Source organism: Podarcis muralis, chromosome 13 (assembly GCF_964188315.1).
Source record: "Podarcis muralis chromosome 13, rPodMur119.hap1.1, whole genome shotgun sequence".
In the NCBI taxonomy this organism is placed as follows: Eukaryota; Metazoa; Chordata; class Lepidosauria; order Squamata; family Lacertidae; genus Podarcis; species Podarcis muralis.
In genome coordinates, this window is record NC_135667.1 from 51,799,261 (window position 1) to 51,871,349 (window position 72,089).

The following is a 72,089-nucleotide window of genomic DNA, read 5'->3' on the forward strand; positions in this document are numbered from 1 at the left end:
CTCAGGGAGGCATTTTAAACTGGGGGGAAGGGCATTGTTTTTGTTGGTTATTATGGTATGTATTTTGTGGTTTTATATTGTAAACTGCCCTGTGATCCTCGGACGAATTAGATTTTGTAGGGACATTCTGGGCTGGTCATTCAGAGCATACAGAAAGATTTGGAGATTATACAAAATGTTGAGTAAGAAACCAGCTTCTTTGACTATAACCCAAAGCCATGTAGTTTTGTCGTCAATCCTCTCCTCACTTATTTGCACTTCCTTCTGTTTCCCTGATTCAACAGAAGGAAACACACTTGCAAATAGGTGATGTGTGCTCGTTACTCCTGGCAGAAAATTTTAGTCTCGGAGCTGGAGCTGCTAGTGAGGCAGCTTTTAATGCCTCTGATCATCTGTTCATCGGGAGGATGGCAGGAAGGGCTGAATTCAGCCATCTGTTCCCTCTTCCTCCCCACAGGCAGGTGGCTGGTGTTACTGAAGACAGTTTGATTAGGATTGTGTGCACACAATTAGTCCTGGATCAGACTTTTCAGGTCAGAGGCAGTTGACTCCAAGCTTTCTTTCAGTTGGATCAGGGCCATTCTCTTACCCTCCCACTGATGATCTCTTATACTCTTTCACCACTTATGGATCTTGCAGGAAGCACCATTTGTGGCATAACTGAGACCATAGAGTCATGGAATTGTAGAGTTGGAAGGGACCCTCTGGGACATCTAGTTCAACCCTCATGCAGTGCAGGAATATCTAGCTGTCCTATATGGGGATTGAAACTGCAACCTTGGTGTTATCAGAACCATGCTCTAAACAACCTGCAACTATAGATCATGTTCACGGTTATGTGATTACCTTGTTAAGACCATTAGCATGAAATACAGCCATACCTTGGATCCCAAATGCCCTGGAACTCGGGCATTTTGGTTCTCGAACACCGCAAACCTGGAAGTGAGTGTTCCAGTTTGTGAATGTTCTTTGGAACCCAATCGTCCAAAGGAGCTTCGTGCAACCAATTGGAAGCCGCGCCTTGGTTTCTGAACATTTTGGAAGTTGAACGGACTTCCAGAATGGATTCTGTTCAACTTCTGAGGTACCACTGTATAGGCATTGTATTTTATTTTATTTTTTAAAAAGGGTGTGTTTTTTTAGAGGATGTATAGGGCTGTTCAAAATCGCCCATGGTTTATAGTACTAAAATGAGATGCCACAACACACAGTTTTGTATGTGCATTGTGGTTTTAGGAGTAACGGCAGTTACTTAAGCTCCTCAAACCAAGGGTCAGCTCAGAAGTTGTTTTTTTAATCAATCAGGGCATTTATACAGAGCTAGTGCTATGCTCCATAGTGCTATTCCATTGTCTACCACACTATCTTCTTTCTCTTGCTGCAGAAATGTTTTTAAGTATTTTGCTTGTCTCTCCAAGGATCCACCTGAAAAGGGGTTCCCTTTTCTCCTGTCCTAGTGACCTTTCCAATAAGGGGATTAGATCCCACCAGTGATGGGAGGGAAATATGTGTCTGATTAAAAAGAGGTGAATTCTGCATACTCAATGGAAATAACACTCACTCTTGGTTTCCCGGCCAATCCATGTTCCATCTGCACATTTGGTAGCTTAGCCTGCAAAAGAGGAGACTGAGAAGAGCTGGGGTAGCCATTTTCGAATGTCTAAGGGGCTGTCACATGGAAGATGGAGGAAGATGGACCTGAACTATTGGATTCAAGTTTCATGAAACTAAGCAGGAATAGCTTTCCGACAGAGCTGTTGAACAGTGGTAGACTCTCCTTCCTTGGAGGTTTTCAAGCAGAGGTTGGATGGTCATCTGTAATGGATGCTTTAGTTGAGATTCCTGCATTGCAGGGGGTTGGACTAGATGGCCCTATATAATTCTATCAATCTTCAGATATAGAAAACAAAATAAGCCAAACTGGCCATTAAAGAAATATTGGACCAGATGGCTTAAGCAATTTATAGTGATTCGTGTTAAACAATTTATTCTGTGCTTAGCATTGTTTGCCTAAACTAATCATAGCAGATTAGCCTTTGAAATGTGTAAGTCGATCTGATTCCTCGATCATAATGTTTTTAGCTCTGTCAACACCAGCTGACATTTGCTGATAACATGGCCAAGTGCAAATAGTCATCTCTAATATGGGCTTTCCGCTTGGGAAGGGGGTTAGGAAGGAATATTCTTAATGCCTAAACCAAATTCACACAATCTAATATCTGTGTAATTCATCTCTATCTTATAGCTATATCTAGACAGACAGCCATGCTAGTTTGCTGCAGCAAAAACAGAATCTTTCGTAATACGGCACCCTGTGAGAGACAAAAATTTGGCACCCCCAAATTTCTCAATTATGGATCTTCTCGATTTTGTGCCCCCTCGTCTCAGCACCCTGCCAAGACCACCCTAAATCTGGCACTGCTTGTGGTACCATAAATATTAATAAATGTATTGTGTCATAAGTGGACCACAGTTCATTCTGTCATGTGCATGGAGTGTTCTGATGGTGGTTCTGCTAATAGTGATGGTTTTGTGGGATAATCAGCCTCATATAACCAATATGCTTAAGGCTGATGTGCCAGGCTTAGCTAGGTCACCCACCCCCCTCACCTTGGGAAGAAGGTAATCAAGTCTATTGTTGTACCCTAGTCTACCTGATGAACTCAGCATATGAAGAGGCTAAACTGACCCTTCAGATTTTGCTGGACTCCAATACCTATCAGCCTAGCCAATGTGGTGGGAAAATGAACATGGACTATGAGAGTTGTAGTGCAACAATTCTAATGTGAAGAAAGGGGAGGGGGGTGCTCTGGCAGAAGAGAGAGGGGCAGGGCCCAGTTGACTACAAGAGTGAATTTCAGATAAAGAATATTAAAAGGGATAACTACTAGCAACAGTAAAATGGGCAAGGTGACCAGCTTCTCCATCAGCTATATACTATGATTTGTGTAGATTTTTCAGAGTTTGGGGCTATTTCACATTTCAGACACCTGCTGAACTGAGTTCATGGAAATCATATCGGCTTCCAGAGGCTTTGTTTACTTGCTTATTTGGTTGTGTTGTTGTTATCGTCTATTATGTTTTCTATCTGATCCATATATGCAATGTATCTTTTGCAATAACTGCTTACCTCTCATTCTTCACTTTCTTCATTTGGTTCCTCAGGAACAGCCTCTACTTTTCTTCTTCTTCTTTTTTCACTGAAGAAGGAAATTCATCTTATTGTGCAGGAGTGAGAAAAGTGGCAGGTTCTGACATCACGGCCATTCATGGGAAGTGAAGCAGTTGCCCCCTCCCACAAGAACCATAATCCTTCAAGTCCCAAGCTTTCAATTTATAACAAACATTAAATGTCTAGCATTTGTAGAACCTGAGATACGAGGCAAAGTGTGCAGGTGCTATTCCCATTTTTGTGAGGAATTCCCCTATTCCCACCTTTGAATGTTTTACTCCCCCTGAAAAATTCTTGTGGATGCCCATGGCAGACATTTTCCTGTCTACACAACTTTTAAAGGTACTAAAACATGTTATCACATGATGTATTGTGAAGACATCCTTCCTATACCATAAACTTATATAATACTCACTCTACCCCTCCCCAACCCTCTGGGAACAAGTTGTTTTAAACCCTCCCTTTCCTCCAGTAAACTAAGGGCTGCATGGATGGTTCTGTGAGGAGAGGTAGGGATCTTCACCAGAGAATTTACAGCACTCTCACCAAACCAGAATTCTTTGGGAAAATGAAACTGGAATAAAACTGATACTGCAGCATAGATTCAGATACAGAGCATACTTGGTACAGACCTGCACTGTGGGTTTTAGCAAGTGCAGACAGGCTCATTTTTAATCATTTGCTATCCCCTTGTGTCTTGCTTGTTAAGATTGTAGGCCAGCGACAAAGAGTTGTGATAGTTTATTGTGCTGTTCCTTCTCCCTCCTCCTCCTCCTTGAATCAAATAATTTGAAGACCTGGACATACCTGCCTACCTGTTACCGCAGTCAAATGGAGTTCTCATTACAAATCACGTACAGGCAATCACAAAACTCCCATTTTCACATAAGCGGTGCAATAAAAATCAAAACATTCCATTAGAATCCTCATAAAGAAAGGAAAAAGTAAGCAACCTCAGGACTTCTGAGTGAATTCCGGTAGGTAAAAGATAAAGGGGACCCCTGACCATTAGGTCCAGTTGTGACCGACTCTGGGTTGCAGCGCTCGACTTGCTTTATTGGCCGAGGGAGCCAGCGTACAGCTTCTGGGTCATGTGGCCAGCATGACTAAGCCGCATCTGGTGAACCAGAGCAGTGCACGGAAATGCCATTTACCTTCCCGCCAGAGTGGTACCTATTTATCTACTTGCACTTTGACGTGCTTTCAAACTGCTAGGTGGGCAGGAGCTGGGACTGAGCAACGGGAGCTCACCCTGTCACGGGGATTCGAACCGCCGACCTTCTGATCGGCAAGTCCTAGGCTCCGTGGTTTAACCCACAGCGCCACCTGTGTCCCTAAGGTAGGCAGGATAGCAAATTCTCTTTTCTTAGCCTCATAATTAAAAGAAGATCCACCCAGATATAGAGGCACATTTTCCATTGTGCCTTTCCATTGCATGCCATGGGATACACTGCTTGGAGGTACTTCTGGTGGCCTCAGTGGCACAGAGTGCCTTGCATCCAATTTAGTTGGTGGCCCAGCTGCACCGCTATCTGGAGAGGGATAGCCTAACTTCTGTTGTTTATGCCAGGCATCCTGAAACTCGGCATTCCAGCTGTTCTGGGACTACAACTCCCATCATCCCTAGCTAACAGGACCAGTGGTCAGGGATGATGGGAACTGCAGTCCCAAAACAGCTAGAGGGCCGAGTTTGGGGATGCCTGTTCTATGCTTTGGTAACACCTTACTGCAATGTGTTATGCGCGGGGCTGCCTCTGAAGACAGCTCAGAGACTTCATCTGGTGCTGAACTCGGCAGCTAGATTGCGCACTGGGGCAGCGTTTTGAGCCAATTAGTTTACAGGCCCAATTTAAAGTGCTGGATTTGACCTTTAAAGCCTTGAATGGCTCAAGACCCCAATACCTCAAGGACTGCCTCTGCCCATATGAACTGACTGGATCTTGCGTTCACCATCTGAGGCCTTTCTTTGTGTGTCTCCTCCATGAAAGGTCCTGAGAGTGGCAACATGAGAGGGGGTCTTTTCTGTGGAATGCTCTCCCTGGGACCTTCATGAGACACCTTTAGGTGCCAGGCAAAAGGCTTTGACTCAGTAAAAAAAGCTATGGCCTTGTGTGTGGAAGAGTTACTGTTTTTGTTTGTTACTATGTTATGCATTTGTGTGGTTTTATATTGTAAACCACCCTGTAATCCTTGGATAAAGGGTGGTATGGAAATATAGTAAGTAATCGAAATATTTGTAGTTCTACATTTTTCTGGCCATACAATCAAGATCACTTCATCTCCAGTAACATACATAAATTAAAAGATGATTCAATACAATTCCGACATGACATATGTCCAATGCAAATAATTCAATGCTTGGAGACCATAACAAATTTTAATGTGCATTTTTTACAGAGTAAACAGAGGGGCGCATTGCCATCTGCAAGGGCTCAGACCAGTGAAAAGTGACTGCATGGATTACAAAATCTCACATAGCACTGAATTACAAATTAAAATGAATGCGTTGTTGAAAAGGAAACAGAGATGTCATTTGGTGGCACCACACTGAGATAATACTCAAACTGGCTTGCAGGATGGACCACAGAATGTCTATTCTGAAGTTATATCACACATACTGTAAGCAATTTACAGAATTTAAGTTAGGTTTGCATATACAGGAGTTGCAAAATTAGAGAAAACACATCAAAATAGAGAACACACACAAATAAAAGATGTATTTATAGAAACCTTCAAGTGCTCCCCAGGGGTTGGCGAGGGCCAGCAGCTGCCACCATCAAACAGGAAAGAAAGCAAGAAACAGTAATGGGAGAGGGAAAATCAAATGAAAGAAGATAGGATGCGCAGGAGAAGTTCCAACACTTTCTTCCGCCTCGTCCAGAAACATATAGTCCTCTTGTACAGTGAGCAGCTTTGAATTCTTGTCAGATTTGCTGCCTAGAACAAAAAGCACTTTCAACACAAGGTTGTGTTTTAGATCTTGCAGGCCGGGCAAGTTTTGGGCTCAGATTTGGGAAAGGGGAAGTTTGAATTCTGCTTCCTTTCAGCGTAGAGTGGTGCTTGTCCAAGTATAAGAACAAATGTTCAGTTGGATGATGCTAAAAATTTCTAGGCAACCCCTGAAGACTCAAGGGAATTCAATGCTTCTCTTCACTGAATCAAAAAGGAGGGGGGAAAGTGGAAGAAAATGTTGTCGTCAAGTTGAACAATGTTCTGTTACAGCACTCCAGATCCCCTCAAAGAAAAGACCAGTGGTACATTCCAAAGAAAGTAAGACTTGAAGAAACTATATGCTAGCCTCTTCTCTCCTTTTGCAAAAAAAATTCTTTTTAACATTTTGTTTTGTGTGTGTGTGTCCTGAAGAAGGTGCTCCTTTTGTGTAGAGAATTAGAGTACATTGGGTGCAGAGAGGTGGTTGGAAGTTAGGGTCAACTTTGCTGTCCGCTCCGTAGGTTTTACAGGCGATTTGCTCTTTGCTTTAAGAAGAGAAAGTGATATTGGAAAAAGTCAGCACTTTTTAGATTAAAGCAAAGCACCCTTCACAAAGCCACAAACAAGAAGCAGGACAGAAAGTCCATGGCTTGTAGCTATCCTCGCACCTGCGGAAGAAGTTATAAGATATTCGCTCATCTTGCAGATTTCCAATGCTCCTTTATAAGGCTGTTTAAACACATACATATTTTTTTTTTATACTTAATTAGCTGGCCAGCTTGGCTCTTGTGCCCATGACTGTCTTGGCATGCACTGCAAATAACAACACATACAAAGTATTTCAGTCCCATGGAAGTTCTTTGCTTAGTTTTCTTGTATGCCTCTCTCAGTCTCAACAATGCAATCCGATTGCCGCATGGCAAAAGGAACAAACTGATATACCTTCCGCCTCAAAGCATTTATTTTTCTTTCTTTAACGCAAAACATATATAAAGTCACTGACATAGCAATCCCCTCTTGGCTAGAAAACACTTCCTGCAGAAATTAAGCAGGCAGCGCTGTGCAGATTGTGACCCATCAAACCGAACACAGTCCAGGAGTGATGCGTTGTGGCTGTGCTTATCATAGAAGGCTTATCCAGTCAGCCCCCTGTGAAACAACACCCACAGCTGGTGGGTTGTGTTTGGCTAGGTGAGAAACAAGCTGTGCAGTCCTGTGCTAAAGAGTCTGTAAAAAAAAGCATTGCATCGGACAAAAAGGATATGTTCAAAAATATATGTAGCATATATTTTTTCCTAAATGCTTATTATTTCAGGTTAGGCACTTTCCCCTCTAATTAAAAACAATAATTATAATACTGGGAGTGGGGCAGAGCTTGCTAGTGGAAAATTAGCCTTCCATGCAGAAGGTCCAGATTCAATTCTTGAGACCCAAAAATGATATTGGGTGGCCGGAACAGGGAAGACTTCCAGCTGCCCAAGGCTGCAGAGAGCTACCACCAGCCAGTCCTGGTGCAAATGGCTAGACTTGGCATTAGGTTGCTACAAACGTTCATAAAAACAAAATGGTGGTATGGCATAGATAGCTGATTTCTACATATCTTGCTGCCTCGGCTGGTAGACCACTGTCACACAGCTAGTAAACTGTGTTCAGTTGGAGTCCAAACCAGATGTGTACTTAAATCCGGTAAAAACCAATGGGTTTAAGTGTGCCTAACTAAGTTTTGGACTGGATTAATGCCAGTGACATCTGAGAGCCTGCTCTTTTATATATTATAACATTAGCATGGGCTAGCTCAAAGAAACATTAACAGGTGTGACTTGGGGACTGCAATGTACAGAACATTTCTTTGATCACAAAAATATGCATGTTAGTATGATACTATCATTATAAAGCACAATGAAATAACAGAATAACAAATATTAAAAGGTTCATACAAAGTGAAGTGAGGAAGAATCTGCTAAATCTATTTCTTTTTTCTTCTCTTTTTTGTTTCTTTGATGATATGGCTGTGACCCAAAAGATTGTGAACACGTGGACTTTTGCAGAAATGAATTAATGTGTGTATACTACATATGGAAAAGGGGAAGTGGGACTGTATCATTGACTCCACCCCGATATCACGAACTTTGGTTATGATGCCCTCTCCACCCACAATATCCACACGTTGAACATAATATTTGCCAACTGGTGCCTACTCAAGCTCAGCTGAGCTAAATGCCTGGAGACGCTCCTCTAATTGGCAGGTCCAAATGCTTGGCACACCTATGCAGGATAGCTCAGTTGGTAGAGCACAAGACTCTTAATCTCAGGGTTGTGGTTTCAAGACCCAGGTTGGGAATAAAGATTCCTGGAAGATTCCTTCCAACTATACAATTATATGATACTGTGATTCTGTGTTCAGCTGCCATGCCTCAGAGCTGCTTCGCAGTTATCACAATGAACATATAGATACCGAGGGAGCTTGATGCCCCAGAAGTACAGTCCCATTCTCTCTTCTCCATGTGTACTTTTCAAGTGTGAGCAATGTCTAAAATGGACACTTTCTTGTAATTAGCTATGACAGTTCTCATGGTCTCCTGACTATGGCCTATGTTCTTAGACATATTTGTCCCGAGGCTTGGGATTCCATTGGCCTTGAGAGGTTTAAAACACTTCAAGCGTATTGTTGTATGACAGCAAAACAGCCTTTTCCCATGGACATTTATAGTTTCAGAACTAAAAACTGGCACGTTAAGGCCAAGACTGTGCGTGGCAAGAATCAAGTATGCACCCAGGTTACTTGCCACCACATACACAGTTTATTTCGGTCGTAGCAGGTTCATTTGTTTTCATTTTATTCAGTTTCATTTTAAATCATGTTCGACAAGACATGTGCAAGTTAAAGCAGACCTGAATATGTAAATAAATTTAAAAGAAGAGGAACTTCATTCCTTTCATATTTCTCATTGAAATGTCCAAGATGTAGCATAGCAAGTTTTCATCTTCTGCAATTATATGTCTACACAGGCTTCCACGAATTTCTTTTTTAAAATAAATAAAAAAATCTACTGGTAGAATATGAACATTTAAAGAAGAAAACATTTGCCCTGTATTTTGGAAATATAGGTCTAATCTCCTAGCGTCAGCAAAAGAGTCCAGGATTCAGGAGGCAATACTGCCCTGCCTTGCATGGCTATATATTTCCATCTTCCTGTGACTTCAGACGTATTCTTACCTATCAGTTTTCCCCCTTCACATATCAAGATTTCTCTTCCTGCTCTAAAATTACTCATCACCAACAACCTGAATTTTTGAAAAGAGTTTGGACCAAACTACACATGGTTTTCAGTCAGTAGCTGTTACTGCTCCACACCTCCACGCCATGTCTTCTGATAGAATGCCCACTCACACATGCTCCACCCGACAAAGAAATACATCACCAAAACAAGACTAAAGAGGATGCAAATTTGCACATGGTGATTTATATGTCTAGCTGCAAATAAATAAATAATGGCTATGTCCTTCCAGTGAGCACTAAGGAAATCAGCCCTGAGTGCTCACTGGAAGGACAGATCCTGAAGCTGAGGCTCCAATACTTTGGCCACCTCATGAGAAGAGAAGACTCCCTGGAAAAGACCCTGATGTTGGGAAAGATGGAGGGCACAAGGAGAAGGGGACGACAGAGGACGAGATGGTTGGACAGTGTTCTCGAAGTTACCAGCATGAATTTGACCAAACTGCAGGAGGCAGTGGAAGACAGGAGGGCCTGGCGTGCTCTGGTCCATGGGGTCACAAAGAGTCGGACACGACTAAACGACTAAACAACAACAACAACAACATAACAAAGGCTTTTTAATACCGGAACTCGCCAAACTCAGTTCCGGCCCCTCTCAGATGGGCACCATTGCCATTATAAGAGAACAAGAAAGATGTTCATGGTGAGTTCCAGCACCTCTTTTTCTAGAAAACTAACATTGGCTATCCTAATAAGATAGAAAGGTTGTGTGTCAGCCTTGAGGAATTCTCTCCCTCCCCCCGATGGCACCACGAGGCAGGGAGGAAACAAGAAAGTTCTTACGTATGATTTATTCAGTCATCATGGTCAAAGACAAAGAATTCCAGTCATTCCTCCATAATGGAGTTGCTCACACTGAGCTCCTCCCCCTTCCCCCTCTCACAACAACACCTGCTTCTAAGGTGTCTGTCTGCAGACAATTGTCTCTGGGCTCTTTGTTCTTGCACCCTTTGGGGAGAAGGGGGGGTTGGTTATGCTGTCCAGTGACATGTAAGCTAGCTGTCCTGCCTCCCCTGCTCCTTCTCCTAACACAGCATAACTCTGCTGTTTGCCTGTCTCTGAGCTGTTATCTTCCTCAAAGCCCTGCTGTGATTCAATGCAGCCTTCCCCCTCTCCTGCAGTGTCAGCTCCTCCTCCTCCATCTCACCCTCTTGAGTCCAATCCCTGACATTGTGTGAACTGGAGCCCCATGTGCCTGCTAGGTAAGTCTGCTGCCCAAGTCCTAACTGTTGAAAGGCAATTTCTTGGCTCTCCCTTCTTCCAGTCTCCTATATTTAAACCGAACTTGGACCGAGCAGCCCTTTCAATAGCAGAGGGCTCCTCCAAGTTGAGGGCTGTTCTCTGGAAGCCCTTCAAATGTCCTCTGTGCACAGTCACCCTACATCGCCCTCAATGCTGCCCCAGACCCTACAAACAGGAGCCAATGAAGTCAAACCATGGAGAGGGGTTACACAGCATGATGACATCGCACCATGTGTCAGTTCTGAATAAACATTATTTGGGTGTGTGGGAATGTCGGCAACATCCATTCGTTAAAAGTAATGTGTACTTTGCCCCTCAAAACCATAGTTGAAAATCAAGCATGTAAATTCATGCAAAACAAACATAGCTGCCTGCAGTATATTAACTTGCATACATTATGCACTGGATTTTGAGTTCCCATTGTACAGAGTTTAGATTATGTTGGGAAATTATAGAGGCCTTAAGTCAATGCCAAAGACAGATTGCATTTTAAAGATTGATTATTTGGGCCTTTTTCAAACATTACTGTTGAAACTAGGCATGGGTATTTCTAGAAATACTGTCTGGCATTTAAACTCATTCAGCTAAATGCCCTTCATAAGGTATGTTGGATGAGAAAGGGAACTTGGGCTTGGCTTGCTTCCCTTTGTTGACACTGTGGTTGTCAGCAGGATGTGGTTGAAGTGGGACTTGTTCAGTCTGATCCTATGCATGCCTTTGTGAAACCGATTTGGAACATCCCCAGCACTAGGTCCTCTTTCAGTAAGTAGCTCAATGATTAATTATTCCTAAGGCAGCTGCAGTTGTTGAAATGGTTCATTTAACATATTGGAAATACTCTTCCTTTCCATCAGTTCATAGGAGTGAGAGACAACTAGGCACTTAGTCCACAAATGTACATAAAAGGAGAAACAAATGAGATTTTATTTTTATAAGCTGTAACAAATAAGAAGCTGGTCTCCTTTTCGGGATAAGGCATTTGATTTAAGTGACTGCCGGGTGTGGGAAATGTTTTTGAAACAGTGTGGGTGCAAGTTTTGCATTATAGATAGGAGACTTTCTTTGGCAGTGCAGTGCTTACAGTTGTCAATTTTGATGGAAAGACTTGGGTTCAAATCTCTGCTCATTTACACAGCTCCTCAGCTCACCACGAGCCATTCATTCCCTCTCTGTCAGCCAGCCCCACCTCATACAGTGGTTGGTGAGCATAAAGTGTAAAAGACCATGTACACCATCCTGAACTCCTTCAGGGAAGAACGGGATTTTAAAAAATGAAACAGATGAGCAAGGCACTCTTTCTCAACCTTGCCCCCCCCCCCCCCCCGTATGTGATTTGAGGCATGAGAACGAAGAAGAAACTAATGAATGTGAAGCATTTGAATATCCTGAGAGAGAAAATAAGGTGGGTGAGTGCTGAACTGTCCCTACCATAATTCATTATGGGCTGGGGATGAGAAGCAACCCTTCTTGCCATCTGTCTCTGCCCAGAGTACCTACTCCATGGGTTAACTGAGAAGCTGAAGTTGCCTTCGCTGCAAGAAGCCAAGTTACAGGGAACCAGGCAGAGGGCCTTCTCGGTAGTGGCGCCTTCCCTGTGGAACACCCTCCCACCAGATGTCAAAGAGAACAACAACTACCAGACTTTTAGAAGACACCTGAAGGCAGCCCTGTTTAGGGAAGCTTTTAATGTTTGATGGACTACTGTATTTTAATATTTTGTTGGAAGCCACCCAGAGTGGCTGGGGAATAAATATATTATTGTTATTATTATTATTATTATTATTATTATTATTATTATTATTATTTGGAGAGGGGATGTAGGGATGCACATACAGTTTACCTGCTGCAGAATTGCAGCCTGTCAGGCTGCTTCCAGCGACTCCCACGGCCAGTTGCCCAGAAATGTACAAAGACAAGGAATGTTCTTACTGTCCACTTTTTATTCAGTATTTATAGAGAGAGGCTTTAGAACCCAGCCTCTTGGATAATGGCATTGTCCCGAGTGAATCTGCTTCCCCCATCTCTCCCACTTCCTCATTCATCAAGCACAACGTCTCTACTACAAATGCTGAGAAGTACCTTCTGTCTTTGAGCTCTTTGCTCTCCTACTTTCAATGCCTGCCGGGTTCTGGGAGAGGGAGGGTCTGGAATGCTTTCTTAAGACACTGAGTCCGTCAGCTGTCACTCCCCTGATAGTGCTTCTTCTTCTTCCTCCTCCTCCTCTCCCATTATTTCCCGACTTTCCCCCTCATCTTCCTCTGAGCTGTGACCTCCCTCAAACCCCTGTTGTAATTCTGAACTGTCTTCCTCTTCTCTGGAAGGGTCAGGCTGGGGAGGCGGTCTCTACCATTCCTCCTCGGCCCAGCCCCTGATATAGCCAACCATATTGTCTCTACTGTCCTATGTTAGGTGGCCATAACCTCAAGGGAGTAGCTGTCAATCTTCCTTGGCCTCATCTGCTCTCAGTACATTTTAATCTAGCTAGCTGCAGAAACCCATATGATTTTGTATTGGCATATGTGCCATGACATGGAACTGGGTAGTCCTCAACATCCATGTGTCTCCCACAGTGTCCAATCATGTAGTGGACTTACATGCTTCCAGGTAGCTGAATGCAAGTCAGCACCCCTTTGCAGATGTCTGGGCTTAACCTGTGGACACAAGGGGGTTCGGCTAGAGCACTGTGTGCAATGTTAGGGTTCAGATCAAGCACCAACAGCCCAGCATCAGTCCCTTATATACCCATGGATGTTGTATGCATGGATAATGTATACACAGGGCTACAATTTGAGCATAAAACCAGGGAACGTTTGACGGTCTTTTGCATGAGTTTGAAAATGATTCTGATTTTCTGCTATTGCCCTGCAGAATTAATTAGAAACAGATTTTCGGTGTTTCATTGTGATTCCTCTCAGTGCCCCATTTCTTCTTTACCGGCATTCTTCGTCTTGCCCTCGTTTTCCCATACTGCCCCTGGATCTTTTTCAATGGCATCTCAATGTCATGTCTGACACGAATGGCCATGAAAAAACAAACCAGCCAACCCACATGCATTCCTACAGCAAGCAGGATTCAACAGCAGTCTCAGCAAATGAAGCTGAGGAGCGTTGCAGCAAATAAAGAAATATTTCAGCCCTTAAAAATGTCTTCAGTGACTGAAGAGAGTCGCTATTAACACACGTAGGAGTCAGTCATATTGGAGTGGCAGCGCACATTGTGTCTGTGCTGGAAACTTCTCTGCATCTGGCCAGCGTTATTGTGGAGGGATTTTAAATCTTTTTCATTCCCTGCCTGAGAAAATAATATTCGCTGCATTATAATTAAAGTGTGTGTGGGGGGGAATACAATACCAACACAGAACCTTGATGGTTATGAGACCTTTGCATTACTTGCAGAAATGTGAGTGAGGTTTCAAAACATAACTTAATTACACCCACTCCTCTCCTCCCACATTCCTGATTGCTACCTTTTCTGATACAGAACAAAGCCCTTCCCAGCTTGAGACCTCAGAGAGCTGTATCAACTGTCAATAGTACTTTACATTATTATTTTTCCACCGCTGTTTGTTCCCCTTAGCTGCTGCTGCTTCTCTGAGCATTTCCACTCTTCTTTCTTTGCCTCGTGTTCCTCAGCTTAATTTAGTGACACAGCTGTTGACTTCAATTCACCGTAGCAACCCATGTGTGTGTGTGCTTTTTAATGAACATCTACAGTAAAAAGTAGAGGGACGCGGGTGGCGCTGTGGGCTAAACCACAGAGCCTAGGACTTGCCAATCAGATGGTTGGCGGTTCGAATCCCCATGATGGGGTGAGCTCCTGTTGCTCGGTCCCTGCTCCTGCCAACCTAGCAGCTCAAAAGTACGTCAAAGTGCAAGTAGATAAATAGGTACCGCTTCAGCGGGAAGGTAAACGGCATTTCCGTGCACTGCGCTTAGTCATGCTGGCCACATGACCCGGAAGCTGTACACCAGCTCCCTCGGCCAATAAAGCGAGATGAGCACTGCAACCCCAGAGTCGGCCACGACTGGACCTAATGGTCAGGGGTCCCTTTACCTTTACCTTTACAGTAAAAAGAAAGTCCTCCCTTCTAAGTGGGTATCTGCTCTGTACCCACAAACTCTCCATGCCATTAACAGGGAGCGAGCAAGTCACATGGAAGCTTTCATATTCAACTCCACAGGGGATTTCTCCATCCCATCTGACAAGAAAATTCAAGAGGTGATTCATCCCCTTCACAACCTCTAGTTGCACCTAGTTGGGAAATGGGAACAATCAGATTTCCCTCTGTATAAGTGATAAATATCTGGATTCCTCTTCCTAACTGGCCAGCCGCTCCTGCAGAACATTTTCCAGCACTCTTAGTCCCTCTCTTGAAACTGGATTGCATCTTTCCTGGAGAGATTTCTAAGTTATGTTGGTTGTCTTAGATAGGTGCTTTCTTTCTTCTAAAGCAGGCATCCCGAATCTTGGCCCTCCAGATGTTTTGGGACTACAATTCCCATCATCCCTGACCATTGGTACTATTAGCCAAGGATGATGGGAGTTGTAGTCCCAAAACATCTGGAGGGCCGAGTTTGGGGGGTGCCTGTTCTAAAGCTTTCCTCCATTTTCTTGCCCATTTTTTTTTAAAAAAATAATAATAATAATTCTGTCGTTTACTCTGAGTTGGTTACATTTATGTATAGCCACAAAATTTGGTCTACTCACATGGCCTCACCACCATTTCAACCATGTTCTAAGCTTTCAGGGACAGGTCCTGGGAACAAGGGTGGAGATAATATGTCACCACTGGTGGAGGAAGAAGAGTGTGGGGGGAGCGCACCACCCCTGGCAGCGTGATCCTGGTGGGGTGCCATCGTGGCTGCTCCCCCGCCTGTGCTGGGCACCACGCCCCTGCAGGTGGCGAACCCCGCCCCTGCCTGCTCTCCAATCCCCAGTGCCAGAGCATGAAGCTGCGCCACTGTATGTCACCCTGTGCCAGGCTATCTGATGCCCTCCCCGCAGCCCTAGTGGCTTAAGCTGGGCTTTGGGAAGGAGGCACAAGGCTCTGGCAGGATCCTAGAGCCCTCCTACCTCCTTGCCAAAACCTGGTAAGCACTTGCTTGGCTGTAGGACCCTGTCAGAGTTCTCACACCTCCTTCTTGAAGCTAGGCAAGCCCTTGCTGGTGTTTGAGAAGATGCCCTCTTTGGCTGCAACACTTGCACTGTCCTAAAGCCTCCTCTGCAGGGAATTGCATATTAGACGGCTGTTGGCTGTAACGTAGTTTCAAAGCATATTTCTTCCCCTTTTCAGCTCACAATAAATATTGCAAGTCTGAATCTCTTTCTAGACATGAATAGGTTTAGACGTGAATAGGTTTAAAAAGAAAGCGGTGGTGGAAAGACCAGGAGCAAATAAACCCAAAATAACACCTTGCCGTCAATCATACTTGGCAAGATTGAGATCAGGGAGTTGCCCTTTACAGGATCCATGATGCCAGACATAGCATTGTGAGGACATTGAAAAGGATACAAGGGCAGTGTGGGGAAATGAGGCCAAGAACGGCGAGGGTGAAGAAGACGAAGAAAAGGGGCACTGAGAGGAACAACCTTGCAACAATAGATGTGAGAACTTTTCCTTTTCTGAAGCGTTAAAGAAAATGAGGGGTATTTTCTTTTTCATAAGAAGGTCAGCTGTAACCTAGTTTCATGCACATATTATAGCCCTATGTAATATAAGTACCCAAGGGGTTCTTGCAGCTGCTCCCACAAAAATTCTCACTTATGCGGCACATTTTCTTTTTATAACTGCAAATGAGGTTGAACAATTTGGATGTTCTTTTCATTGCAGCATTCACATGTGTGCTAGGATGTTTTTCAAACAAGAATGGGAAGCAGAATTATGTTCCTTCTTCTATTATTATTATTATTATTATTATTATTATTATTATTATTATTATTTATTAGGTTTACATATCGCCCTTCATCAAAAGATCTCAGGGCTGTCACAGGATAAAAATACTAGATAAAAACACAGTTAAATGGTTAAAACAAAAACGATGAAACAATAGCCCCCCTCCCACAAACACATTTAAAAGTGTGTGGAATATTAATCAGCCAAAGGCCAGGTTGAAGAGGAACATTTTTGCCTGGTGCCTAATTCTGAAACAGACACCTTACTACTCAGGTTTGGCTAGAAAATCTGACTATATAAGTGTTTATATTCTGTTAAAGAGTTGAGTTCTAAATTGAAACTAGTTCAAATCCAAGCCTTCTTGTCCTCTGCCTTTTGGTCCAAAGATTGATGGCCAAAATGTGATTACTGAGCAATTGTGTGGGTGTCAGGGGCAGTATTCTGCAACTGATGCTACATCATCATCATCATCATCATCATCATCATCATTATTATTATTATTATTAGTTGTTGTTGTTGTTGTTGCTGCTGCTGCTGTTGTTGTACCTAGGTTGTGCATTTGTTTTTGCTAACTTACCCTTCTTATCTGAAATTTCACATGCTGGTTACCACCATTAGAAATCTCGAACAGTCTGGGCTTTGTGTCCTTTAGCATGTATTTACTTATATGAAAGTAAATTTCATTGAACTCATGCATGGAATTCCACTGTTAGAGACTACCTTCTCCTATGTCTTCTTCTCTGTTTGCTAAGGTAATCACATAATGCCTTACACAAGGTTTGCCATTCATGGGAGTCCTCTCAGAGGGTACCTGAATCTCATCCTTTTCTGAGGTGGTGCCCAAATTATGGAACAGCACCCTCCTGGGAGCATTCAGAAAAGATCCAAAAGAGGTTCAGAGAAGGAAAACTCCAATAATCAAAGGGATGGAGCATCTTCCTTATAAGGAAAGGTTACAATATTTGGGTTTTGGTTTTGGTTTCAATTTAGAGAAAAGCTGAGTATGTCCAAAAGTCCAGAGGCAGCATTATTATAAATTTATGGTGGGGTGGAAGGTTCGCAGGCTAGGAAGGACTTGCACACAAATTTATTGACAGCCGCACGAATTATGATAGCTAGGAAGTGGAAGGGGCAAGCAGAATATCAAATGGAAGAATGGTATAAAGAGGTGTGGGATATAGCTATTAATGATAAATTAGCATGTGCCATTAAGAAAGGGAATATGCAGGAGAAATGATTTTTGAGGAGACACAGAGAGTGTTTGTAGAAATTGTACCGTTAAAACGGAAATGGGTCAAACCATCGTAGGAGGTGCTGAAATTTTGGGAGGTTGGATAGTTACAACAGAATGGTCCTGGTGGTGGGGTGCATATTTTTATTCTTATTTATGTATGATTATTACTTTGTCAAAATAATAATGATGATAATAATAATAATAGTAATAATAATAATAAAAATAATTTTAAAAAAGCTGAGTAAGAGGAGACATGATAGAGGTGTATACAATTATGCATAGCATTGTGAAATTGGATAGAGGACAGTTTTCCTTCCTCTCTTGTAACACTAGAACTCAAGGATATCCAATGAAGCTTAATGTCACAAGTGCCAGGACAAACAAAATAAAGTACTTATTCACATAGCATATATGGATGACTTTAAAAGAAGATGCACCAATTAATGAAAGGTAAGGCTATCTGTGGGTGCAATGACCATCTTCTACCTCCACCGTCAGAGACAGTGTGCTTCAGAATACAAGGTGATGGAAAACATAAGACGAGAGAAGCCTGTTGTGCTCAGGTCCTGTTTTCTTGCTTCTCACACACATCTGTTTGGCCACTGTGAGAACAGGAAGGTGGACTATTTAAGCCACTAGCCTGATCCAGCAGATTATTCTTATATTCTTATGGCAAACTATGGTCTTAATATAATTCCCAGGACCGCTAAGTGAGCTTCACAGCTGAGCAGAGATGCAAACCAGGGATGGACAGATCCATCTATTTCTGGTCCATGTTAGTTTTGCATGGGTTCATTCATAAGTCGGTTCTGTCCCATTCCCAAATTAAGCTGCCATTTTAAACAAGAACATGAAAATTCCCATTTAACCACTTAATGCATATTTTATAACAAAATAATATTTAAATGTATATTTTATGGGCAAGTATGTTCCTGTTGTTTATATTTTGCAGTTTTGTGGGGGAGCTGTTGGGTTGTTGTTCTTATTTTTATTATGCATTTTGTGGTTTTATATCTTGATTTTATTGTGTGAACTGCCCTGAGACCCCCCAGGTATAGGGCGGAATATATATAAAACAAACAAACAAACAAACAAACACAGGCACCAAACTACACTGTTATTTAAGCCAAATCGGATCCTCCTAATTGAGGGTCCACATTGTGCGCAGGCCCAACGCGCCCCCCCCCCATCCTGGGGTGGGTGGGAGAGAGATTGAGCCCAGCCCACGCGAAGGTCCCACGATCACACCATGGCCTATTGGCCAATCAGAGATCAGTAGTGTGATCGTGGGGGCATATAAAAGGCAGCAACACATTTCTGGGGATTCACCTGGCTTCGCAACGCTGAATCCCCACCCAACCGTGCTATATTTTAGGTGTCTGCTTTGGCCTTGCTCTGGGCTTCGGTTAGTCGCCTGGTTTGGAACAGGGGCGGGGTAGGAAATTTTTTCCATTTGGCAAATTGGCACTGGCCATTTGGTTTTCGCCTACCTCTTAGCAATCGTCACAGCTTTTGTAAGGTTTGGTGGTTAGGCATTGGCTTATTGTGATGTGGGGGAGGTGAGGTGTGGCCATCACCTGCCCCTCCAGGTACAAGGGTATTCCAGTAAAGGAATCCGTGGGTCTGGATCTTGTCCAAAGTCCGCTTGAGGGGCTAGGGCCATACCAGGACCCAGCGGGAAACCCAGGGTGAGCTTCAATTGGATACCATCGACGGAGCTCCCTCATTCAGTTGTTTACCTTTCCAGACTTCCTGCAATTGGGCAGGAGTCCAATTGCCAATGCCTAAGCCAATACCACTCACATTGCTGTAATCGATAAAGTTGTGGCCTATATTTTTGCCCACTAACCTTAAACAAAAATTCTGTGTCAGTGTGTATTTATTTATCCTTGGGGGTGCGCTGGAGTCTTGACGCGCAAATACATGTGTTACTCACTTGTGGGGCGTAAATGTGCCACAGCCCATCACTGGCTCCTCCTCCATGTGGTTGTTTGTACAGGAAGCCCAGAAAGCGAGCTCATGCTCACTTGTGGGGGCTCTGCATCATCCAAATCCCCACACAACCCCATGTCTCAATTGTGTGCAGCCCCTACACATAATAAGCAAGTGCTCATGCATCAGGCTTTCTGTACTGACATCTGTGGGCAGCGCACAGTTTAAAGAAGAAGACCTGATGTCAGGGGCAATGCTAAAAGCATAGACCCATCTCACTCTGCACACAGTTATACATAAAGCTTTAGTTGCCATGAGAACTGGGTCTACCACCTACACATGAGTGTTCTAAATGCAGCCACCACAATTGCCAGCATGGCAACTATCAAATTTTGTTGTTGTTGTTGTGGCTGCATGTCACAAGCCCTCAACTGCTCAGGTGGCCCTAAGGATGATAGCCTTGTGTGCCAAGCACCCCTCTGATTGCATTTGACCTGGGCCAAGAATCGGTGTCTCAGCATTCCTGGCAATTGTCAACCCAGTGGTCTCTATCTCTCTCTCTCTAGCTATCTATCTTTCAAAAAAAATAAAATTGTGACTTGGAATAACATGAGGCCACTTAAAGCTGCTTCCCAGTCCTGTTGATCTGATGGTTTTACAAACAAGAGCAAAAGTGATAAGTGATGATGCAAAACCAAATGCTTTCTGATTTACCATGTAGGAGACTTGTGTTAAGCCTTCTCAAACTGTGTGATTCCTCTGGAGTGGGGATGGATATTTTCATGAGAAAGTGGGTGGAGACCATATGAGAAAGAGTTCATGAGCAAGCTTACGGCTTATCAAAAATTTGACCAAATATATATAGCTAGCATCATTGCTTGGACTGCTTACAAGCCGCCCAGAGTGGCTGGGGAAACTCAGCCAGATGGGCGGGGTATAAATAATAAATTATTATTATTATTATTATTATTATTATTATTATTATTATTATACCTAATCTTCCATTGAGTAAGTAGGGCCATGGTTTTATTAACTTGAATATAGCAAGATTTCCAATTTTAACATGTTAAACTGAGGAGCTACCTAGTGCCTCAACTTTTTGAGCAGCTCACTGTTCAAGTATTGAGAGAGGCTCCCCTGCAACACTTACCCTCACTCAGGACTCATAGTTTCAGGTAGCTGAAATAGGGCAGGTGGGTGAGTGTCTACAGCCTTCTTTGTGGGTACCACATCCTGAAGTAACAAGTTTGGGGAATCCTGATTCTCCCAACCACCTTAAAAGTGTTTCCAGATGCACATCAGATTTTTCCTTGACCAATTAACTTCTAAATAGAAATGCCCCCCACCAATTTTTACCCAAAGGTGGCATTCCCCCCCCCCCCGCAAGCACACACAATGTGTGGAGTAGGCAGGAAAAACCCAAAACCCAGTGTGCACTAAGCAAACCTGGTTGATTTTCTTGTTTGACAGGCAAAACAAAAACCCTAATTGGCCCCTGGGGTGACCACCTAGTCCAGAGGTAGGGAATCATTTTCACCCTGAGAGCTGCATGTCCACACGGGCAAACTTCTGGGGCCCACCTGCCAGTGGTAGCAAAACGTTGGTGGCGTTGGTGGCCAAAGTCGGTGGGACAAAGGATGCACCTCATTGTACACAAAAGTCTGGAGGTTTCTATAGCCCCCAGCCCTACCCAGGCTCGGCCCACTGATGAGGCAGGCTGAGGTGCCCACTTTGGGTGGGTAGTGGAAGCCAGTGGCGTAGAGTGGGGGGTGCAGGGGGGGCCCGGCCGCACTGGGTGCAACATCTGGGGGGGGCATGCTCGCACTCGCAGCTCTCTGCCCCTACCACGGGTTAGGGGGCGCAAATTACTTGCCTTGCCCCGGGTGCTGACAACCCACGCTACGCCACTGGTGGAAGCCCACCTCTGCTGCCTGCTCCACCAACTCCACTGGCAGGGGAGAAGCGATGCAGAAGTCGTTTGTGTTCCCCACCACTGATCTAAGTCTCATACTGCAGCCAAAAGATGGGTGGGTGTTATAAAGCTGTATAGAGGCCTGGCTTGGAGGGCAGAGGCTTATTTAGACACAAAAGCCTTGCCCCCCCCCCCAGCACTGGCGCAATGTGCACAGCCAGCCATGCATCTAACATTGTAACATGCCTCTCTTCCATCCAGGGCACCAGTAAGTCACCCACCACAATCTGCATTGGGCAGCTGTGCAGGCTGATAAATGTTGCCATTTCAAAAATCAGTCATAGTCCTTGCATCGTTTTCCCTCCCCTCGTCACAATATATTTGCATGCCAAGAAGAATATACAAGGGAAGATTTGAAATTTCCTGCAATTTCCAATTTCCCCAACTCAATAAACAAAGTTGTATTTTAAGTGTAAAATGTTTACCATCCAAACTGGAAATTCTAAAAGTTGCTTAAGATTATTATTATATTTTGCTTTTCTTAATTGCTTTGATTTTGGCAGGCTTCATCTATTAAACTTCCTAAGCTGCCAACTGTGAAACGCTGTCAGATGCTAATTACCAATGAACTTTGTCAGATAAAAGATGCCATTATATGTCAACTATTATATATAGTCAAATATATTATACCAGTGGCCTGCGTTCTTGAAAACACATAAGAAGTTTTTCAGTGAGAAGTTACATAACAATGGTGCAAAAACTTTCCCAAAAGAGGAGGTTTCCTCGTCATTCATTTTCTTCTGCAATGCACAGCCACAGGTGACTCTTGGGCAACATTCTTGAAGTGGACACACACGGTGTTCATTACCTAAGCAGACACCTTAAAACATCCCCCAGAAATCTCTGCAATGTATTGGGGTTCTGTGATATATCCTTGTGCACGAGCTATCAGTATTGCAAAATATTATTTTAGAATCTTCAGAGGAAATGAGTGCGGGAAGGGAAAAGTAAATCCAACCAGCTCCTAAATCCCATCCCCTTGCAGACCATCTCCTATAGGTAGGTGAGTGAGTTGAGGAATGCAGTTAATAGGTTAATTCCATTAAAAAGGAGAGAGCTCATACTGGGCAGACTAGGCATGCAACTTTGTCTTTGTGTTAAACGGGATCAGATTACAATGTTGGTGGTGGGTCATTGGTTGCGATCAGGAAGGAGTGGATCATTGCAGAACTGTGAAGTTACCTGAACTCTTTGAGAAGAGCTCATTTGGGAGGAAGACTTGGACAATTGCCAGACTTCAGGACTCAGTGAATTCTAAGCAGTAGCAGGACTCTGTGCAAATTGACTTAGAACTTGCACGTGGACTTTGTTCAGCAAGGACATTGAAGTATAGAAACCCCTCTGACACCAGAGAGGCAAAAGCTTTTGTGTAACCTTTTATAGAGTGGGAAAATACAGGGTGTGTGTTTTGTGTCAATTTAAACAACTCTGCTTAAGACAACAACTGTTTCACATTGGTGAGCTTAACAGCTTTACTGAAGCTTCCAAGCTGCACACAGAGAGAGCAAAATTCATAGGTGTCAAAGATAAACTCACACGCCAACAGAGGCTGCTCACCTATCAACCACCTGATGTCAGAGTGATGTCAGGTGATGGACACTTGCCAATATTTGAAGGAGTGTCACTGTAACTGTAATCAGTTTCCTTTGAAGATGGAATTTCGGTGCTACCTGACACTGGGAGCGCACCTTTGAAGAAGCTTCAAAGCCTCTGCAAAGGGGGAAGTGCTCTGTTTAAAAACATGGAGTGAAGCAGCTGCCTTGGGTGGCATAATCCTGCAGGGTGGCACTGGATTTTGCCAAAGCTCACTGCCATGTGACCCCAGTAAGCATGGCTTATGACAGGAGGCAGCATCTTCCTGTTTCGCCTCACATGGCCAGGGCTGGATTTAGGTTTGATGAGGCCCTAAGCTACTGAAGGTAATGGGGCCCTTTATATGTCCAGCTGTCCTTTGTCAACAACAAATTGTCACTTTTTTTTGTGTGTGTATTGAAAATATGCTACATGGTAGGGTTACCAGATGTCCCCGTTTCCTGGGGACAGTCCCTGGATTTGCAAATTTGTCCCCGGACAAATTCCATCCCCGGAATGTCCCTGAATTTCATCTAATGTCCCAGGGAAACATGGCAGCAGCAGTCTAAGCTGCCCAGAGCCAGCCTAGTAGCGCAGTTGGCTCTGGCTGGCTTCAGGAGCTGCCTGCTGCCATGGAGCCCACCATTTTACCTCACTGGAAGTCCCCATATGATGTGTTGTGCACAAGACACATCATATGGGGCCTCTGTGTAGGGGCTGAAGATGCGGTGCTGGGTGAGAGCTGCGCGGGGTCATTGAGCTTGGTGTGCTGCTGCAAGGAGGGAGAGGGAGGGAGGGAGGGAGGGAGGGAGGGAAGCACGGCTAGTTCTCCAAGAAAGAGCTTCCTAGAGGAAGGCCGCGCAACAGAGGAGACCGCAGAAGAGAAGATATTACTTCTTTATTTTTTTAAATAACCTTTTCCCTCTCTTAAAAAAATGATTGTTTGAATGATTGATTGTGTCCCCAGATTCATTGAAATAAATCTGGTAACCAGGTAATTTATGGACCTAATAGGTATCTAAAGCCATTTGCACATAACAAAATATGTATCTTATCAAAGTAATTGTTGAACTGAAATACAATTAAGATGAAGTATATTAATAGTGAAATACTTTTAAATTTTTTGGGGCCCCCCAAGAGAGTGGAGTCCTAAGCTATAGCTTGTTTAGCTTATATGTAAATCTGGCACGGCACATGGCAAAACAGGACAGGCCTCTCTTGGTTCCCAATGATCCCCCTTGAAGCCCCTGATAGTTCCTTTGTAGCTGTCTCTATAGTTACCAGACGCATGTGTGACTTCATTTAATTAGGCCCGTAGTCCAGACGTTCTTCACCCCTGTTTAATGCCTAACATCTATTGAGTTTGGTGGGGAAAGTTGTCGAGGAAATCTGGATAATAACTGATATCAAAATGTGAAGTGGAGAATTTTGTGTCCTTCACTTGCTGAAAAGACAGCACAGTGATGGAAGCCTCAGCACTCTAGATACAAGCACAGTCATTTCCCTTTGTCACAGTAGCCTGGAGGTAAAAATGAAATAGGCTCACTATCTTTTGTCAGTTCTCTGACAAAAAGCACCTAGAGTAAGTTCAAACAAAGCAAAGAAAGCCAGGTTTTGTCTTAATCTCTCCAAGAGAACTGGAACGGGACAAGAGAATGAGATAGGAGCCTTTGAATGCACTGTAATTACATACAGAGGTGGGATTCTCTAGAGCTCTGTTGAAATCTGTGTGGCTGTTTCAGTTCACTTATCAATCTTTTCCTCAGTGCTTTCTAGACATCAGGTGAAAATAAACAAACAGTGTATCACTTTTCCCCAGTCGTCTGAATGATAGGGTGGTGTGGGCACAACTCTCAGCTCGCTCTTGAGGGTGAGGCAGGACATGGAGCGATGCGCAGCATGCCATACGGCCCTGACTCCTGCTGAGACCACGGCAACAGAGGCTCTTAGTTGAGAGCAAGGAAGAGATCTTTATTCAGGCACAGTCTCAATACACAATACACAATACACAGCCTCAGTAGCAGCTAAGGAGTCACAGCAGACTTTATGCTCAGGCTGGATGAAAGGAGAGAGTGGCCTGGCTGGAAGCAGTGCTTCTGCCCTGTGAAGACCAAGCTTGGCGAAAGGAATTTGCAACTATGTAGAAACAACAGAGGTGTCCCAATAGGTTGGCATGCCCAACTGCCAAGCTTCTAAAGATGGGACAAGGTGGGCTCACATGTGAAAGTCTCGTGCCTTGTAATAATAATAATAATAATAATAATTATTATTATTATTATTATTATTATTATTATTATTATTATTATTATTATTTATTATTTGTGAGGTGTCCCAGACCTTACAAGGTTAATAGCTCAAGGGAAAAGACATCCTGTCCCCAGGGTGTGCTCCACCTACGAATGTGAACTTACTTTCACTTTCTGTTTTGGCTGCAAAGGAGAGGCAACATGCCGTCGCTCTCTCCTGGCTGTTTTTTGTTTTTGCTGCTGTACATTAAAGCTTCATAGAATAGAAGAAGCTGTGTATGAGAGTTTTACTGCTGTGCTGATAAATCCTTACACACAGAAACGCTGCTGCTGCAAAACTCTGCTGTAGCTGGGAGAAGCGGAATGACTCAGCACCACGCAGTGAAAGTGTGCTGGACGCCATTGCATTTTCAGAAGAAGATGGGTCCGACAGTCAAAACAGGGAAGTCAGTTCCCAGTTTCACTCAACATTATTTATACCCCACCCATCTGGCTGGGTTTCCCCAGCCACTCTGGGCAGCTCAAAATCGAATATTAAAAACACAATACAGGATTAAACCTTAAAAACTTCCCTGAACAGGACTACCTTCAGATGTCTTTTAAAAGTAGGATAGTTGCTTATTTCCTTGACATCTGATGGGAGGGCGTTCCACAGGGCGGGAGCCACTACCGAGAAGGCCCTGTAGCCTCACTTCTCTCAGTGAGGGAACTACCAGAAGGCACTCAGCACTGGATCTCAGTGCTGGGCTGAACGATGGGGGTGGAGACGCTCCTTGTAAGACTGTGAAGCTTGTAGATACTCATTGCATGGGGGGGGGGCTCCCTTCCTAGTGACAGGAGTACTGCCGGGTCCTGGGCAACTAGGCTCCCCTTCTGACTCTGGTTTCTCAACCCTGAATGGTTCGTTGACGCTCTTCCTGGATTCCAGGGAGTCTTGTTTCCCACATCCATAGCAGCTATATGCTGTGGGAGGGAAGTACTTGCCTTCTCCAGTCTCTATCCCACCCCACCCCCATGTTATCCTCTTGTTCCTCCTCATCATCCATCTCAGCCTGCCACTTGACGCCTGAGCCCAGTGGCACCTATAGAATCACAGAATTGGAAAGGACCCTGAAGGTCATCGAGCCGAACCCCCTGGAACGCCGGAATCTCAAGTAAATCATCGCTGACAGATGGGCTTAGAATCCTCTGCTTAGAAACCTCCAAGGAAGGAGAGTGGTGCATGGCTCCTTATAGCCAGCATCACCGCACCCATCCTCATGTCGTAGAAGTGGTAGTATAAGTATCACTGCTCACTTCGTGACCAAATAGGGATGTTTTGCCTGCCCTCTCGGTTGGCATATGATGTGCTCCCCTCTCCCTGCCAATTCCTCTTTACTGCACCTGAGAGAAATGATTGCAGTAAAGGACCCCTGGATGGTTAAGTCCAGTCAAAGGTGACTATGGGGTGTGGCGCTCATCTCGCTTCAGGCCAAGGGAACCCTTCATTTGCAAATTCCTGCAGCAGACAACGTACTCCTGTTGCTACTCCAGGTCTTCTCTAAACCTAGACTACTGAATCTTCTCTGCTGTGCCCTTTCGTTGTCTCTTGTTGGATCTCCTTACATCTATCCAGCATTCTGCTGTCACCTCTCCCATTGCTCTAATCATGTGACACCTTAAATCCCCACATTGGTATTCTCTCCACTCCCAGATCTGGCAAAACTGCCTGTCCTTACCTTCAAAGTCCACCATGGTCTTCTGTCTCTCCCCACTTCATCTCTCTGCTCTTATACCCTGATATATCCCTTTGCTTTTCCCAACTTCTCTGCTGACCATCATGGCAGTCTGCAGTTCCCTCAGAAGACCTCATCCTTCCACCTCTGCTACCTCATCTTTTCAGAACCACCTTTGAACACCTGCATGATGCAACTTCTCTCACTCATTCAAATCCTTCTTGGAAACTACCTTTTTCCATCGAGCCTTTGACACAAACTGTGCAACTATGCCAAAGCACATGCTGCTGAAACAGCCATATACTTTCCATACCCTTTCTTCCTCTCTTGCCTCTCATTGAAATTTGGAGATTGCAAGCTCCCAAGGGCAAGGATTGGCTCTTCTACTCTATAAAGTCTCACACGCACTGATGCACACTACAGAAATAAATATGAACAACATAAAATCACTGTTTAATAGACATAAGAATTCAGGAACTGAGTTTTAGCAAGAATATATATTCCTTCCTTTTCCTCTGTCAGGGCTTGGCATGTTTATGCCCACTACCAGGAACCAACATAGGAACTGCTGCAGTGAGGATATAGATTCATTGAGGGGGCAGGACCATGGAGGGTGCTCAAAGACCTTCTAAAATCTGAAATCAACATTATCTGGGTGTTGTATGGCAGTGGGAAAAGCAGAGGCAAGAGCTATAAGTGGGTAGTAGTCCATAGCTGTCAACTTTTCCCTTTTCTTGCGAGGAATCCTGTTCGGAATAAGGGAATTTCCCTTAAAAAAAGGGAAAAGTTGACAGCGATGGTGGTAGTCATTGTAGTCGTATGGACCCTCCATTTACAGTAGAAGCATACCTGACTACCAGATACTGGGGACAAACTGTGCAGAATGACTGTTGTATGTTTAGTAAGGCCCTATGGTGTGTTGGCCAACTCCATTTGCTGTAATCTAGCTAAATAAAATAGAAGAGGGGGTAACTCTGAACAGCCTGCCCATTGGGATTAAGTTTTCCTTTAGAATGAAATATACTTTGTGATGTATTAACTTCATTCAAGAGCAGATGCTACATTTTGTTAAAGCTGAGTCAAAACTACTCGGCTTTTCATAAATATTTTCCACCAAATCTTTTTTTTTTTTTTTTTAAATATTCTTAAGCTAAAAGATATTCAGTGCAGCCCTGTATTTTACCCCCCTCTGCCCAACACCCAAACAAAGCATTTTGTAGTTCACAGTTGGATAACTATTTGTAGAAATGAATTATTATGTATATTCTGCCTCTTTATGCAACAGGGATACAAGGCCCACAACTCAAAATCCTACACAACTGAATAGTTCTCCTTTACAAGTCCCACGGAAACTTAAGGTAGCTACACAAAATCTTAAATAAAGGCTAAGGGAGAGGGTGGGTCTAAAAGTTAGTGTCAGGTAAAGAATAAAAATTCCTGATGAAACAAGCTTTAATCTGGAAAAGTGCAAAGAATTGCGAGTAAATATTTATGAAACGGGAGGGAGAAATCTCCCTTACTACTAATTGTTAATCTCTCCTTCAGGAATTGGAAACCTCCAGTCTGTAGGCAAATCTGGGTGCACCATCTCCCCAAACCACACCCACCTGTCAATCATCTGATCTCACTAAGTGACATCAGCTGATGGGTGGGGTTGGGTCCTGCTTTGCCAGTAGACCCCTGCAGAGAACAAGACTGAACCTTCTGCTCATTGACTGATGAGCAGAAATTTCAATCTTGCTGGCTGCCTTTTCAACAACACATTTCCAGTAGAGAACAGGCTAGCAAAGCAGACCTCTCTGCCTGCCCTGCAGGTCAACTCTGGTAGGTGGGTGATACCACCCCCATACCAATCATCTGACATCATTGTCACATCAAATGGCTGACAGGTGGGTGGTCCTGCCCATGTGTCAAAATTGGCCCTCAGAAGACCAAGGTCTGGTCCACTCTACGCTGATCATAGTTCTCAGTTCCCTTCAAGTTCAGAGCAAGATCTTCCACAGTTGCCTCATTTTTTGTTCACTCAAAATTCAAGGCAATTCTTTCCGATATTATGAATAAAACGAGAAAGTTCATTTACATGAATTTTGTGTTCCATTTCTGTATTTTTAGAGCTGCATTTGTTAGATGTGTTGGCAGGAAATGCCAGATGGAACTCTGAAATTTGCTCTAGAGTGATAATGCTTGAGACCTGCCTGGACGATGCTGAGTCTCACAGACGCTCCCCTTCAGCGAGGAGCGTCACAACTTCATGTGCTTGAGGGGGAACCAAAAGACCAGTGAGTTAAATGATCTACTGCAATGCGTCACCGTCCACATGTCAGATCCTCGTGGACCCAACCCCTCTCTGTCTAGACCACAATGCTGCTGAGAAAGCTTACACACAACACTGAATCACTTTGAAACCCGCCAGTTTAAGCTGAGCCAGTAAAAAACAACAACACCAAGCCACATGCTTCAAGGGGAAAATAACCCTTAATCATTTGTCAATACAACATGCAAAGCTTCTACATGACCCACTATATGAATGGCAACAAAGAACCTGACTATGATCATAACCCACCTGCTCCTAAGGGAGTTCAAGATGCTGACATTTACTATTTCCTTGTCTCTTCCCTTGTTTTCCACTTCCTTCTGCTTTATTATTATTGCTGCAACTATTTACATTTAGAGGCCCACACTTTCTATCTATGTTGCTCTGTTTGGTGTCATAATAAAAGTATTGCTCAGCTGTGAATATTGGAGGATGTTTGCTGAATAACCACCATCTAACACTCTTTCCTGAGCTGCAGGAAAATGTTGGCAAATCAAAAGTATTTAATTTCGCTTGTTCAAAAGAATTATTAGAGATGAGTCACCTTGCTATGTATCCACACCAATAGTTGCAAACAGTGAGATATAGATCTGTATATATTTGATTACACCATAAGCCCTCGGTGCTCTCTTGCCAAATGGAAACCAAAGTCTCTAGCAGTGTCCTTGCAACCTGTCACCGCCAGTGGGAGCACAGATATATGAGTATATAAAAGTGGTGTTTCTGCCATGTAGCCTTGTATCAAGGGGACATTTAAGGCATTCGTAGGCATTCATATGTGTCCTTAAAGCAAGACCATAGTCCTCAGCACCATATTGAATTTGATCTGCTTGGAGAAAATAACCAAAATAATATTTAACTTGCACATTTGTCTTATCAGAACATGTATTGCCGCTGGGGTGTTTTACAGTGTTGGAGAGAGAGGAAAAATGCTTGTTTTCATCAATCCACAGCAGAGTCTTTTTATATTTTCCCCTTCTGTTGCTAGGTTTCCTCTTAAATTCCATCTGACCACAGGGCAGCACACCAGCAAATGTACTGCTGTGTACATTCACGTCTCGTCTCTTCATTCAACACTATGGAAATCTACATTTCAGTTCCCATATGTCTACAAATGAGGCATCAGTGCTACTGTTGTCATTGTTAGTTATCTCTATCATCTTACTGTACTTATAACAATTGTGTAAGATGGGTCAATATTATCATTCCCAGTGAGAAAGTGTAGCCTACTTAAAAAGGCCACCTAGCCTATTCATGCCAAAGGCATCGTGATTCATCACTCAGTCTCTTAGTTGTAAAGCTACCCCAACTCTCCACACTTCCACACCCAGTCAGAAATCTGGGGGAACTTTGGAGTGGTCAAATTCTCCTCGCCATTTGGCAGAATGACACAAGACTGGCTTACCTAGTGGTTTCATGCAAGTAAGCAGACAGGATATCTGCATTAATCCAATGCCCAAAACTGAGGAATTACATACAAAGGTGATGAGGGAAATCATATTTATATTTGGAAGAGTGCTACATTCCAAAATATTAAGACCTTCACGGTTTCCCTCTCTCTCTCTTTCTCCATTTGATGTTCATTTGATATCTCGACGCATTTTATCTCTAAATGCTTGTTTACTATCAATAAGCAAGTATTTAGACAAAACCATCCCTGCTTATAGACCACTATGACAAATGCAGCCCCCCAGCCATGTGTGATGGTTCACCAGGACTAAAGCTCCTTGGTTTTGTTGCCTGCACGAGACTTCAAAAACAAGGAGACTGGCTAAGCAGTAGGCAGGACACAGCACATAGCTGGCGGATTGCAGTTTAGTGAGTCACACAATGTGCAGCTTAGTCCTATAGAGACACCAAGTAAACTAAGACAAAGAAAAGAAAAGAAAGGTGGTGGGAGGAATAATAGTAACATTTTATAGCACCTTTGAATAAAACTCCTCTTGCTTTGGGCCTTGATATTTACTTATATTCTCTATTAAAACCTTTGCTTAGGTCATTGAGATGTGCTATTTTGCAATTTCTTAGAATTAGACCTACATAATTTGTGACTGATCAAGCCATGCATTGAGGCCTTCCTAGCACTTGACAAGCTCTCCCTTCTGTCCTATTTTTTGCAATCCCCCAAAGGCATCCATACATACATGGCTCATGGGCTACGTGCATCTAACTTGGTGGATAACAAGCTGTGTAGTCCTGGTTAAAACATAAGGGCACTTTTTGTCTTGTATAGTCAGGAGTACAAAAGTATGGATTTTTGTACAATGTGTTTTCCTAACTGTGCTTCAGGTGTAAGAAAGCGCATATCATGTTTTCGTCCAGTAAACAGCCTTTCCCTCCTCCTTTTAATTTTTTAAAAAATTCACACGTTGCAAAGTCATTAGCAACAAAATCCTTCAAGTGCTCAAAATAGTTACGCATACCTGATTGTGGGCTTTGTTTGGGGATTTTGGCATCTGCTGGAGGGCTGGAGGTGGGGCGCATACGTTGGCTGGCAGAGTTATGGATGCTACTGGGGATGGCTGCTGAGATGTTTTTACGAGGTTTATCCTGTAGCCACATTGGGGAAGCTTCAAAGGCCTGCATTCGTCGGGTGTGGCTGTTTGCATTGACCTTGAGATAGGCCTGGACTTTGTATTCCTGGAGGTCTCCATAATTGGCGTCAATCACTCTGCACTCATACAACCCTTCATCCTTTTTCCTGACTTTGGAGATCTGCAGTTTGTGGGAGATGTCGTTCCCTTGTACTTTCACTGTCTGCAAAATTTCCAGAAACAACATATCACGTCAGACATTGCCACCAGCAGGTGTTCCAACCATCATCTAGAGAAGGAGCAGCTGCAGGAATGGTGATTCCCTTCTCTCTATCAGAAACAATTCTACTCTGGCTTCCAGTTGCCCCAGGACTGTAGAACTGAAGGGAAAGCAAACTCTGCCCCCCCCACCCATTGCCCAGATGACTAAGGGTTTTTGGGTTCTGCATGTGTTGGGGGTGAGTAACTATTCTGCAGGGGAGGAAATTCTATTTTTTTTTAAGTACCTCTAGATACCTCAAGTACCTCTCCTCCCCAGGAGAATATTTGGAAAAATGGTCCTTCCCGTTTCACCATCCATGCATGCTGGGTGCAACTCTATTAGTATTTAATGTTATTTTAACATCATTGAAGGAAGCCATGGGTGTGCCCACTACACTTCCCAGTACTCTCTTATAACATTGCTTCCTTTATCCATTAAAATAGATTGTTTAATTCAACATTAAATGAAACAGCATTTCTAAAAAAAGAAAAAGATAATGTTCTAAGAATGCACAGAATTCACCCACAAAAATATTTGGCAGCCTCCCTCCCCCACAGTCTACAAATAGGTGTGAGTTTGTTGGTTGCCTTTATAGGGTAGTGTTGATATTTTCTGAATGTGTTGTAAACTGCCTTGAGGTGGGAGGGTATATAAAATAAATGCAGAATAAATATATAAACCCTTCTGACAATATAAAAATATTTAGTATTGATACAACATTTTCTGTGGTGTACAAAGCCCTTCACATTTATTGCCTTTCCAAATTCTTTTATCAGTTCTGTGTAAAGTAGGCTGGCATCCTTATTATTCCCCCATTGCAGATGGTGGGATGAGTTTTGTGATCTGAGATGATGGCTTTGGCCAAGCCCACCTAGTGGGTTCATAATTAAAGCAAGATGCTAAGCAATATTGTATCTAAAAAAAGAACACTAAGGGCATCCACCCCAGACACAAACTGGACAGGAAGGTGGCCAAACAGGCACTAAAGGTCATGTGCTGATTAGGTAAGTTGTTAAAATAGTGGCTGACGTGTCAAAAATCAACTGCAGACTGAATGTGGGCAGCAGGCAGGACAGAGTGGTGCCATTGCAATTTCTCATTTGCTCTATACTTGCCACCTAGGACTCTACATCACATTCAGCCATTGAAAATGGCCAGGGGCAGGGAGAGAAATTATACATATCATTCTGTTAACTATCACTGATTGGATAGTGACGTTTGAGAGGCATTTTGCACAATAGCTTCCCAGCAGGAGGAGCTATTATGAGCTATGACAACTCTGCATTTGAGCTAAAGGACCCTTAAATGTCCATAACCAGTCTTAATCTCGCTTAGATTATTTTGTTCAATATGTCATATATCCATTTCCAGGCATGTCTAGTTATAGCATTGATTTGAACTTCACAATCCAGAACTCTTAACTTCTGAGCCAGGGGTGAGGAAGACCTTTTTGGGACTGCATGCGAATGGTGGACTGGGCCAGAATGCCTCACTCATCAATACAAATGCATGCCCATTCACACTCTTCCATCCATGTGCTCTCTCTCAATCTTTTTCTCCCTCCCTCCCTCCCACCTCATCTCCATCCCCATCTCTCTGCTATTCTCTTTCTCCCTTCCTTCTTAGCATTTTTTAAAGTCCAGAAAGGGGACCCCATACAACAATCAGGCTTTTCTAAAGCTTCCCTTCACACACACTGCAGCTTTTTTGAAGCCTAATTGCAGTGCAGAAACTGTGTGCTCCAGGCCAGGTAGGGTGGTGCCATGGGATGAAAGTTCCCCACCTACTCTGGGAGGAATGTCAATGCTCAATGATATCTAGCTATGTGGAATTTGGGACGACAAAGAACGTAATTTTACAAAAAGGTGTTGGACCAGCAAAATCCATATAGATAATAGGGCTATAAAGGTAAAGGTAAAGGTACCCCTGCCCGTACGGGCCAGTCGTGGCCAACTCTAGGGTTGTGCGCTCATCTCACTTAAGAGGCCGGGAGCCAGCGCTGTCCGCAGACACTTCCGGGTCACGTGGCCAGCGTGACGAAGCTGCTCTGGCGAGCCGGCACCAGCGCAGCACACGGAAACGCCGTTTACCTTCCCGCTATAAAGTGGTACCTATTTATCTACTTGCACTTAGGGGTGCTTTCGAACTGCTAGGTGGGCAGGAGCTGGGATGAAAAGATGGGAGCTCACCCTGCCGCGGGGATTCAAACCGCCGACCATACGATCGGCAAGTCTTAGGCACTGAGGTTTTACCCACAGCGCCACCCGCGTCCCAATAGGGCTTTATTTATAGTTTAATTTTGATAGCATAGCATAGCATTCCTTCACCTCTTGCTCTTATATTATTTCCCTCTGTCCTTCTTACCCTCTAAACTCTATGCTTCTAATTAATGGCTTTTAAAATAAATCAACGTTTTTCCAAACAGCTCTTTTCAAACATGCATTCGTCTCCTCCTTCTACTAAGCCTGCTTTTAATTAGAGGGCTAAATTGGCTCACTTAGCCTTGAAACCAGATGTTCAAGGGCCACATTCTCTTCTGGGCAGGCAAATGTGTGCAAATTTTACCTTTGCACTGTAGGCTGGTTTCTAGAAATGCTCTCACAAACCTCTCTGCACTTCATCCAGGTAATAAAAAAAGAGGCATTGCCAGAGCTTGCACTCTTGCAGGGTGAAGCGGGACCAGCGATGGCATGTGGCCTGGGGAAAATAGGTGGAGCGTGGGGAGAATGCCAGATAAAGAGGCCAAGAGGAACAAGATTGTCCCTCAAGCCTGGGGTCCAACACACCTGCTTTATTCCACCAATATCCTTTCTTTAAAGATAGCAGCTGGTGCAGCAAGGGACAGAATTTTATTGGAACTACGCTGCTGGGAGAGGGGTTAATATTCCTTCTGACCATCTTCCTGACTAAAACTGTTCTTCTGAAGCTACCAAGTGTGCCACAGGCAAATGATAATTTGGAAGGTAATTTTGATTAAGAAAATGACACTGGGGGGTGGGGAGTGAGCATCACCTACCACCAGCTCCCAAGTCTTGATTTGATCCCCACAGGCTGATCTTAGGGGGGGGGGTTATTTGGGGTGGGAGGAATAACTCCACCTCACAGTCCCTCCTCTCACATCTGGTCCTAGTTCCCATTGATAGCAGTGATAGTTAAGTTATACACAACTGCCTTCTTTCATTGATCTCTGTGGGAGAAGTAGGCCTAACCCATGGGTAGGCAAACTAAGGCCCAGGGGCTGGATCCGGCCCAATCGCCTTCTAAATCCAGCCTGCGGATGGTCCAGAAATCAGTGTGTTTTTACATGAGTAGAATGTGTGCTTTTATTTAAAATGCATCTCTGGGTTATTTGTGGGGCCTGCCTGGTGTTTTTACAAGAGTAGAATATGTGTTTTTATTTAAGATGCATCTCTGGGTTATTTGTGGGGCATAGGAATTCATTATTTTTTTCAAAATACAGTCCGGCCCCCCCACAAGGTCTGAGGGACAGTGAACCGGCCCCCTGCTGAAAAAGTCTGCTGACCCCTGGCCTAACCAATGTGTTCTTTCTTGGAGTTAAATCCCACAATATCCTATGGCATACCCTCCAACATTTCTTTGATGAAACTAGGGACGTCCCATTCCATAATGATAATTTTACTATTTATACCCCACACATCTTACTGGGTTGACCCAGCCAGTCTGGGTTACTTCCAACATATATAAAACCATAATAAAACATTTAAAAGACTTCCCTATACAGGATTGCCTTCAGACAGCTCAGGGGGTCAGGCAACTCCATACCCTCCAACATTTCTCCAATGAAAATAGGGACAGTCTAAGGGTAAGTGGGACATTCCAGGATCAAATCAGAAACCTTTTCTAAATCGGGGACATCCCTGGAAAATAGGGACACTTGGAGGGTCTGGTATGGGACTTACACTCAGGCCAGCCTGTCTAATCCTGCAATCTGAGTCACAATTAACTTTACCAAACTGGTCCATGAGCTCAAACAATGTTTACTGCAGGATCCAATTTCCAGTGTGCCAGAGGTGTCACCTGCCCCTCAACAGCACTACACAGTTGTCTGTTCATCATGTATTTGTATTATTTTATTGTTGTTAGCTGCCCTGGGCCCGGCTTCGGCAGGAGAGGGCAGGATATAAATAAAATTATTATTATTATTATTATTATTATTATTACTATTATTTGTCATTGGACCAAGTTGGTGGAATATGGGATCAGAACGGCTACTGAATTTCCCTTTCCTAAAGTGACATTTTGTCCTTTTTGTCAGGAGAACTCAGGATGAGTATGCAACAAATTTTAAGGATGTAAAAGGAGTTTTGAGTGCATTATTTTTCCTGGGGTGGGGATATTGCACATCTCCAATATTCCCATCCTTAAACCATTTTGTTTCTGGTTTTAATTGCTTTAATTGCAAATAAAACTGCTGTGAGCCATACTAAAAACAGACAAGTAGTACAGGTGTTAAAAGCTCGTGTGACTAATCAAAAACACCCCCCAAATAAAGCTGGGCCAAAAGTTCTTAGTGGAGAATGTGGGGCTGGAAGGAGGGTTGGAAGGTCAGTAGACAAGAGGAAAAACCCCCTCCTCTGGTTCACCTTATTTTGTAGTGCCAACAGTTCCATGTTTACACAATTCTCTTTCTAAGAACACTTGCAATCATATAACATCATCCCATGGGGTTGGGGAGGGATGACGGTGACTGGCAGGCACTGAGAAGAATGTTGGCACTGGTGGAAAGGCCCAATTTTTTATCTCCTCGTCTTAATCACTATTTCCCCCATTTTCCCACCCAAGAAGAGTGCAGCAAATTTTGGGGGGAGAGGCATTTCAACTCAGTGCTACAAAAACTTGCAGGCATGAGATTGTCCAAAGCGTGGGGGATAGGGATGTCAGGGTTAATAAAATGCTTGGCAGTTTGGGGTCTACTGGGTTGTAAATGTTTTGGTGGCTCTCAAGTTCTGTATGCTTCAATTAATACAAGAACATCCGGGATCTACTCTCTCCCTCCATTATTAAGGTTTTTCTTGTGCGTTTCCCGCATAGTTCCATGGCATTGTAGCACTTTGAAAAGCACTCTCCTATATTTATTTAATTGCATTTCAGCTAAGTAATAAAATAATACTGAGGGAAAGAATGAAAATCTAGGTCCTACATGTTCCTCAGTTCTTGGTAATAATGATTAAAGAAATACAAAGTATTCTGAAGGGCTTGTTTTTTGTCATGCTGGGCAAAAATTCCATTAAGGTTATTGAAAGTATGATGTGTGGTTCCAAAAACAAAAAAGGCTGTTTTCTGTAGCAATTTTCATTTTAAGTACCCATATTCATTTAAAAAAAATAATCCCACAAAAAATGATTTTTCTTCTTCGCTGTGTTGTGTGTCTATGCTTGGAGGGGGTTGGGGTTGGGGAGAATAGGATCTATCACATGACCAGATTTAAAGGCACACTACTTTTATCTTTTCTTATTATTTCATATGTTGTAAGGGTTCTAGGTCTGCACATTGTCAAACTGAACTTTTGGCCCCATTTTGGAACCTGTGTGAAAGCAAAGAATTCCTTATGGGACAGAAGGTAAATAAAATAAAATTGAAAATAGGCACCTATGTGCTCACTGCATTCTCCCTGGTATGCCCTTGTAATCTTGGAGATGGTCTGAGAAGTGGAAAAGTCTCAGTCTGAACCAGTAAGCATGGAAGCCCATGCAGAAGCCTCTATGTCCCAACATACTCCAAGTGATGTCCCCAGGTGTATGTCCAGGAGGGTCTACTGAATCCTGGGGGCATCCACAGCTGCCCTAGGTATTACTTGCAGGTCTCCAGCATGTAATAGGATCAATGATATCCTCTGTGCATGTCTGGCAGGACCCTGAATGGAGAGTGTCTTCATTTGCCTGGACTCTCCACAAAACCTCCAGCTCTGGTAGAGGCAAGGGCCACCCACAATTTGACTACCAACATCCATTAATGTTTTCTGTATACAGGAGCATACATTCTCTGTCCTAGTCTTCATTCCCAAAGGGAGCCTGGGATGGCTAAAAACATAAAATATAATGAAAATCCAATGTCCAACAATTAAAATGGCAGTTTTTACAAAGCTACGGGGCCTCAAAGGAACTTAGCCCCTTCTGAAGACCTGAACAAGTTAAAAGCTTCTTTAAATTCTGCCTCAGCAGGACCAGGGAAGTGAACCAGCTCATCTTCACAAAAGAGTTCCAAAGGCTTTGATAATGCCCATGCCCCAAAAGGCACAGGGAAAGTTGCAGAAAATAAATCCCATTCACTAGTCCAGGGCTCATGCAGTTTTGGATGGTGGCTAATGAAAGACAGCACAGTAAATGGAAAGTAACTGAATATCTAGCAACAATCTATATTTTGTAATCCACTTACGCTTATCTTTGTTCCATCGTTGTCCAAATCTCTCTCCACCTGTGGGGGAATGGATAACTGTTTTTGCATACTGCAGGCGAGGAACCTCCAACATTAAAGGTTTAATCACTTATTCCCTTCCTTTCATTGCATGGGGTTTCCCACTGTCTCTGCCTGGTCCCACCCTAATTTCTGTCCAGCTCTGTAATAAGCCATGACAACCAGAGCTCAAGCATAGTTTGGTTTGAGAGGGTTTACTGGTGGGAGACAGATGTTCACTCAAAGGCAGCTGAATTGGCTACACAGCTGTGAGATAGATCATATCAACAAAAAAAGGCAAGTAATGAGTAGTTTCCTAATGAACTCATTGAAGGAGGGTCCCTAATTGTATTGTGGTTGAACATGGCTTAAAATGTGTCTATCGTACCTCCTTCAGTTTCTTTGGCCTATGTGCCACAAAAAGTGGTGGTAGCCATTGACTTAAGGGGAGTTAAGCCAAAAGAATGGACTAACAGGTGTTAATGCTAATAGTCAAGTGGAACCTCCATGTTCAGACGCCATGTACTGCTGAATATCAGGTTGTGATGACAAAGAATAAGGAAGGTTTTGCCTTTATGCTTTTGAACTTCCCTGAGGCCTCTGGTTTGTCATTGTTGGAATCAGGATGCTAGCTAAATTAGATGGCCTGATTCCATGATGCCTGCTGCAGTTCATAATTAATTGATCCAGGATGTAAATTTGCTGAACTCGTACTACACTAATGCATTAGAAACTGGATGCTATGTTCCTAAATTCTTCTGCAACCCAGAATGCCAAAGCAATTCTGCATCTGAATAGAAAATGCTTTCTTATAAACATCCAAGGCCTCATCACTAATGGCAGTTTAGTTAGAAGTAAGCAACTGTCTGTAAAAGGTGGTTCCTTAAGGTTCCAGAATATGTAGGCAAGCTTTCAGAAGGTCTGAAGGCTCAGAAGCAAAGGAGCTAAACCATCCCAGAGTTTTTCAGACCAAGCATATGGAAAATCCACATCTTGAAGGACCTATACTTTCTGTCAATCCCATATTGAGTACATTCAGTTAGCCTTTCTTCGACAGCCTTTGATATATTTTTAGATCATAGCAAGGCCAAAAAGGTTACTTCCAAATGCCTCAGTATTTATTGCAAATTAGATGCTTTGATTGCTAGAACTCTTACAAAAACAAAGAACGTGGCACAATATTTCATATGAAAGGGACAATTTCCCTCTCCTCTGAACATTTCTGCTCAAAGGCTCTGTTTTCAATGCAAATAAGATGCCTGGTTCCATTTTCATCAGTTTTTAAATTATTAATTCCATTATATAATTTAACCAGTTGAGAAACATGATGGGCAGATAGTAAAATAAATAAATAAAAAGAGAGGAGGGCTCTGCCACTGCTCAGGTCTTCCTTGACTACCCACCAGACTGTCTAGCCCAGGCTTCCTCAACCTCGACCCTCCAGATGTTTTTGGCCTACAACTCCCATGATCCCTAGATCACAGGACCAGTGGTCAGGGATGATGGGAATTGTAGTCTCCAAACATCTGGAGGGCTGAGGTTGAGGAAGCCTGATCTAGCCTCTGAAGAAGGCTCTCCCAATAGAATGTAGAGCCTTGAGAGATCAGAGCAGCAGCCATAGCAGAAATGAAAATCCTACTTCTGTTCCTTGCATAGGTAAAAGCTCCACACCGGGGGTGTTGGGTGAGAGAGAGGGGGGGAGGGAGGGGGGACATTGCATGAGGAAGCAGATGTCTGTGTTTGAGGGATGTAGATTTGGGCAGGAGGAACAGTGATCAGAACAGTGACTAAAATATCCCTGAATATATGAGTTCATGTCATAGATCAGCTGCCACAGAGAATTATCTGTCATCCTGTAAGGCAATTAAGATAATTATCTAATTCTCGGCACACTGGAAGGGGCTAAGTTAAGCTGATCACATGTTTGGAATCATCAAAATTGTGGGAACAGCTCACCGGGAAGGAGAAAATAGGCTCATGTTTATGGATTAACCAGGGAACTTGTGAGATGCAGAGTTCATTTGGGGTACACACCAATCACCAATTTAAAATGGGCATGATACCTGAACAGGCTATGTGTGGATTTTTGATGTTTGGGTTTCCCCATTTCTTGATCTGCTTCAGTCTGAGGACCATGGGGTAAGACTGAACTTGCCCATAGCTTGTGAGTTTTCTGATGACTAATTGCTGTTGAAATACTACTTAAATAAATGGATTCTTCCTTGGAGAACACTCACATGCTCAGCCTGCCACCTATAGGCAAAACGGTGTTCCTTCCTGTCACATTTAGCCACTGTGCTACATAGTTTGGATGGAGGCTGATCTCTTCACATTTGGCTGTATTTAATGCCTATCATGGCAGGCAGTCTCAGAAGAGTGAGGTGCCATATTAACAGGTTTATATGTTTGCTTGCCTTCCATGGAAAATTAGTATGAATTCTAAAGCAGTCTGGATACTTCAAATGAATTCTTCAAATAAAAACTTTTGGGGGAGGAGACAGGCTGGAAGGAAACGGAATGATAGAGATGAGGCAGATTTCCCCCACTGTCTCAGGAATGAAAGCAAGCATCATCTGAAGCCAGTGAGATTGTTTCTTGCCAAATAGGAAATAAGGAAGAATTGTTACAACTGAGTCAAAGGAGGCCTGTTTGATTTCTAGAAATCCTGTCTACAATAGGTTCCCGCATTGTGTTAGTATCTCCGCTCCATGTGTTTATCAGTCTGAAACAATGGAGGAGGCAATGAAAATCCCCGAAGGGATAGAATGATAGCAAGCTGACTTCTTATTGGGGAGGGAAGAGGAAGTCTTTGCAACAGCCTGGGTTGCAAATTCAATCCATTGCTATGATATCTATACTGTGCCTTGTCACGGATGAGAAAAAAGAGAAAAGAAAAAGAAAGAATGCATTATCCATGCATATGAATTTGTCAACTACCAAAAAACCAATTGGAAGGGTTCAAGGTTTTATCCCCTAGTGGTGGCTATTTCTCAGTGGATTTCTACTGTTGTAAGATATATTAAGCCTTGGGGGCAAGACTTTCCTTGTCCCCCTGGTCCCCATTTTTTCTCTGCTTTTGGGGAGTGGCTGACTTGCATAGGATTTCAGGGGCAGTAAATTGATACCTGAGTGCCCTCACCTCTGTTCCAGGGTCTTGGTCCTCAGCTGCCCGTAGAAACCACCACTGGATTTCCAGGTACACTGAGGCAGAGCCACTCTGGAATGCACAAGACATCTCCACATTCTGCCCCTCAGTAGTTGTGACATTTTGAGGGAATTCAGTAAATTTGGCTGCAAAAGAAAAGCATATCTTATTGGGATTCCTCTCCCTCAATTTTCCACAACCTCTCTTTCCTTTTTCCTCCCCCACCCCCTCTTAAATTTATCTGCCTTCACTTGCAATCTTATGCCTGTTTACATGGGAGTAAATTCCATTTAATGCAGCAGGGCTTATTTACAAGTAAATATGCATAGGCTTAGGCGGGTGCTTTCTAAGCCAAGTCTGTATTCTGAGTTCAGTGGAGCTTACTCACAAGTAAGTATGCACAGGACTGCAGCCCTGTCTCCCTCTCCCTGCCCCTCCTTTTTTTCTGATTCTAATTCTCATTCCTCATTGCATCCCCATGTTTTTTTCTTTTTTCTCAGACCCTTTCCTCCCCCTCCACCCCTTTATCCCTTACAAACATGTATAAATTGTTTAGTAAGCCTATTTTGCTTATGGACAAATTGAACACCCTTACCAGTATCTCACTGGAGTTTGCAAAGTTACAAATAATTACATGCAAATATTCTTAGGAAGGCAGTATTTCAGCATTCTAGCTTAGGGATCCAGGGCAGACCCGTTTGGAAAATCAGCTCAGATGATTTATTGTATTTTATGGATGACATTATACCATATTAATTATTAAAGATATTGTAGACTACTGGAATGGGGTCCTGTTTGTTTGTTGCATTATGTCTTAATATTTCGAAGAAGTAGCTTGCCGTGTGATTATTTGTTCTCAATTTCATTTTCTTGTTTTGCTTGCAGTGTCAAGCCATGAAAAGACTTGATCATGTTTAAGTTTAGGAGATTCACAAACAAGAAATACTTTGGCACTTCAGTATGGCTACCCTTTCCAGTTCCATATGATAGAAGACATGCATACTGACAGTCCATTTCAGGATGCCAGCATATATCTTAGAAGAAGTCATAATCATCGCAACCTTCTTGATCCACTTTCTACTCATATACGGGGCTTTAAGAATGTGACCCATTCAATCAGCTGTGTGAAACCCTCACTGACAGGATAGACAAAATAATAATAAAAGAAATAATAATAATAGCTAACAAGAAACACTTTCAGTTTTCAGAAAGAGTCGAATTTACCAGTTTACCCACTTCTTTCAATCCTATGACGTTACAGGTTGATAGGGGGGTAGACCGAAAAGACTGCAAAAATAATCCATGCATATGTGCTAGGTTACGCCCTGGGACTCATAGCAGTGCTATATGAGAAAAAAGCTGCCTTTACTTTTTAAGTACTTAAATTCCAAGTAGGCATATGTGAAAATAAGCCCAACACCACCAGTCTCCATGCGTGTTTTCTACAGCGTCTCCTTCCGCTCCCCAGCCAGCACTGTGCCGCTGCTAGTGATATCTATTCACCTCATCAGCAGGGAAAGAGATCATATTTCTGCATTCCCAGTCTGTTTCCCCACCGCCGCCTCAGCCAGCCCTCTCTCCAGAGTTAAAACAAACAAAGCGGCGGAGAACTGCACGGTTTTGGGTGCAGCGTTCGGCATGGATACGATCTATCCATGGTACTGAAATGATCACTGCAGCCCTCAAAGTCTCCAGCAACTGGAAGGCTTCTGCAGAGCAGGGGCTACTTGGAATGCAAGAGGCGCCTTTGACAGGGTGATGGGGAGGGGGCGTGCTTTGTAGAAACACATACTTGCAGACGAAAAGCAAGGTTTAAGAATACGGACCTCAGGGCTCCTGAAAAAATTGGGGAGTGGGGGGGACAACGCTATGAAAACACTGCACTATTCGAAGCAGACAAGCACATCCCTTTTTCACAGGCGCTGTGTCTGTATGAATCCTGAAAACAAGAGTTGGAAGATACACAGTGGCATGCTATTTCCCCCCCACCCCACCCCCGCTCACGCACAAACATTGCATCTACTCAGCCGGGCTATGTTATGCTCATGTTGGCAAGAGATCGGTTTCATATTCACTTCGGGTGAACTTTTTTTCCCTCCAGTGGGGCGAGAATAAGGCTAAGGCAAAAAGATAGCACGACGTTTCCATTCCACATGGCTTGCCCCCTCCACAAAGATCGCCCTGTCCTGCCCGCCACAGACCCTCCGGCTGCAATTTTGGCCAAACACACACACACACACACACACAAGGCAGCTCTTACCTTGGGAAGAAAGTCCTTGCTGAATGTATAATACCGACAAGGAAAGGAATCCAACATAAGCCCAGAAGATCCCCATTATTCCAGAGCGAGAGGGAGGGGGGGTCACATCGGGGTAATGCCAAGAAGATGCCCGTTTCCGCAAGACAAGGCAGGGCAAAGGGTTTTTACAAGGCTACTGGGCGCTGGAGCCCCAGCTGCACCGCTGCCAGCATTCTCCTGGCAAGGCGGGAGGGGGGGGGGACAAGATCGGCTTCCGACGGAGAAGGAGAGGCTGGGGGGTTCTCGGGTGCCTGGAGTCCGGATCCAGCCCTCCCCGTGGTTGGAGAGCGGGTGCTTCCCGGGCGTCTTCCTTCCTTGCTACCTGGCAGCTCCGTCAGCCCCTGCTGCTCAGGACTGCGTGTTGAGCGCCCTCCCTAAACATTCAGCCTGCTTGAAAAGTAGGGAGGGAGAAAGGAGCTTAACTGCGCTTCCAGCACTTCAACTCGCCCCCCCCCCCCTCCTCCCGTTCTCCTCTTCCTGGGAAAGGCTGCGTTTAACGGTGGCTCCTCGGTGGCTTCCCTCGCCCGCTGTCCATGGTGCTGAAAGACGCACGAGAGGGAAGCGACTAATGGAGATGATCACGGAGGGCAGCAGCTTTCATTGAGCTGATGGGGGGAATCTTCCGCCTCCCACCTCAGACTGAGAGGTCAATGCGGTGGTTTCGTAGACGATGGTCTCTCTCTCTCTCTCTCTCTCTCTCTCTCTCTCTCTCTCTCTCTCTCTCTCCCCCCCCCCCCCAACCCCGACATCTCTCTCAGGCACACATAAACACAGAAGGGGAAATATTTAAGAATGAGCGAAGCTTATTCCCTCTCCCCGTTTGGTGTTGTGAATCTGTAAGCCTCAGATTTTTGAAAGGTTTGCTGTATATGCAGTCAATGTTGTTTGTTACATGGGTTCCTTATAGTCGCTTCCCACTGTAGACCAGACACCTGGATTCTAGAATACATGCTTTAGAGTAGACACACACACACACACAGTTTTATGTGCACAACAACTAAGGTTAGAATCCAGTAATCTCTACATAGATGCCAAAGTTTAATTGGTAGGTAGAACTCAGCAGATCTCATCCCTGGACATTGTTTCTAGACCAATCCTGTATCCTAAAATTTAAGGTAATGATAAAGAGAACATCTGATAATGTTCCAAGTGTCTCCCTTCACCTTTAAACAACTTCAAGCAACCTTTGAATCCAAGGTATTTCCAGGCAGACTTGAATACTAGCATCTCTTCTCAAATTTAAATCCCCACAAATGGATCCACTTTGAATCAGAGGGGAGGGAAAGGGGAGACACGTTTGGACTACCCTGTGACTATGCTAATTGTGACTCAAAAAGCGGGTTAAAGTGTGTGTTGAAGGGTAATTAGCTTCTTTCATCTGATGTTACATATTTTAAAATTTTCCCAACATGGTTAAGAAAAATAATAATTTATAGCGTCTATGTGATTTACTGATTTGTAATTTGTAAGTGCAGAGGAAGCCTTAGGGACCAGTTCATGGGTGAAATTCATTACGCTGTTAAACTTCTTTTTAATTTATAAGTGTATTTCTTATCACTTAGCAATAGAAATACTGTTAAATAATAATACATACACAAGCTCTCCTTATTCCTGACCCCAGCTTAAGAAGGTTGCCATAACTAGGAACTAGCTGAGGCTCTCCCTTCAATTTAGAGGTGGTAAAATGACCATCTGCATGTATTTGAAGCGCTGCACATAGATGAAGGAATTATTTCCTGTTGCTCCAGTCAGGGATGATGGGGATTGCAGTCCATCAACATTGGTTGACCCATGATTGGCAAAGAGTAGGATAGAAACATACAAGTGTAGCCAAAGTGGCCTATGAAATAGGAGCCCATGCCACCTGGACAGGAGGACAATAGTTTGGCTATGGAATCAATTCTGGCTCACAGTACTGACTTCACCTTCACTGCTTCTGCTGTGCTGAAGCATATTTCTCAGCTCAGTAGATGAGAGTCAAAACCACCCTACGGCATGAAGCCAGTTTGGTGTAGTGGTTCAAGTACTGGACGAAGACCTGGCAGGCAAGGGTTCAAATCCCCTTAAGCCACAAAGCTCTCTGGGTTACCTTGGGCCAGTCACCCACTTTCAGCTTAACATATCCTCACAGAGTTGTTGTGAGGATAAGCCTTGAGCTCCTACTGCTACAGAGGGCAGGTCTAGGATATAATGGACTAAAGATATTGGAGGGCAGATTTTTGTTGAATTTGAAGAGAAATGTCTTGATGGGTAAAAGCAGTTCTGCAATAGGAGCTATAACTTAGGGAAGTGGTGGGTTCGCTCGCTCGCTTGCTGGAGGTGTTCAAGAAGAGTTTGCACAACCATGTGTATTGAAGATGCTTCTTTATGGATTTTCTGCACTGAGCAACCAGTTGAACAAATAATATTTCTAATAATGGTAGAATTATTATTTTCAGAGTAATTGCATTGAAGCTACTGCTCTTTGTTCTTCCCACAGAGGGTAAATCTTACCCATCACATAATCAGCATAATCACATAATCAGCATTGTGACCTATGTTCCCTTAACCATTCAGCAGCATCAGTAATAACCCGTCACACGTAACAACAGTGTTCCAATTATGATTGGGGGGTGGGTGGGTGTAGGGCTTAATGAATCCACAATATCTAATATGCACACCCAATTTAGCCCTGCTCCTCATAAGCTACTCTCCTATCCTGCTTAACCTACTGGTTAAGAGTAAAAGGCTGGTGTGCAGGGAGGGGGGAGGGTTGCAATTTGAGCACTGTTATAATGAGGTCAATGAGATATTGAGAACAATTTGTATTTTTTCTACTAAGCATGCTGCGTCTTCTGATACAATGGCTTTTTTGCCTACACAGTGATAAAGCCAACTGCTGACTACAGTTTCCTATTCAGTTACCTGGTTGCAAAGCAAAGCACATTTCCAAAGCAGATGTACATGGCCTGTGGGGGCTGGGAGAGGACCCCGTGCTTTACTTGAGGACTACACAACTTGTGACCTACTAGCCTGAACTCAGCTCACCAGCTGTTTGGTCATCCAGGGACTTGACAAACCTGCTTATGCTATCTATAAGACTATAAAACAAAACAAGAGGGCTGTCTAGCACTTAACAGGCCACTATGCATGGCCTTTGTTTGACTGAGTAAGTCACTAGTCAAATAGACCTGGTGTTTTAGAATAGGAGCAAAGAACCTTTATGGCCCACTGGGCCAGATCAGGTCAGGTCAATTTGGCTACCTGCATGTTAAAAATCTGATGTCATAATGACATTAGGTGATTGGCAGGAAGGTGGTCCTACCCACTGGTCAAAGATAGCAACCTAGCAGGACTGAACTCCCTGCAGGTCAATTGTTGCATGGGGAGTTCACTCCTGCTTTATGCAGTTACTGGATTCATGCACTGATTCGCCACCGGGAACTAGAACATGGAGCTCAATTGAACAGGATGGAACCTGCCCATGAGCTGTTCAATTCTGCAGGGATTAGCTGTGTGTGCTAGTTTTCTGTGGGGAATTAGTATGTGCAGCCAAACCAATCAGGATTGAACACCCCTTTTCATGTCTTGCACCCACCCATTGAGTTGATAGCACCTGATTGACAAGTAGGTATGATTTGTTTTGATATCCTCTATATTCACTCCCTCAAGAAGGCTGCCGTGTTGCTCCACCTGCTCCCAAGCAGCAGCAGTCCATAGCACAATACCTCATTTATTGTGGCCAGCTGACAGTCATAGTATGCCAGAATTTGGGTGGGGAGATCTGGGTTCACATCCTTGATCAGCCATGTGGCAAGATGGCAGTCCTTATGCTTAGTTACCAGGGGAGTTGTTGACACTTGTCTGTCCCAAGATACAATGGAAGACTGTTATCGATGGTAGAGTCAAACCATTGGAGAGTAACAGTGCCTACCAATATAGGAGAGACATCTTTTGTAGCAGCTGGGGCAGATGAAGGCATCCAGTTGTGCTGCTGCAGATGCAACATGGTGTTTCTTCCCTCTGCACTCCTCCCAGCAATCATTCCTCCTCTGGCCACTGCTGTGGATGCACAACCTGATTGTCTGTCTCCAGGCCTGGGATTCCTACAGGGCACGGTTAATATTGGCAGCCTTCACATCTTGTCTGCATTCTTTGTAATGCAGAGCTGGTGTCTGAAGCCAGCTCTTTGGGGGTCCTGCCATCTTCCATTCCATGTACATGACCAAGCCAGTAAGCTCCATTGAACTCACTTGTGCTTACTTCTGACTTCAGAGGTTCACACCCTCTTAAAATGTGTGGAATGTGATTAGTAGTTAAGCACTTGCCACTCAACCTGAAGGGCTGGGCATAGAAATTTACAACACTAGCATGGAAATGCTGACTCAGAGCACCAGAACTATACACCAGTATGAGTTTGTTTGTTTCCTTAAATGTTTTCCCTAGAATCATAGAATTCCAGAGTTGGAAGGGGCTACGAGTATCACCTAGTCCAACCACCTACAATGCAGCAATGCTACCCACCACGGGTGCCAACTTCAATTAAAAAAAATGGGGGGGGGGGCAGGTAAGCCCCACCCCCACATAATTGATCACATGATGTGGTGCACACATTATTTGAATGGCAATGCCCATTAACGTTGGGGGCCCTGACTTCCTCAAATATTTTAGGGGGTGGGCCAAAGACCCTTTGGCCCCTAGGAGTTGGTTTCTATGCTACCCACAGCCTTACTTGGGTGGACTCAAACCACCTACTTTCTGGTTAACAGCCAGATGATTATAACAACAACAGCAGCAGCAGCAACGACAACAACAATTTATTATTTATACCCTGCCCATCTGGCTGGGTTTCCCCAACCACTCTGGGTGGCTTCCAACAAAATATTAAAATACAATAGTCCATGAAACATTAAAAGCTTCCCTAAACAGGGCTGCCTTCAGATGTCTTCTAAAAGTCTGGTAGTTGTTTTTCTCTTTGACATCTGGTGGGAGGGTGTTCCACAGGGTGGGTGCCACTACCGAGAAGGCCCTCTGCCTGGTTTCCTGTAACTTGGCTTCTCACAGTGAGGGAACCGCCAGAAGGCCTTCGGCGCTGGACCTCAGTGTCCAGGCAGAACGATGGGGCTGGAGATGCTCCTTCAGGTATACTGGACCGAGGCCTTTCAGCACCAACACTTTGCATTGTGCTCAGAAACGTAATGGGAGACCGGTGTTATGTGGTCTTGGTGGCCGCTCCCAGTCACCCATCTAGCTGCCGCATTCTGGATTAGTTGTAGTTTCCAGGTCACCTACCACGTAGAGTGCATTGCAGTAGTCCAAGCAAGAGATAACTAGAGCATGCACCACTCTGGCGAGACAGTCCATGGGCAGATAGGGTCTCAGCCTGCGTACCAGATGGCGCTGGTAAACAGCTGCCCTGGACACAGAATTGACCTGGGCCTCCATGGACATTAACAGAGCATACTGTATGTTGAAACCACAGCAAATGCCAGTTTACAAAACATGGGAGAAGCAGTTGATTTTCTTTTGCCAGAGTCTATGCAAGACTTCCCCTAATCGTGTCACACTTCAGCTGCTTACTGAACTCCAGTGTCTGATACTGGAAAAAGTCACACTGCCCAGTTTTAGTACAACCTCCCTCACGTGGCACATTTAGGGAATCTGAAGAATGCAGCTTCCTTGTGATGCCTCAGCATGCTGGCATAATTATTCCACCGGCTTTGCTTCGTTATATTCCCTGCCATGTGTTGCTTTTCATCATCTTAAATGTTATCACCATACAGTTAGGAATATTAAACAATGAAAGATAAGTATCTTTTATTTGGTTACACAGCTTGAACTGACACACTCTAGTCTCATTTCACAGGTCTCAGATTCTAATCTATCTTTGAAAAGAGGGTTGGGGAAAGAATTCTGCAAGTGCTATTAAAGAAATAATTCCTTGGTCTGGATTGGTAAGGGTTGAAGGCCGCGTTTGAAATAACCAGAAGCTTGAAGTCAAATAACTGGCTGCATGGTCCAAACCAAATGTGAAATCAGCCTATGCTGTTCATGGCCATTCTGTTTTTTCTTCTTGCCTCAGGGCTCATTATCCCTTAGTTTATCTAAGAACAACTTTCAATTTTTATTCCACAATGTTTCTCTGTGAAAGAATTTAGTCTAGCCAGATTTACAACTTATTCCCCCCTCAAAGAGTGATTTCAATATTCACATATCTCTGCTCTCTCGGTAGTTGGAATGTCTATGAACATTCTCTGCCATCATAGCAGCTCAGCCAATCAGAAGTTTCACATACACAAGTAGAGAGAAAGTTGGATTCTTAAACTCAAAAGTCCTACCTTCTAATGCCAATTATCAGTGTTCAGCTACAAGAACAATCATTGCTGAATGCCAGATGGACTAAGGGCCTAGCCAGCAGTGATAGGAGTCCCAGGGTAGAGAAGATGGCAGAGGAATGGCTACAACAGGGCATCACAAGAGACAAAGAAGGTGGCAGGCAGCAACAGCAGCAGCAAATCAGGTCAGTCATCCCATGTTAACAGACAAGATTAGAGAGGGCATTGGGTGACAAGGCCGTTTGTGTGTTCTACAAGTTAATGCTGTCCCTTTGGAGCAGTAGTTAGACACCCCAAAGGGTTTTGGAGCACGGAACTGCAGTTTCCTCCAGCCCATACCTTCTCCCCAAGGCCAAAAGCTGGGGAGTTCAAATGATTTAGTAAGTAGCATTCAATTGCCACCAGGGAACTGATGCAACAAAATCCATTCCCTGTTTATGATGATGACGTGTGTGTGTGTGTGTGTGTTTCTCAGGAGTCATTATGACTTGAGAGCGAGGCAGTGGTGGATGTTGAGAAAGGGCTGTAAATGGATAGGGAGAGGGGAAGAGGGAGAGACCTTTTATATAGCAAAAAGTCAGCCTCTATAATGCGTCCAAGGAAGATCACTCACAAGAAAGGGAGGCAGGGCAAAGGCATACATCTAAGTGCCCACTCTGAGAACTGTCATTATCAGAGTAGGATGAAGAGATGGCAAAAATTCTGGCCAGGGTCAAGGCCCTGAGAAGGCAAAGGGCAAGAACAGGCCTTCTTCTCTCCCTGACGCCTTCATCAGACCTAACCATGTCCTACCACACTGCTCTGGTGAGGAACCAAAACATAGCAACCCACTGCTGTAGTGCTGCCCAGGGGAACTGAAGCTGAAAAGAGAAAAAAAGAATCACAAATGGGTGATCAAAGGGCCCAGCTGATCCAGTATCCTTCTCCTTCTCTGAATCACAGAATCATAGAATTATAGAGCTGGAAGGGACACAGAGTATCATGTAGTCCAACTCCTGCAATTCAGGAATCTCAGCTAAATCATCCATGCCAGTTGGCTGTCCAACCTCCGCTTAAAAGCCTGAAAGGAAGGCAAGTCCACAAGTTCCTGAGGGAGTCTGTTCCACTGTTGAGCAGCTCTTGCTGTCCAAAAGTTCTTCCTTATGTTTAGTTGGAAACTCTTTTCTTTTCTTTTAAATATTTTTATTAGTTTTTTAACATATCATTTTCAAGACTAATTAAACATACTTTTTATATCTTATACAATTTTTTATGACTTCCATCAAGCATCTGAAAATTTTCCAATCTTTTCACTTAATTTACATTTCTTACTTTCACTATTATATTTAAGTCTCATAACATCTTTCACTTCATTGCAATATTTCATACATTTCTCCTTACAAAACTTCTTGTAGTCCTACTAGCGTAATTTGTTGATTACAGTTGCTCTTCAAATAATTCGTATATTTCTTCCAATCTTCTGTAAATCTCTGGTCCTGCAGGTTTCGAATCCTTCCTGTCATTTTATCCAATTCTGTGTAGTCCATTAATTTTATCTGCCATTCTTATTTCGTCTGTATTTCTTCTTGTTTCCATTTCTGGGCTAACAGTACTCTTGCCCTGGAAACTCATTTCTTACAAGTTGAAGCCACTGGTTTGAGTCCTACGCTCCAGAGCTGGAGAGAGCAAGCTTGCTCCACCTGTCATATGACAGGTCATATGACATTTGAAGATGACTATCATATCTCCTCTCAGTCTCTTCTCTTCCAGGCTAAACACACCCAACTCCCTCAACTGTTCCTGATAAGGCTTGGTTTCCAGACCCTTAATCATCTTGGTTGCCCTCTTCTGTGTAGTTTCCAGCTTGTCAATATTCTCCTTAAATTGTGGTGCTTGAATCGAAAGTGGGGCTTAGGACAACGTATGCTTAAGGGACCCTGTAAAACTAACACTCACTGAACACCCCTATAAATTCTTTTTTATTCCTATCACCACCCCTTTCGACAGTTTTGTGTTCCTTTCCCCCCCTTTTAATACCTTGTAAACTCTGATATCTGTAAAGACAATTTTATTTTTAATTGCTTTTTGTGCCTAGGGTCTTTGTACGCGTGACCTGCTCGTGACACTGCCTAACTGGGATGATATCAGCAAACATGCAGTCTTGCACTCAGAGTGAAAAATTGTGCCTTTTGCAGCATTAGTATAAATTCCACCTGGAAAATCAAGGTACAGGATGCCAATACAAAGACCTTTACAGAAATTCAGTTCTGGAGTTGCTCAGCCTTCATATGGAATTCTTCTTATAGGACACAAAGAAGGAAAAGGGTGTTGCTGAAGAGGTCCATTTCAGAAGCTAATAACTACCTTCCTAAAATGGGGGCCTTTGCTGCATATGTCTGTGAACCTGAAACGATAAAGAACTGTAATGCCTTTTCTCCACCCTTAAGTGAACAGGGGATGTCAATTTGCTTTGTTCCAAACCCACTCTCTTAATTCACACATCATTTCCCCCAGCTACAGAAATACAACTGGGCAGCACAAAGTGAGCTTCTTCCTTTTTTTTTTGTTCTTGACAGATATCCATCCCACTAATGTCAGGTCAGAGTGTCATACAAGAGCTGCAGGAGGTCAGGTGCTTTTCTGCCGCAATACTGACATACATTTTTGCCTTGCAGAGATGGAGAAGGATTTGTTTTTGCTCTTATCCCATCTTTCTGCTTTTCTATCAAGTTGCACACAGTTGGCCCATAGACATAAGGATAACTGCTGGCTTTCAGTGCTGGAATGGTGTGTGTGTGTGTGTGTGTGTGTGTGTGTGTGTGAGAGAGAGAGAGAGAGAGAGAGAGAGAGAGAGAGAGAGAGACTATTCTCCACCAATTAATGAGGAAAAATGCTTTCAAAAATTGTCAAAGGGGTTGGGGAAATTTCAGTAGAATTCATATAGGCGGGTTGCAGTGTTGTTGTGCTTAATTATGAAATAACAGAGATATGATTTGGGTGGGGGGTTTTTAGTATCTTTTATTTTATTCAGCAAATCATTTCTCCAATGGCCTGCATTCTGCAGCCTGCCCAGGTATACATACTTTCTGAAAATCTTCTGGTGAACTTTCTTATAAGCACAGGAAACTGAGGAGGCTGTCTACCATTCACATAGAAGCTTTCATTGTCAGGGTTTTGTTTTTTTGTTTTTAAAAAGTGAAGGCTTTTTACTTTTAGAGAAATCAATGTGGATTAAAAATAAAACATGATAAAAGGAAGGGCTTCCCTTGTCAACAAAATCTGTGGGCTTGTCAATCTCTGGTGCTTCGTAGACAGCCTCTCTGACTTTCCACACCTTGGTTCAAGTTCAAAGGAAGGCACCATGATGTAACTCATCCCATGGAACTTTATTTCTTTTCTTTCTTTTTTGGAATATTTTTATTAGGTTTTACAATTGTTTTATAATAATGAAAACATAACATATAACATTAAAAATAAAGAGCATTTCCCCAAAATTCCCCCCGCCCCAGACTTCCCTCAACTTCCTCTTCTGGTTATTGAAATGTTGACTTTCCCTGATTGTTACCTATATTATCTCTTCATATTACATTCTTAATATCCAATATTGTTATTCCTTTATCATTCTCATATTTTCTTGATTATACCTTAATTTACTTTATATATTGTAAGTGTTTAATCAAACCCTGCTAGTGAGTCCATTTCTTTACATTGCTTCTGTAAATACCACATAAATGGTTCCCAGTCCTATTGTCCTTGTCTCTTAGTCTTTCAGTTAGTTTTGTCATTTTGGCATATTCCATCAGTTTTTCTTGCCAATGTTCTTTTGTTGGTAATTCCTTGTTTTTCCATCTTTGTACTAGCAATATTCTAGCCGCAGTTGTCGCATACATGAACAGTCTCTTCTCCCATGGAATTTTCTCAGACCTAGGGAGGCTTCAGAGCACTGGGGAAATCTTAAATGTAAAGGGGGAAAATATGCATAAAATTATTGACCACCTTGGAAGCAATGAGATAAGCTCAGTCGCTCACTCATGAGAAATTGGGGGACAGGCAATAAGACAGAGGGAGAGAGGGAGAGGATGGCTGCTCAGTGACTAGGATGCACTAACTTCCTCTGTGGGGTTCATTCTAGACCAGGAGTCAGCAACCTTTTTCAGCCGAGAGCCGGTCCACTGTCCCTCAGACCTTGTGGGGGGCTGGACTATATTTTTTTGGGGGGAAGAATGAATTCCTATGCCCCACAAATAACCCAGAGATGCACTTTAAATAAAAGGACACATTCTACTCATGTAAAAACACACTGATTCCCAGACCGTCTGTGGGCCGGATTGGGCCGCATCCAGCCCCCGGGCCTTAGGTTGCTTCCCCCTGTTCTAGACCAACACAGAAAGGCCAGCCACTATTCCAGGCCCCAAGCCAACCCCTAAGCTCTGGTTTGTCTCCCAGATAGCTCCTCACTGTGTTCTTCCCAGGTTATCTTCTGTGATGGCCTTAAAGTGACTGTCACGAAGTTTGCATGCTCCATGAGGAAATCCCACAAGTCATCTTTGGGGCCTTGGCTTGGCCTTATAATGCAGACAATTCAGCCAGGTTGGCTTGCTTCAGCTTCTGTTGATTTGTAAACTGTCATATTGGTGTCCTTTTTGAGGCTGTACTTGTTCTTCAGCACTGGGTGTCCCTCCCTGTCTGGGGGTCTACTGGAAGGCAATTCAGGATACTGCTGGCTGAGTATTCCCCATATGCCTTCCTCTCTGTAGGCCAGGAGCTGGGTTGAAAGAGCATATGGGAGACGATAAATGGCAGCACTTAAACTGGGTGACCTGTGACTACAGTAGTACCTCGGGTTACAGACACTTCAGGTTACAGACGCTTCAGGTTACAGGCTCCGCTAACCCAGAAATAATACCTCGGGTTAAGAACTTTGCTTCAGGAAACAGAATTGTGTGGTGGCAGCGTGACAGCAGCAGGAGGCCCCATTAGCTAAAGTGCTACCTCAGGTTAAGAACAGTTTCAGGTTAAGACCGGACCTCCAGAACGAATTAAATTCTTAACCCGAGGTACCACTGTACATATCAGGTAATAATGGCAAGAAGAGCAATGTGGCCTTTTTTCTTTTTTCTTTTGCAGTCTTGCTGATTCTGTCCAAAATCAATGTAATTTGTATTTTAAGGGCCACCATTGATAACAACTGGTTGTTAAAACAACAGATGATGGAGCGATTGCCTGAGGCTGCAGACCCCTGGAGCTGCGTAGTGTTGCCAGCCATCTGTCAGCTACTTTTGAAGACAGCATCACATTAATTTACTATCTACCTTTTCAAATTAGCAACTGTTCTCCTGGCACTTTACTTAGCTCTCTTTTTTATGTAATAGTTTCTGGATACTTGGCAAGAAGCATTTCTTTAAAGAGTCAGGAAAACACCTTGGAAAAGCAGCTTCAGGAATTATGCTCATAGGAGATGTAAAAATGGCAAAGGCATGAACTGAGCATTATCCATAAATGCATGGGGCAAAAACTTAGCATTCCTCCACCCAGCCGATCAAAAAAGCAGCTTTAGTGATGGGAATGCAATAAACATTAGGGTGAGGGGCTGAATTCTTTCTATACTCTCTGTTGCTGTTTTCTTTCCCAAGGGATTCCAAGAGCAAGTTTCCCCTTGGATGGGATTACCTCTTTATCTGAACCAAGGCCAGGGCTCTGGAATGTTGGCTATTTTTCTGAGTCATGCAGAGTGATACAGCAGTTTCAAACTGCCCTAGTGATGAAGCACACACACAAGACTTTGAAGATGACTATTTTCTTGCAGGATGGCAACTACAGTAGTACCTCTCAATGTGAAGGGGATCCATTCTGGAGCCCCGTTCTCATCCTGAAGTGAACGCAACCCACATCTGCACTTGCGCAGGTCGTGATTCACTGCTTCTGCACATGCGTGTGACATCATTTTGAGCATCTGCACATGCGCGAGCGGCAAAACCCAGAAGTAATGCACTCCTGAAAACCTGAAAACGCTCAACCTGAATCACATTTAACCCGAGGTATGACTGTATTGGGACGTGGGTGGCGCTGTGGGTTAAGCCACAGAGCCTAGGACTTGCCGATCAGAAGGTCGGCGGTTTGAATCCCCGCGATGGGGTGAGCTCCCTTTGTTCAGTCCCTGCTCCTGCCCACCTAGCAGTTCGAAAGTACATCAAAGTGCAAATAGATAAATAGGTACCGCTCCGGCGGGAAGGTAAATGGTCTTTCCATGCACTGCTCTGGTTCTCCAGAAGCGGCTTAGTCATGCTGGCTCCCTCGGCCAATAAAGCAAGATGAGCACTGCAACCCCAGAGTCGGTCACGACTGGACCTAATGGTCAGGAGTCCCTTTACCTTTTACCTATGACTGTATTACAAGCAGTATCATACGTATATACCAAATCCAATGCAATGTGCTTCACTCTCCTGAGCTCAAGAAAGGGTCTTCCTGCTTCCTGCTTCTAAAACCCCTTCAATGAAGTCCATAAATTATAGCTTCTCTGTCCTCACCAATTCCTCAGCAAAACAAAAGCGAAGCAGCCAGTCAACCTCCGACTCTCACGTTTCCTATCGCGACCTAAGATACGCACATGTTCACTGATGCAGGCCAAGAAGATTATCTGTGGTTGAAGAACTATACCTGCCAAGCTGAAGATGCTATTACATGTGCAGACCCAATATTCCCACTGTAAAGAATATAACACTACAGTTCACATAGCATCCATACCCACGTTGTGCACAGTATGTCTGGAAATTCTGCCTGGTTCATATCTTTTAGATGCATTTGATCTGACTGGACATCCAGAATTGCTCTTTTAATAGATGTATGATCTCGACCCCAGAACACATCTAAATTTGTAGTCTCACTTCCATCAGCAAAACTGCATGATATATTTAGAATTAAATAGAATGCACTCTTTGATACTTAAAGGACAGTTGTTTGATATCTAGAGGACAGTAGTTCAACACTTGGTAAACTAATTTTCTGTTAAATACAACTCTGGTCCAAAATGAAATTGCACACAACCTTTAACAACACTAGATTTCTATGAATTCATTTTGTTCAAGTCGCAATTCTTCCTCCCTAGCTGTGTTTCCAGCTATGAAGTAATAGATATAGATAGATGATATAGATATAGATATAGATATAGATATAGATATAGATATAGATATATAGATATATGCCTTGTATTTAGCATGAAGTTGAATAAGTGTGGTATTCTGACCAGAATAGTAGTTATATAGATATTATCCTACTGACCTCTCATCCTGAACCACTCACTGACCCATCAAAACCATTGCCATTCACTGAATCATCCCTTGCTCTCTCCACTGACAAGGTATTTTATTAAAATCACACTTGGCAACCATGTCTGCTTATCTCACCATAAGAAAAGAAACTGTTCAAGTTTTGTAGTCATTATGAACAGCCAATACTTCAACAGTATTATTCTTTCAGATGTAAAAATTCTAGAGTAAGGGAAAGTGCTTCTGCAAGTCACCTACATAAAAAATTAAGATGTGAGGTGCATTTGAATTAATTAAAATATTTCAGTTGGAGCACTTATCTGCTTCCTATTTAAAAGCACTGCAGTAACACTGAACTGCCTTCTATGCTGTCATAAATGAAATTCAATCTCCATCACCAAATGGCAATATTATTCAGAATTCTCTTTCTCTCATTGTGCATTTGCTCAGTTTAGCCACTGGTCATTGCTAAGAATTATGATTCATACTGTAAATACCGTAAGCAATGGGTTGGATCCCTTCTTAAGTCATGAATAATTTCAGACCCAGGTCTACTCTAAGCAAGGCAGAGTCTGGATGCAGAACAATACCTCCATTTTTTTTAGGACAGAGATCATTACAGCAATCACGACTACCCAGTAAAATAAAGTATCCAAGAAATACTAGCTTTATGATGGGGTGAGAAATGGATGTGACCTGCTGGCCGCATTCTCCACCAGTCACTCAACTGATTTCATAAAGATGCTCGTATCAGCTGAATTCAGTTAATGCAAATCACTGGTGGGAAGATTGCTGTTCTACTCAGATTCTGCTTGCGGGCTTTCCCATGAACATCTTGATGGCTACTATGAGAACAGGATGCTGGACCAAATAGGCACTTCACCCAATTCAGCAGAGCTCTCCTGGTCGTCTTCTTCTTCAAAAAAATAATAATAAAATAATAATAAATTATTGCGTTTTACATAACAAATTTAAGTTCAAACATTAAACCTCCACATCATCATTCAGAATTCCCTGAATCCTTCGACTTCCCTGTGCCCTTCCATGGTTACCATTATCAATCTTTTCCCCCAACTGCTTCCCTTATTTTCTCTAGTCTTTTAAGAAAAACAATCCATTTTCCCCCATAGTTTTTTGTACATTACAAGCATTACTCAGCCCTGCCAAAGTTTTTAGTTGTTTACAGTTTTCTCCTTCTTAAAATTCTTCTCTTCCTAGTTTCTGATTTTCCCAGTCAATTTCACCATTTTGGCTTAGTCCATCATCTTCATCAGCCATTCGTCACTAGTCGGGACCTTGTCTTCTTTCCATCTCTGGGCCAGTTGCATCCGCGCTGCTGTCGTCACGTACATAGTCGCCTCTGCTCCTTCGGAATCTCTGCACCTAAAACACCTAGTAAAAAAGCCTGTGGTTTCTTTCACAAACATTATTTTAAACATTTTTTTAACTCATTGTAAATCATTTCCCAGAATGCTTTTGTTATCTTGCACGTCCACCGCATGTTGTAGAACGTGATTTCTTTCTCCTTGCATTTCCATCAAACATTTGAAGCAGTTTTATACATCTTTGCTAATTTTACAGGTGTTAAATACCACCGATACATCATTTTCGTAAAATTCTCCTTCAGCACACAGCACAAGCTGTCCTTATCTTCTTACGGTATGAAGTATGAAAGTATGAGCAAACGTATATACTTTCTTTTTGGGGAGGGACATACAAAAATTGTAGGATGGAGAGATCTTAAGAGTTTACATAAGATGTGAGTGACAGAATTGAAATTACACATGATCAAGATCTATATCTTGATACCTGTACAATCCCTAGAACTTGTTTTACAATATTCTTTTGGATTCATTTAATTTCAATAGTCAATTAAAAGGTGTCACACTTTCGAACAAGAGTTTATACTAACTTTCACCCCCTCCCTGGAAATTTTATGTTAATGTATTCATAAGCATTGTGCACCAAATGTTATTTCTGTACTCTTCAGCTGAGGAAGCTTTTGACAGTTTCCCTCGGTTTCTGTTGTTTTTGTCTCCAATTGTTGATTAGTGGCTATCAGAATCTAATTATTTTTTAGAGGGAGAGCAGAGAGGTACCAACACTAAGACACAAACAATTGGGCTACAAATAGAGTCTAATTAGGAAGGGAAGGCAGCAGTGGAACCAACAAAGACATATTTTTTATAACGAAGCCTGTTTGAAATTTTAGTTGAAAGGGAGTTTCACACAGCTCTCCACGTTGTTACAGAGAGGCAGTGCCTGAAGAATATTCATCATCAAATGCAGAGCCTGGGGAGTTGGAGAGTATAGAGGACAGAGACCGTGGCCTCTTTCCCTTTGAAAGACTTGGGCAAAGTTTTATTAAGTGGCTAATGGAAATGAATTGGGTGGCTTCACCTCAGGCTGCAAATGAGGCAAGAGGACATTGCACGCTTCCAGTTCATTTCTTCTGCTGTTTCTGCCAATGTTAAGCCAGAGGCTTTTGTTCCATCCTGTGAATTTAGTGTGGCACATATCCTTCTGTAAGGTAATGTTAAGGCATGCAACCCCCCGTTTCTCCTTGCCGTTATCTGTTGTGTGGAAAATCATAGGGTCTGTGTCAATAGGCGAAACAGAGTGGGAGAGGAGGATAATGCCGGCCCCACTTCAAACAAGCTTTTTGTGCCTCCAGATCACTCGGCTCAACAGGAACATGAGAATTGTGTTGCCAGATAAAATGAAGGATCCATCAGCCTCCTATTTTTGGTTCCAAAATCCACCAGTCAGATGACCCTGGGAGCTCACATGCAGGGCTCGAAGGGATTGGACTCTCCCCTCCTCTCTTCCCCATGATCACAACAATATACACTTCATGTTTTATATACAGTTTTGCAAGCAGTGTTCCCTGATATAATGCATTTGAATGTTATTTTCACTACCCTAATACAGGCTTCCTCAACCTTGGCCCTCCAGATGTTTTGAGACTACAGTTCCCATCATCCCTGACCACTGGTCCTGCGAGCTAGGGATCAAGGGAGTTGTAGGCCAAAAACATCTGGAGGGCTGAGGTTGAGGAAGCCTGCCCTAATATATATCAAATTTTTGTACATGGTACTTGTCTGGAGAACTGCATTGCAAAAGTCGAAGAAATGTGAATTTCTAAGGACAGCTGTTTCTGTTCACTTGTTTCAGAAAGTGTGAATTAGCGATGCACTCCTTTAAATGCAAACTGAATCATATTTCTCCACTATCCCTACTCTTGTCCTTGTTGGGCTTTGGGGGAACCTTTGACAAGGGCTTTGTGACACCCAGTATGGGCAGAAACTACAGCGGAAGAAACATAGGATGCATTGCTCTTGGCAACACTGAGAGCCAGTGTGGTGTCGTGGTTAAGAGTGGTAGTCTCGTAATCTGGGGAACCGGGTTCGTGTCTCCGCTCCTCCACATGCAGCTGCTGGGTGACCTTGGGCCAGTCACACTTCTTTGAAGTCTCTCAGCCCCACTCACCTCACAGAGTGTTTGTTGTGGGGGAGGAAGGGAAAGGAGACTGTTAGACGCTTTGAGACTCCTTAAAGAGAGTGAAAGGCGGGATATCAAATCCAAACTCCTCTTCTTCTTCTTCTTCTTCTTCTTCTTCTTCTTCTTCTTCTTCTTCTTCTTCTTCTGTTGCACCATCGTAATTTGTCTGCAATAAGCAATATTGTACTTGCCCCTGTATTATTTAGTCTTATTTTAGATAAGATTAGATTAGATAAATTTATTGTCATTGTCCGTATATACACAGTATACCCAACAACGAAAATCAAACACCCCCCCAAAGACCGGGTTCACATACACACTTGCACGTATCTCCAACACTTTCATCCTATTCAGACATAATCTATAAAAACATAACATAATCCAGAAAATAACATAACCTATTAAAGGCATAACATAACCTAAAACCTATCTCATTCCTTCCTACTCCCTGCTTGCTATTTCTTGCAACTGGCCCTGAGATCATTATTTAGTGCAATCAGAGCTCTTGGATAGAAACTATTCAGAAGGCGTGTGGTTCGTGTTTTCATTGTCCTATATCTTCTGCCCGAAGGCAACAGTTCAAAGAAGTTGTGAGCAGGATGGGTGGGATCTCTCAGGATATTGTGTGACTTCTTCAAAGTGCGAGACGTGAAGATCTCATCCAGGGTTGGTAGTTGGAGCCCAATAACATTCTGGGCAATTTTAATTATTCTCTGTAAAGCTTTTTTATCCGTTTCAGAGCTGCTCCCATACCACGATAATATACTATAGGTTAAGACACTCTCGATGGTACTGTGATAATAGGACAGAAGTAGGTGCTGAGATAGATTCAGTCCCCTGAGCATTCTCAGGAAATACAACCTCCCCTGCACCTTCCTCACAACCATATTAATATTTGCAGTCCATGAGAGGTCCTCAGAGATATAAATGCCCAGGTATTTAAAACTACCAACCCTCTCCACCTCCTCGCCATTTTGTTGTGAAACAACACATGGCCCAGCCTCTGATCCTCTTTGCCCCCTAATTTAAACTTATTTTGACCACATTTTCTATATATGGTTGTGAAATCTGATTCTAAGTATGGACAAAAAGAGGGGTGACAACAAAGCTTTAGATGCTGTAACTAAGTATACTCAATATATTTAGTAGCATGAAAGTGGAAACATCTGTCAGGCTTTTAGTTGCTGAACTGGCTTTGCCAGCACTCCCACAAATTGGGATGGGTAAGTGGATGCCAAATGATAGAAGAGGGACATCTGGCTTTGTATACCCAGCCAGGTCTTGCCTTCTATTGGCTGGGCTGCACAACCGCACAGTGCCCTACCCCTTTTCTCCCTCCCAGTGCTCCAAAACCCACAACGTGGGTGAAGGGAAAAGATTGCGATTGTGCAAACAGTTGTGCCATTAAGTTGCTGATATTTTGCGGATTGGGCTATAATATTCACAAACATTTACAACAGTGAGCATGTGGTTTTAACTTTGGGGAGGGAAAGTCATGGCTGTTTACAGCTTCCTTAATAAAACATGCCTCTTTATGTTCCTTCGCTTAGTCTGGCAAATGGATAGTAAATGAAAGAGCTCATTCTCCGTTGAGTCTTCAGTGTTTTGATGGGACAACAAAGGGAGGTTGTAGCTTAAGGGTTTTCCATGTCAAAGCCAGAAAGAAGAAACGAATGATATTGGGTACAAATCAGCCTCTCCCATTAGAAGGAGAGGGTATTTTCTATTTCTTAACTGGGATGAAAATACTTCAAGGATAATATTTTATTTCTGGAGTACACTGGCAAATAAATTAATGCATTCAGATTTTGGTTTGTTTGGTAAATTCTTACAGCGAGAAGGCCGACCTGCTGGCATTAAGCAATGTAACCTTCTAAAGAAGACATAAACATGCTTTGCTATCGCTGCGAGTGGTTCCAGAATGGCTGGCAGTTAGTGGAATGTGCTTCTTATATTGTTTGCCAGTTCTTTGCTTTATTTTGTTTCACTCCTCGACTGCAGCTAAGGAATACTCCAGGGGCACATACAGGCAGTTTGCCTAGCAAAACAGAAAATATGCAAGGGGCTCACTCAGATAAAAATGCAGGATAATGAATACAACTCTGTACAAGCCAGCGTTCATCAGAGTGGGTCATGACTCTGTGGTTGCTCTCTTGCTGTTTTACATGTGTGGAATAGCTGCCATCCATGGGGCTTGTCCTGCCCCTGTCTTTACATAAAATATAAGTGGCACACTGCTAAATCAGCTGGGTGTCATTTGCACATTATGGAAGTTATGTATGGTGCATTCCAAACTTCCTGCTGCTGCTGCTACCTGGGCTCTCATGAGAACTGGAACCACCTTTCCACATCACAGCCAGGCTAAACATACCCAGCTCTCTCAAGCATTCCTCATAAGGCTTCATTTGCAGACCCTTCATGATCTTGGTTGTAATAATAATAATAATAATAATAATAATAATAATAATAATAATAATAATTTATACCCCGCCCATCTGGCTGGGTTTCCCCAGCCACTCTGGGTGGCTTCCAACAAAACACTAAAGTACAATAACTTATTAAACATTAAAAGCTTTCCTAAACAGGGCTGCCTTCAGATGTCTTCTAAAAGTTTAGTAGTTATCTGGTGGGAGGGCGTTCCACAGGGCGGGTGCTACTACCAAGAAAGCCCTCTGCCTGGTTCCCTGTAACTTGGCTTCTCGCAGCGAGGGGACCACCAGAAGGCCCTCAGCGCTGGACCTCAGTGCCCGGGCAGAACAATGGAGGTGAAGACGTTCCTTCAGGTGTGTTCTCCTCTGCACACATTCCAGCTTATCAATATCCTTCTTAAATTGTGGCGCCCATTGGCAGCAAGAATATTATTGGCACAAAAATGGAAGCAAGAAGAACTACCGATGAAAGAAGAATAGAGGATGAAATTGATGGACTATGCATAATTAGATAAATTAACAGGATGGATTCGAAACCTGCGGGACCAGAGATTCTTAGAAGACTGGAGTAAATATATGAATTATTTGAAAAGTAATAGTAATGAACAGATTACTCTAGTAGGAATGCAATAAGTTTTGTAAGGAGGACTATTTGAAATATTACAAGTAAGATTATGAGGAGAATCATTAGTTAATGATAATTAAGAGTAATAGAGAAATTAAGAAATGCAGAATAAGTGATAAAGAATGGAGAATCATCAGAGGTGTTTATGGAAGTTGAAAATATTGTATAAGATAAGAAGTTATGTTGTATGAATGTTGGAAATGATATGTTAAAAAACTAATAAAAATATTAAAATAAATTGTGGCATCTAGGTGTGGTTTCACCAAGGCAGAATATGGTGGTACTATTACCTCCCTTGATTCGAACACTGTATCTGTTGATAAAGCTTCTTTTTAGCTGCTGCATCACACGGTTAACTCATGTTAAACTTGTGGTCTACTAAGCCCGTTTATCGTTTTCACATGTACTGCTGGCAAGCCTCGCCTGTTCTCCAAGTATCCTCAAAGAACATAAACAGAGGTTCTGAGATTACATCCACAAGCTCCTTTAATCCCCCTGGGTGGGGATCATCAGGCCCTGGATATTTGAATTCATTTAAAGTATCCAGGTGTTCCCTATCTTGAGCTGCAGCTCCCTCCTTGCAATGTTTATTCTGTTATTACCAGATTGGGCACTGCTTTCCTTTTGGGTGAAGTAAGCGTTGGGCAGTTCTGCCTTCTCTCAATAGCATTTCTCTGTTGTTGTTTTTTCTGCACAGAGGACCTGTTGCTTGCTTGTTCTTTCTCTTGCTTCAAACGTAGTCAGATAAAACATTTAAAATTTATTGTTAACCTCTCTCGCAAGTTCATTGTGAGCTTTGGCCTGTCTGACCTTCTCTCTGTAACTGTTGGCTACTTGTGTGATTTCCCCTTTCTTCCATTTCTGTTACATGTCCTTCTTAAACCTCAGCTCATCTGTAAGTTCCTTATGCCATCACACCAGTTTCTTTGGCTGCCTCCAACTTTTCTTTCAGGTTGAAATTGTCTGCATTTGTGCCTTCAGTGTTTCACTTCTAAGAAACTCCCATCCATCTTGGACTTCCCTTTCTTTGAGTATTTGCGTGTTCAGACCCAGAAACCTTACCCCTAAATAATTTCACACTTGACTCAAATTTTGGTTTGGTTTTTGGCAGAATTTAGGCCACAACTTTATTGATTACAGAAAGTGACTGGTTGCATAGGCTCTGGTTCGACTAGCTCCCTGCCATGCAGGTAGCGCTGACCCAGGGTTCCAGCATAAGTCAGCCAAGGGTGAACACCTGGATAAGTGGAAAGCTGGGAACAGGCTATCTCCGCCACCCAAATGTCCCCCTGTACTCAGGCATGGGTACAACCCCCTCACAGGGTTGACCAAACTATCGAGTCCCTGGATTCCTTTAATGGAATACCCTTCACATAGGGATGGCGAGACCGTTCTCCCATCCCTATCACCTGAACCAGTGCCTATCTGCAACCTTACAAGTTGTGACTATTGCTATGTGGCAGGCGAAACCCAAATGGCACCAGCCAATTAGCCAAGTGGGGAAAATTCCTGCCGTGCCCCTGTCCCAACGACACATGATGGCATAGCAAGGTCAAGCGCAAAGCCCTAAAAGTAGGGAGAGGTGGGCGGGTGTTCCGAACGCACGCGCCAAAAGAGGAAGCTCTGGGTCACGTGCATAGGCATAAATAGGTCCCTTGGACCGTTTGGACTGCGTCCCATTGGCCAGATTGCACCCAGCTATGAGGGACCTACCAATCGGGTGTTGTGGCTGACCAGTCGTACCCACCCACAACACAGGGTGTCGGTTTCCAGGTCTCACTGCAATACCTGCCCTCTTTAAGGGAGACCCGTTTTCTGACATGAGATCCCACCTAGCAGCTCCTTAAGCTTTTTGAAATCAGCCTTCTTAAAGTCCAGAATTCATGTCTGACTACACTCAACTTTCCCTTGCCTCTGTATCATGAAACCCAAGAGGACATTATCTCTTTCTCCTCCCAAGGTTAGCCCTTCTGCATTGTAGCAGGGGAGAGAGAGAGAACACAAAAACAATGGCTTTGATAAGGGCAGAGATCAGTGGAAGAGTTAGTTAGTGAATGAAAATCCCATTTTGGTTTATGATACTGGAATGAATGGTGAGAAGAAATATTTTGAAGCTCTGGGTGGCTAATAGAGAAACTAGCTCAAAGACACTGGGGATCAAAGGAAGGAAACTTAAATATTTCTGAGATTCAAAACAGCTAATATTATAAGCAAGGGAGAGACATGGCATTTCAAAGGGAATGGCATAAATATTATTCCTAAATCATCACCTGGACTTTTGTTAATGTAAAAACTCTGTTTTTAAATGGTGCTGGCTAGGAATTCTTTCCCAGTTAGTGATTTCTTGCAAGCTCTGTTGAAAAGTCATGTAAATATGAGGATCAATGCCCAGAAATGTTAGGATGAAAACGACATCTTCTGTAGGACAGCCTGAAACATCTGCTGAGTAAGAATTGTGGTATAAATCATGCTTCTTAAGAATCATTGGAAAGCTTTTTGAAGTATGACTTGCCTGTCACTGCTAAGCTTTTCAGAACTTTGTGTGCATGTTCTTTGCTTTTGTATTATACTACTTTTAAATGGTTTTATTTGAAGACTCGGGGACGCGGGTGGCGCTGTGGGTAAAACCTCAGTGCCTAGGACTTGCTGATCGTAAGGTCGGCAGTTCGAATCCCCACGGCGGGTTGAGCTCCTGTCGTTCGGTCCCAGCTCCTGCCCACCTAGCAGTTCGAAAGCACCCCTAAGTGCAAGTAGATAAATAGGTACCGCTTTATAGCGGGAAGGTAAACGGCGTTTCCGTGTGCGGCACCGGCGCTGGCTCACCAGTGCAGCTTCGTCACGCTGGCCACGTGACCCGGAAGTGTCTTCGGACGGCACCGGCTCCTGGCCTCTTAAGTGAGATGAGCGCACAACCCTAGAGTCGGTCACTACTGGCCCGTACGGGCAGGGGTACCTTTACCTATTTGAAGACTCATATATTCCATAAGATACAGTTGGGCTCCTCTAGCTCCACCCCCCAAACCGTCTCACCTCCAGAAAGAACCCTTAATTGAGGGTGTGATTGCTGGGTCCCTGGTTCCCCTGGGAGTCAAGGACTCTTCTCATCATATAGGGTGCCATCAGGTGATTCTGCCATTTCCCTTCATTTGGCTCTAACTCACCACTGGGTCTTGGTACCGCAAACTGTTCTCTATTGACTAGATGTCTATGGTCTTCTGTCTCAGTGGTGTTTGGAGACTTTCTTGCTCCATTTCACCTCCTTCCAACTTCCCCCACCTTCCCTCTTCCATACCCTCTCTTGCCTTCCTTGGCAGGACTCCAATCAGCTCTGATCCAGAAGTTCTCCCTCCAATGGCCTCCCATTGTAGTCATCTGCTCTCCTGATGGCTGCCTGTTATGTGGCCATGCTGTGTGAAGGGATGCATATCTCAACCAACTGAAGCTCACCTCTTAAGGTCTGGATGTGTTGACATTCAGCAGGGCAAAAAGCAGGGCATGGCAGAGGTCAGCAGCCACCTCCTTGATCTCCCCACATATGTAAACATTCTGTTTGACTATGGGTGGTTTTTAAAAACATTTTATTATTATTATTATTAAGACCTTCCATCTTTCTCTTTTTCAAAACCCTTTTCTGTCAGAGCAAGTCTGTTGAATCCCCAAGAAGACAGGCACACTTCATAATGCTTAGTCAGCTGAGCAGGTTAGGGGTCTCTAAATACGATATACTCAGAAGCAAAACATAGCAGCTGCCTTTGTGTCAGGAGTCCCGGTTCCTGTATTGATAACACAGCAAGCGTAGTTAATTGCAAACGAAGATTTATTGCAAAAACAAACAGAGTTCGCTGGACGGCTCTAACAAGCCGCCAGCCTCATCAATCATGATGACCCTTCTGAAGACTGCTTCCTGCAAGGCCAGAAGCAACTGAACTTTTGCTTCTGACGTCTCTTGTTTTGCTTCCTGTCTTAGAGCCCTCCCATTCACCGAGACTTTGGACTGAGAGGGTCAGCTCCCACCTCTTCCCATTCTCTGAGGTCTCTTAGCTCTTTCCTGCCTGATAAACTGCTTCCTTCTCTGTTTCAGGCATTTTGCATTTCTCAAGAATGCAAGGGGCTAGAGGGGCTGGGAGCTGGGGGGCACTGTCATACAGTGGTTCCGCGCCTTCCTCCTGGGCCGTGTCCAGAAAGTGGTGGGGGGGGATGAGTGTTCAGACCCCTGGGCTCTCACTTGTGGGGTGCCTCAGGGTTCTGTCCTCTCCCCCATGCTTTTTAATATCTATATGAAGCCGCTGGGAGAGATCATCAGGGGGTTTGGACTGGGTGTTCATCAGTATGCAGATGACACCCAGCTCTACCTCTCCTTTAAAACAGAACCAGTGAAGGCGGTGAAGGTCCTGTGTGAGTGCCTGGAGGCGGTTGGAGGATGGATGGCAGCTAACAGATTGAGGTTGAATCCTGACAAGACAGAAGTACTGTTTTGGGGGGACAGGGAGCGGGTTGGTGTGGGGGATTCCCTGGTCTTGAATGGGGTAACTGTGCCCCTGAAGGACCAGGTGCGCAGCCTGGGAGTCATTTTGGACTCACAGCTGTCCATGGAGGCACAGGTTAACTCTGTGTCAGGGCAGCTGTCTACCAGCTCCACCTGGTACGCAGGCTAAGACTCTACCTGCCCGCGAACTGTCTCGCCAGAGTGGTGCATGCTCAAGTTATCTCATGCTTGGACTACTGCAACGCGCTCTACGTGGGGCTACCTTTGAGGGTGACCCGGAAACTGCAATTAATCCAGAATGAGGCAGCTAGACTGGTGACTGGGAGTGGCCGCCAGGACCACATAACACCGGTTCTGAGAGATCTGCATTGGCTCCCAGTACGTTTCCGAGCACGATTCAAAGTGTTGGTGCTGACCTTTAAAGCCCTAAACGGCCTCGGTCCTGTATACCTGAAGGAGCGTCTCCACCCCCATCGTTCAGCCCGGACACTGAGATCCAGCGCCGAGGGCCTTCTGGCAGTTCCCTCATTGCGAGAAGTGAGGTTACCACTTAGACAGAGGGCCTTCTCGGTAGTGGCACCTGCCCTGTGGAACGCCCTCCCATCAGATGTCAAAGAGATAAACAACTACCTGACATTCAGAAGACATCTTAAGGCAGCCCTGTTCAGGGAAGTTTTTAATATGTTACGCTGTACTGTTTTTAACACTGATTGGGAGCCGCCCAGAGTGGCTGGGGAAACTCAGCCAGATGGGCGGGGTATAAATAATAAATTATTATTATTATTATTATTATTATTATTATTATTATTATTATCAAGAGCGTTGGCAGTGTTCTGGCTCATTCTCAGTCATTCCCTTATCAACTCGCATTCCAAGGGGCAGGGAAGATGATACTAGCCAATGCTCATCCTGCATGGCAGTTAAACCTCTCTGTTCCTGGTTGCAAACTTTCCCTGGGATCTGGGTGCAAACCTTCCCTGGGGGCTGGCTCGTTCATGACACTTTGCATACTTTGGCCAGATCATGGGAAAGTGGGAACCTCTTACTAAAAGAAGCAAGTCCCAGTGTTTTCAATGGGCCTCATTCCCAGGTAAGCATGCATAGGCTTGTAGCCTAAGCAACTGGATTACATATTGCTGGTACATTTCCCCTAAGTGCTGGTTTTGACCTTTAAAACCCTATGCGGCCTAGGACCCTCGTACTTACGGGACCGCCTCTCCTGGTATGTCCTGCAGAGGACTCTAAGGTCCATGAATAATAATAATAGCTTAATGCCAGACTATCCTCCACCAGGGCCAGGGCTTTTTCAGTGACGGCTCCAACCTGGTGGAATGCTCTGTCCCACGAGACTAGGGCCCTGCAGGACTTGATCTCCTTCCGCAGGCCCTGTAAGACAGAACGATTCCGCCTGGCCTTCAATTTGAATTAGCCTGATCCTCTATTCCCTTTCCTCTTCTATGAAGAAACCCTTTCTGGGACCCCACATTTAAATTCTTCCCTGGTCCCCTTGCTGGCCCTAGTAGGACCAACTTATCCAGTTAGCCCTGGTGATCATTTGATGTCTATTGACTGGGTTTTTGTTTTGTTTTTGTTCATTTTTTCCCTTTTCCTTTCCTTTCCTTTTCCCAAAATGACCCCTGAATCTTTGAATTTTATTGATATTGATGCTGCATTTTATGTTGTACATTTTCATGCTGTTTTAAAGTCACATTTTAATCAATGTTTTATATTTGCTGTTAGCCGCCCTGAGCCTGGTTTTTGGGCCAGGAAGGGTGGTGTAGAATTAAAAAAATTATTATAAAAATTAGTTATTAGAAGTGCTAGGGAAACTTTCCCATTCCACTAATAAAGATGAAAACCTAAAAAGAGAGGAAATGGGTATGGAATATCACTGAGGGTTGGGGGGTTGAGAGAGACAATGCTATACCCCCTCCCTCTCTGTTGCCACAGCTCTGATTATAAGTCCCTTCCACAAAATGTAGGCGTACAAGCCATCACAAACTTAGAAAAGCTGTGGGTGGCAATCTGGCAGAATACACTATAAGCAATGAGAGATGGAGGGGCATCAACTCTCTAAATGTCCCAGTGTCCTTCCCGGGAGCAGCAGTCGTACCAAGCCAGGTACAACAACACAAGATATACATCAAAAGAAAGAAATCCTTTTGATGGTGAGTGTTTAGAGCACACACACAAAAAAGCCACAGATTCAAAGTTGTGATAAAGCTTGTCTTAGTTATGTGTAAAATAAATAAATAAACGAACCCCAAAACCGTTTTAAAAAGTGTGTGCATTTGGTCTAATACTACCGTGCTTTTAAAGAAAAATCACTGGAAGGGTTTTTGCTTTTTGCTTGCGACAGACGTACATGCTCAGACATAAATGTGCTATTCCCATTCAGGTAATGTAAAATTAATTGTGCACCGAAACAGCACTTTATACCCAAAAGAAGACCTTGGAACTGCATTATATTTGACTGCTAGTATCCACTTCGGTCCCAGCGCCTGCCAACCTAGCAGTTCAAAAGCACCCCCGGGTACAAGTAGATAAATAGGGAATGCTTACTAGCGGGAAGGTAAATGGTGTTCCGTGTGCTGCGCTGGCTCGCCAGATGCAGCTTGTCACGCTGGCCATGTGACCCGGAAGTGTCTGCGGACAGCCTATAGAGTGAGATGAGGGCACAACCCTAGAGTCTGGCAAGACTGGCCCATACGGGCAGGGGTACCTTTACCTTTACCTTTTTATCCACTTGCTGACTGGTAATGTAATAATAAAAAGTACCTTAGTTTTCTGTGTATAAGGCTATCTGATACAAGGATAGCAGAGGGGGGATAGGCAATTGGTGGTAGCAGCCAGCAAGAGATTGGCAGCGGAGATTGGGCATGTGATTGGTTCCTGTGGCAAGGCCTGCTGACAACTGAAGGCGGCAATTGGGCAGTTGATTTAGGGCAGCGGCGATACGTGCCTGCAATTGGCTTTTGTCGCATTGAGTGTTCAGGTGGGCTTTTGGCGGTCTGCGTGCAGATGATTGGCAGCTGCGGCGATGCGTGCTATCTATTTGCAGTGGTGGGCAGGTGGTGCCCCCCCAAAAAGCTGGACAACTTTGGGCAATTCCCCCCCCCAATCTTTTTTGTTGCTGTCCACAAAAATAGGGGTCAGCACAATTCAAAGTGTTGGTGCTGACCTTTAAAGCCCTAGATGGCCTCGGTCCAGTATACCTGAAGGAGCGTCTTCACCCGCATCATCCACCCCCACTGAGGTCCAGCTCCGAGGCCCTTCTGGCAGTTCCCTCACTGCGAGAAGTGAGGTTACAAGGAACCAGGCAGAGGGTCTTCTCGG

At 43.7% G+C, this 72,089-nt stretch overlaps 1 protein-coding gene across 3 annotated transcripts; it reads right to left on the reverse strand.

Annotated features, from left to right (window-relative positions):
* Positions 1-5,495: 5,495 nt before the first annotated feature.
* Positions 5,496-44,859, reverse strand: VSTM2A (V-set and transmembrane domain containing 2A). 3 transcript variants are annotated; one of them, XM_028703244.2, is made up of 5 exons: positions 44,116-44,859; positions 41,850-42,001; positions 38,693-38,731; positions 31,924-32,257; positions 5,496-6,771 (listed from the first exon to the last, which is right to left on the reverse strand). In XM_028703244.2, the coding sequence occupies exons 1-5, from the start codon at positions 44,189-44,191 to the stop codon at positions 6,695-6,697; spliced, it is 678 nt and encodes a 225-aa protein (XP_028559077.1). In that variant the 5' UTR covers positions 44,192-44,859; the 3' UTR covers positions 5,496-6,694. The 3 variants fall into 3 exon arrangements, with proteins under 3 accessions (XP_028559077.1, XP_028559076.1, XP_028559078.1); XM_028703243.2 differs by having other exon boundaries at positions 5,496-6,648; positions 44,116-44,858; XM_028703245.2 differs by lacking the exon at positions 5,496-6,771 and adding an exon at positions 6,791-6,916.
* Between the last annotated feature and the right edge of the window lie 27,230 nt (positions 44,860-72,089).

Excerpts from the sequence above, each read along its gene's own strand:
- VSTM2A (XM_028703243.2), bottom strand. The coding sequence starts at position 44,191 with ATGGGGATCTTCTGGGCTTATGTTGGATTCCTTTCCTTGTCGGTATTA. Across the intron at positions 38,732-41,849 it reads ACCAAGACCCTGGAACAGAG|GTGGAGAGAGATTTGGACAA; the intron begins GTGAGGGCACTC and ends ATTCCCCCACAG. Across the intron at positions 32,258-38,692 it reads ACGATGGAACAAAGATAAGC|ACAGTGAAAGTACAAGGGAA; the intron begins GTAAGTGGATTA and ends GAAATTTTGCAG.